Below are 59,383 nucleotides of genomic sequence, written 5' to 3'. Positions count from 1 at the left end.
ATAAACCTACAGGAACAAACACTCTCCAAACTTGCGCGCTTACATCGATCTACACTGACGTTCTTTCACATGCGCTATTTTGAATGTCGGGCAGGGCTGAAATACAGAGGTCGGAATGTTGATGAAAAACACCATTCCCATCCCTAACATACGAGTACGTTTAATTTTACATGAAAAAATTATCTTCAGATACATAATCTTGTTTGCAACCAACAGGAGTGCTGAATCCCGGGACGCGAATTTCCGAACTCCATCCTTATTCAGCGCACCGCTTTGCCGTGTAGAGCCATTCAAGCACCAAAAAATCCATGAAACTACTTTTGGGTGATACACGCCAAAGGTTTCAAAGATTTTAAGCACAAATTTTGCATTTGTGGACTCTAAAGATGCCAGATTTGCAATAAAAATTGGATAACTGTGCTCTTCACCAGAAATGTTCACTAGTATCATTCATTTTAAGAAGGTAGCGGTAAAAAGCATAGGGAAGCTTTGTGATTGGTTAAAACACGAGTCAGTATTACAATGAAACATAAAACGATTGTTGAATTTTGCAAGTTGGTAGTTTATGTTGCCAACTAAATTGCCGAAGTGTCATTAGTTGTTATTGTGAAAGATTTATTTCTGTTCGCAGTGCTGAATATTTCTAATTTAATTTGGTGCCGTTTTATATTTTTCCTGTGTGTCTTCAAACACAGCGCCATCTTATAATGAATGCAGTATAGTATGACATTTGAGCGTCCACAAAAAATTGCTTCTCGAAAATGAACAAATGAATAAGTAATGCTTCAGAAATCAAGGACACAGCTTAATTGAAGGTCCTCTGCGATGGGCTCGCATAGCCGCTATACCGCCGCAAGATGTTAATTTTTCTTAATAATTTTGGGCGATTTGGTACAGTATGGCATTTAGATTTTCCGAAAGTTCATGCTTCATTTTGATCCACAACAAAATGTCGCTTATTCTCTGCTACTGAAGTGGAATAATTTCATTCCAACTCTTGTGATGGAATGAGCACATGTAGCGACATCTATTACAGGACCTTCTAAATGACAAACTGTCAACATTTTAATAATTACGCTTGAGCCGGCACACAGTTTTAAATTTTAAGTACCTGTAGCGTACATTTACCGAATGTGTACTTTAACCAGTAATAAGTAGATGTATATTTTCGATTACTAAATAGAAATGCAACCTTCTTGAAATTCATCAAGCAACTTTGATATTTCTTTCGCATGTGCAGTGGTCATTTAGACAAACGCACAGAATACGGCCTTCTCAGAATAGAAACAGCAATGTTACAAATTTGTATGGTATTTTGGCGGACCCTGGTGGGTGTACTGTGAACTAAAGCATTAAAATCAGAGTAGCGCCATCTGGTGACCAGCTTCTAAATCCATGAAGTAATTTCCCCAATTCGATCTAAATCACAAATATAGATAAAGAATACACAGTTGTTAAATTGCAAGTGTATTTAGATACAATCACATTACATTATTTAACACAGACATCTTAAATTACATGTTTACAAATTACCTATAAAACTCAGAAGTAAGTGCAACTTACGCTTTGTAGAAGTTAACACTTTGCAAAAAGATCCTTACGTAACGAGTTGTCCTACGAAATATTTGGTTTTAATTGCTGTTTGGATTACATATTTTTGTTAAAAAATATCTATAGAACTAATTTTTTTGTTCCAAGAGGTGATAAAACCGTTTCAGCAAATTGTCACACAAGTTTTTGACAACAAATGTTAACTTGATCCTGGTGCTTACTGGTTACTTGAGAAGCGAGGGTGGAAGTTGTTGAATTATCTAAAACGAATTACAATATAAGTATCTACATCTATATAAATATAAAACTCAAGTCTACACCCTTTTGCGCCTATAGGTACAGTTGGTAATAATTCTGCATCAATTTGTACCTGTTACTTACCTTGCATAAATAGGAAAGAAATAACAGCACATTTCAACCCTCTTCGCGTTTCAAGCACAAAACAATCTGTTTCAAAATGTGGGAAAAGATGTCTTTTTGATATTTTATTGTTACAATCCGCCACACAACACTTTTTACGGTCACATAACTTGTTCATATTTTAAATCTTTCAAAAGTCAAAATTGACATGTGTAAAACCTGTGTACGTATAAAATCGACGGTAAAAATATTTCCTGTAACGAGAAAAATTACAGGTTTTGCAAAAAAATATTTGAGTCTGCGATAAATAGTTCTCCGTACAACCACGGGAAACGCTGTAATCAGTGACAATTTAGCGCCATTTATGTTTCTGTTCTGTGAAGGTCTTATTCTGTGGACAAACGTCACTCAAATAAGACACAGGGATCTGTTATACCAACCCATCACAAACAGACAGACATGTCGATTGTCTAAAACGGCTTTGCTTAAAACTACAAAGATTGGCGAATTCAAGTAGTGAAATCATATTGTCGGATTTGTCACAAGAAGATAGCATGATGTCCTCCCAGGAGGACTTCAGCGATTCGGATTTTGATTAGAAGGAAGTACAGTTTTTTTTCCCGTTATTTACTTTTATTTTTATTTAATTTAAAATGGCGTCAAATATGGGTTTAACAATAATTCAGTGGAATGCGCAGTCGGCGGTAGCCAAACGACAAAATCTTGAAAACATGCTATCAGTACACAAAGTAAATATAGCCGTCTTGTCCGAAACTTGGTACAAACCCCACTATACGGATTACGCAGACTTTACATCGCAAATAACTCCCCCTTACATTATAGGCGGAGATTTCAACGCACATAATCAAGCTTAACAGGGCCTTAAAAACTACAAAAAATACAGCTCCTGGGCACGATAATGTTACCTACGACATGACAGCGTATTTGCCAGAGGTGTGTAAGAAATTACTGTTATCGGCGTATAACAATATGTGGTGTGACGGTCCAGAAGTAGCATCCTCCAAAGTAGTTGTGGTGACACCTATTTTAAAGGCCAACAAGAACCCTAACGAATTCAAATCATATCGCCCTATTTCCCTGCTATCGTGTTTGTATAAAACGTTCGAACCACCCAGGCAATACGGATTTCGGAGAAATAAAGGTACCATGGAAGCGTTATCTGACCTAATCACGGAAATTCAGACTAATCTATCACACCAGCATTACACGGGCGGCCTCTTTCTAGACATTAAAGATGCATACAATCACGTTGACCTAGACATACTGGAGGAAAAAATGTGTAAAATCGAGATTCCTAAGAAAGCAGCTGGGATTATCAAACCTGTTCAGAAACAGAACCATATATCTGAAAACACCCAACAATACCCTCTTAGGGCCCAGAACAATAGCGTTAGGACTGCCACAAGGTTCAACGTTAAGTCCTATCGTTTAATGTATATACGCACGACTTCCACGAACAATTTAGAAACAAAGTAACGGTCATACAGTATGCAGATGACATATGCCTATTAGCTGCCGACAAAGAGTTAAATGGCGTTGTTGCCAAGATGTCTATTGCGGTGAGTGAATCAAATAACTGGTTCTTACATACGGCTTTGAAGTGAGCAAAGAAAAGTCTTCTGTAGTGCTGTTTGCTAGACAGAGGAACATTCCTACCGGTTTCATCAGATTGGATAAGGTCGAATATAATCTACGGACGTCTATCAGATATCTGAGATTGATTATCAACAACAAGTTAAAATGGAACGAACACATTAATTACCTCACAATAAAATGCGAAAAGTCATTGAACATACTCAAAGTGTTAACAAAGGTGGGATGGGGTCGTGATATTCATACAGCGCTTTTAATCTATAAAAGTTACATCAGAGCACGTCTTGATTATGGTTGCCTTTTATATGGGAACGCTCCCAAATCTCAACGCCACAAGGGCCAACACTAAGCTGTTTGCTGTTTTGCCATAAATGAAATAGCTCTAGACGTTGATGAGGAAATAGATAAATGTCTATACGTCGATGACCTGATGATTTGCTATTCAGTCGGTGTCATAACCCGCAAACTACAAGGCGCAATAAACAAAATCTGGGAAAACGCCAACAATGTTGGGTTTGTGTTGTCAGAAGAGAAGACAAAGGCCTTATACACTTGTCGACTTCGCAAACCACACTATGACCCAGTCTTATTCATGAATGGCCGTGTAATAAGTGTGCCCCAAGAGGTCAAGTTTCTGGGGTTAACATTTAACAGAGAATTAAGATGGTCTAAAAATATACAGAACATTGTAACTGCAAGCAGAAAATCCCTGAATGTAATCACTTTTAGCCCATCAAAAATGGGGAGCACACGCCAAGATACTACTTGACATCTACAAGACACTGATCTTATCTAAATTTGATTATGGGTGTTCTGTCTATTTTACATGTAACAATAAATGTTTAATTGGGAAGCTTGAAAAAATTCAGAATCTTGCTATAAGGTACTCCCTTGAGGCATACCCTATAAGTATTAAATTATTAAATTACATGTATTAAATTTATATTAAAGCGATCTTTTGGTTTTCTAATACTGCATGAAGGCCCATCACCTGAATCTCTGTTTGCATTTATAATGTTATTTTTGCTGCAAAACTATTTTCTGCAAGAAATATGAAACGGATATTAATAAAATGGGCAAGTAGATCATTTTTCAGATATAAAATTTTTTTTAATATTGTCATTTCTTCTATTGTACATAATATTGTTTGAAAACCAGAAACAGTAGGTTTTTTCACCATTACATTTTCGGCACTCTCAGCTTCCAGACAGAATAAACACGCCTTCCGTTCCATTCTCAAATGCTAGCTATAGTGATTCCAAAATACTTTTGAACAGTATCTACAATAATATGTGTGGTAGATATAATAAGGTAGGTACAAATGTTTTAATTTTGTAACCCCATCGATTAATTTTATTTTAAAAATAAACATGGAGCGACATCAATCACTAATCCCAAAAAAATGCTTCCAATGAAATCCCTATATCTTAACATCTAGGCATATCGGATTCCTATGCCCGCGGAAGTACAGGAAAGAATACGTCACTTGATATTTTCGATTCAACATCAAAGATGTGAATAAAAACGAGACGAACACGCTAACCATGAAATTGTCTTATTCAGCATTTTAACAACTAAATTAATACCATCTACCACAAAATATTGAAATTATTTTATTAAGTAAAGCCACCACAAACGTTGCAGCAATAAACTAAAACCAATACAAAGCGCGTACGTATTAGATATATGCAATTCGCGCAGCCAGCATTTGAGAGCCGCTACCGGCTTTACTTTTACAAATAGACCACATATTAATCGAGACAAAATGAAGTCCATTAAATTGGGCAGTTTTTGAAAAAAAAACCATTTAAAAAGCTGTTTTCATAAAAAAGTTACGATGCGGTGAGTTTAAAGAAATATTGGAAATTTGTTGTCGCGTCTTAAATATTACTGTTTTGTTTAATACCAAGATATACCAATAGAAAGCAAATTGAAATCTGAATAAAACTAGAAAAAAAATGTCGTTCTACCTTCTTTAGAAAAAAAGTTACGAGTGTTCAAAGTTAAAAATACTGATTTCCATTTTTCCCCGTTTTTTGCCTATATCTTTGGTCTCGACCAATGGCGAGAGTCGTCAATTCCCATTTTCTATGTAAAAAAACATCCCTTTTTAAATGGTAAAGATTCCATTTGGTTATACCTCAGTTTTTTTAGTTCCGAAACGAGAAGACTTTTCGCTCTCAATCCGACGGACTATTACATGCGTTCATTCCAAATGTTGCAAATCAAACGGCCCCTCTGAGATCGCTTTTAAAGAAAAAGGCCGAGTTTATGTGGATAGATAACATTCACACACAATGTTTGAATAAAATTAAAAGCATAATATGCAACGCACCAGTGTTACAAAATGTTGACAATGAAAAGGAAATTATCATACAAACCGATCGCAGTAAGGATGGAATTGAGTGCGTACTGATGCAAGACAAAAAACCTGCGGTATGCGCAAATTGATAAAGAGTTTTTGGCGATTTTAATTGCATGCAAGCGATTTCATCACTACATTACGGTAGCAAAGTAGTAGTCCAGACCGATCATAAACCGTTAGTTGCCCTTATGCAAAAAAAATTAACAAAATTAATTCCAATAGATTACAACGAATAAGTATGAAACTATCAGTTTATGATCTCGACGTAAAGTCCTGGAAGTAAAATGTATATAGCAGATGCGATAAGCCGAGCTTAAATGATAATTAATATTAATATTAAATGATGTTGTGCATGTAGTAAATGTAAGTGATGATTTGAAAACAAAGTTACAGGTGGAGACTGGTAAAGATAGTGCTTTACAAAGTGTAATTAAATTTTGCGAAAATGCGTGGCCAAAATCAATCACGAAATTAGCACAAAATGTCAAAATTTGTTATAACAAGCGCAATAGATAGTTATAGATAAAGCAATTATAGTTCCGAATACAATGCAAGAACCCAAATCCCAAACCCAAAATCAAACGGGTTAAGTGAAAGATATGTTGGTATTTGTAAAAAATTTATTAAAAAATCAGTAGACGCAAATGTAGATCTACAAGAAATTTTACTGGAATACAGGAATACGCCTGTGATGGGGTCAGCCTATTCTCCCGCACAATTATTGTTTAGCCGGAAAACCCGAACACTTTTGCCTATCTCAAATCACTCGTTGAAACCAAAGTTAGTTGCAGATTTTTCTAAATTTCTTATGAAAAAGAAATGCGAAATAAAATCGTATTATGATAGAAATTCTAAAATTCGAAATTATATTTCGGTGTCCAGTCCGAAGATATAATTATTATTTACTATGTAGTACGCTCTCTAGATGCCAATGTCACAAGGTTTAAAGAAGAAATTCCCACTCTCCCCAGTTCCTGCTGTGCGCATACCTCTCCTATCATTATTCGTTTTCTTGTGCTAAGCAAACAAGGTTGGGTTCGCTTACTTCCTGTAAGCGACGTAAGTATTGATATCTAATTCAATTTTTTGTAGTATGGGGAAACATAAACAAAAAAGGGATCGCTCCAGCGATTCGGAGGACGACCTTTCCAAAAGGCAACTTCTAAAGCGCCTTAAGAGATTGGAATGAACGTTAGAAAGGAGGAAGCGAGATCGCCGTGGTCGATCGCGCTCTCCAGGTCCACGTTCAAGCGAAGCGGGCAGTTCTGCCGATGGTCGTCATCGACAACTATCTGTCCGCCGAGGCTCGTGTAGCTCGGGTTCAGATTTAGCTGTCCCGGAACGTGGTGTACGCCGTGATCTGCGGGATACGGGTACTCTTTGTGTAAGCGAAAGCCGGCGTCCATGGGGCCCGGTAGACGCTATTTGCGACGAAGGTCGCGACAGTTTCGGCTCCCCTACGCCCTTGCCGTCAACGGCTCCATTGTCGCCGGAAATTTCGCCGAATGTGCGAGGAGGGGCGGGGGACAATGGTGACGTGCTAGTCATAAGTGAAGACGTTAAATTATCGGACGAGGTCCTAATTTGTTTAGGAGATGATCCGGAGCGAGGCGAACTAAACACGTTTAACTTCCACCCCGCTCTTTCATCACGATGGAATCATATTCTAAGGCACGGCCTTTCAGAACAGGAGAAATCCAAGCTCTTGGATAATTATTTGTTTAAGACAAATTGTGAAGGTCTTACTCCTCCTTCGGTTAACCCCGAAATTTTGGCAGTCATGTCGCAAGGTTAGGGTTACATAAATAGAGACAAGTCTCGCTTGGAGCATCAAACGCATTTAAGCAGAGGGTTATCGGCCTTAGGAAAAGGACTGACGTCACTTTTAAATGAGCCGGATTCTGTTTCGCTTGAATTGAAAAGCAAGCTGTTGTCAGCGTTTTCGGATGCGGGTCGTATTCTTGCGGATCTTTTTTATAGAGAATCGCTTCGTCGTAGATTCTTAATTAATCCGATACTTAATAAACCCATTAAGGAGTTAGTTGAGCATTCAGATTTTGACACCTTCCTCTTTGGGGAGGATTTGCCAGATAAGATAAAAGCGGCAAAAGTCATTAAGAACACGGCTAGCGAATTAAAGGTTAGACCGATACAACGGTCTGTCCCCAAACAAAGGGGTGGTAAATGGATTAGAAGACCCACGAACGAAACGCATCAGCCAGCGGAAAACAGACAACGCCCTGTCCGTCGCTCGGGGGAGACGGATGCTTACAAGGGGCTCCCCAAGAGACATTTCCCGGTCAGGCGCGACCGTTATGTGAGGAAATCGACGTAGTCGAGGTGAGTCCTCCTTTTGCCGGTCGGATTGCTTTTCATTATTTACCCTGGTCACAATTAACCTCCAACCCAGTGATTTTGAGTTGGGTCAAGGGTCTTAAGTTACCTTTATTAAGGAAGCCGGTACAGCCGCATCTTCCCGAAAGACACCTTCCGCAGGTCTCTCTTAGAGAGGATAGCGATCTTCGGGAGGCTGTTAATGAGTTAATAAGACTGGGGGCCGTACAGAAATGTTACAATTCACAGGATGAATTTATTTCAAGGGTGTTCTTGGTTGCCAAACCGAACGGAAAGAAACGGTTAATTTTAAATCTGAAAGGGTTTAATTCTTTCATTGACAAACCTCCAGACATGCGTCAACCTCAGCGGCTTTTCGCCGGGGCCTTTCCTTAGAGACCATCAGAAGAACGGCAGGATGGACGGAGAAGTCTTCGGCGTTCGCCAGGTTCTACAATAGGCAGATTGATCAGCCAGACGCTTTCGCGAGGACAGTTTTAATGAATCAAAAGTGATTGCTTTTTGGTATTTGATATTTTTGTTTATTTCCCATTATGTGGAATAGAATTTCAGTTGTATTTTTCTTGGAAATTACATTGTTTTGCTTTTGCGGGTTTTGGATTGATAACACGGTGGTTTTATGGACATTCAGCTTGACCACCCGCATTAGTGTATTTACCTTAGAGCTCTAAACATCTACATAGTAAATAATAATTATATCTTCGGACTGGACACCTCATATAATTACGATCAAACTTCACAGGTAAGTTCGATTGATCGTTGAATTATAAGGTAAAACCAAACCAACCGGTTACTTATAGATACGGCAACGAGTGGCGTTCAGGGTCTGTCATAGGCAAAGGCATAGTGATAACAACCGCATTAAACGGCGGAATATGGAAGATGTAAATATAATGTATCCTTATCATAATCGAATTGTTGTACCGTCAAATGAAAATGAATTAGATTTAAGCTTAGATGTGTCAAATAAATCTCACGATTATGTAACAAAATATGGAAGAACTGTAAAACCTGTGGAGCGTTTAAAGGTATAGAATAAGGCAGTATTTTCAGGTGAAGGTGGAAGTGTACTTAAGTTTAAGTACTCTAGTAGAATTGCATTTAGTTAGTGAGAAAGATTTTAGTTTTATATTTTTAGGGGAAGATGTAATAAATAAATGTGTCTTGCGCTGTACGAATACCTGGCTTGCACGGATAATAGAAAAGCAGGTTGAGTACGGACGTGATAGTTGAAACATGTTTGATGGCGTTTTATTAAAGTATAATAAAATACACTACAATTAATGCATTGTCCCGGGTCACATTTTGTAAGTGGTTTATCCGTAATGATATCGAAACGATCTGTAGCGAACGATGGATTGCCAGACAACCTATTGCGTATACCATCGCCAAAGCATAGAGCACTGCAGAAAATGGACCGCTCTTTGTTGTATGTACAATACATTGGCAATACGCATCTGGGACACTGTATAATCATTAGCAGCACGATGAAAGCAAAACAACGCAAAATGGAAGGTAGTTAGATGTATGAATCTGACAAATATTCTTCTACTGCATGTATACTAACAGTGGTAGATTTATTACCCTCAACTTCAATTGTTTACGTCGGGTTTTTAATTTAAAACATTCTGGGCGTTTAGTAACAACTTGTACTATTTTTTAACATACCTACTTCTATTCTGTATATTGTCATTAACAAACGATATCGTAATGGTAACGATTTGATCTTGAACGACAGATATATGCCGTATCACTGTCATATGTTATATGTCATACGGAATAGAGAAAGTCGTTGCCGAACGATATTCGCTATGTAACAACATTGTTACGCGTTAGAGAATAGTCTATGTGCCGGAATACACGCCTGGTACTATGACTGATTTTTTTAAAATAATAATGCGGCACAAGATGTGCAATAATAGTAGGCAGTAATTGTCATGGTTAAAAACAATACAATAGAACTAGAAGATTATAATAATTATTAACCGAAAACTGTTTTGGATTTTCTTTTACATTATGTTCTCCTCACATCCACTATAGATCTACTTGCTTCAAAATTAGGAAAATCCTATGCGTTATTATGACCATGCCGAGATCGTCCGCGTATTCCTGTGTATACGCTCGTTCAGACTGCAGAGGACCATAATCCATGAGCTCATCTCAGTCTTCCCGATTGAGCAGATATTCCTCTCTCCAACCTGCACACGAGGCTGTTAAGAACGGTCTCTGTGGACATACCAGGCTTGTAAGCATGTTGGAATGGAACCAAAAACTTCGCCCAACGTTTCCTATGTTTATGTTTCGCGTGAAAAATGCCCGTGTGCCAATTGTTATCATCATCATGGGCGCAACTTTATTGAAAACAAAGGGCATGTGTATCTTGCATTCGGTCACATTTCTCGGAGTAATTGTAATTAACCGGTACTATTTGTTTCGTGACTAATTTAACTACACTGTTGGGTGAAAAGATAACCTTACACTATAGGATTTGTGTGCTGGACAAAAGGAAAAAGCTTGGTAACTGTTTCGTAACTACACTAGCACGTAATTACTTTTCTTATACTGTAAGTAAGCTCTTTATTCTCGACACCATAATATGGAACAAGTTTGGTAAAAGCTTGATACCGCCTAACAACAGCACAATTTTGTGCTGTAGCCATGAGTGAACAAATTTATTTACAAACAAACGCTTCAAAACCCTTCACACAGATTCGACTTATGATTTAGCTTTCTTAGCGATGGCGTCGAACATTTTCGTGAGCTTCTCGAGGCCGTTTATTTCTTCGAACGCCGGTACGGACGTCTGAAGCATCTTGTACCATCTCGAGACGTTCTTGTAAGCGGAACGATCGAGTTTGGCGACGTCAAAAGTTGACAAGGTCGTGGCTATGGCGAAGTCGGCGAGCGTTAAGGAATCACCGGCGACGTACTCGTCGGCGCCCAAAAATGTGTCCAAAAATTGCAGAGCCTCTTCGACTTTCTTGTACTTTTGAGGATCGGGTGTTGCGTTACCCCAGATTATGGGATACTGAAAGGTTGCCGTTAGGAAAACTGGCTGTAGGAGAGAAGGTACTTACGTAATAATCGGCGAGGCGTTGGTAGAGGACGCCGTTGTTGAAATACAGACGTTGATCGACTGCTGCTTTCTTTTTGGGGTCCTTTGGATACAAAGAGTCGGTCTTTCCGTAAGCTTCTACAAGATAGGTGGCAATTACTGGACTTTCCCAGAGGGCAAATCCGTTATCAACAATTGTTGGAATGCAGTGTTGGGGATTGATCTGAAAATAATTTTGGAATTTCAACTAAAGTTGTGAACGTTTTTTTTAAATGCCGGCGATGAATTAACTATTGACGAGTAAAGTGAACTTTGACCTACATACCTTAATAAATTCGGGAGTTAAGTGTTCTTTTTTTACCATCAGGTCGAGCTCTTTGTAATTCAAATTGACACCCAACGTTTTCGCGGTCAACTCGATAAAGCGACACGGTCCGCTTCCCGGGGCATAGTAAAAATCTATCGGCATTTTAGTTGGTGATCCTCGGAAAGCGCCAGACGAACGACCCGCACCTTTCAGAATCAAACTACTATTGAATGGAGAATAGGGAACTAAGGCGATCTACAATAAACACAAACAGGTGCTATTTATAGAATAATTGATCTTGACTGTTGCCCGTCACAGTAACTGAAGTTGGGCAATTATAAAATTTGCTGAATCATCTTAATCATGATAATAGTGACATCATCACACTGCCAAACGTGATAGGAAAGTTTTCCCTATCTACAAAAAATCACTGGAAACAATGATAAACAAATTATACAATAATAAGCCTCGCTTTTATTAGATAAATTAATTAAAGGCAACAAGCTTTACTTCAGGAAAACTTGCTACCGTGGGACATTCTTGATTGAACAATGGATAATTCGGTGAAGGAGAAAATTTCGAAACTGGTTGTATTAATTTAAAAACGGAAAATAAGTTAGACCAGTCATTTATATGATTCGCACAAATCAAGTGTCAAAATATCGTTCATGTTTTAGCAAGTAAACCACCTGGGTAAGATGCGGCAAACCTACGAGACTTTCCACCTTTGGATTCTGGATTACGATAGAGGGAGGCTGCACGCCTCAAATTCGGACCCTTTGTACCACCTCCCCGACTAGAGTCATTCGACCCCCCAACGTCACTAAAGCCATCCGACACGTGAGATGAACCTAAGAAGCGAGAGGAAGGCTCTAATCGTAACAATGTCCGGCCAGGATACGCCTAATGGGGCCCCTTCACGTGCATTCCCGGAACGACGCGCCATCGGTTTTGGAACGAAGCGTGGAGCGCCAACTTCTGGCGCGTTGTGCAGTGAATAAACTACACGTTCGCGCCATTTCATTCATTCCAGAGTGGTACTGTCGATAACAAGATGAGTTTGGTAAAAAAAAAGATAAATTGCAGCTGTAATTCTTCACAAATATATGATGGATAACGTAAATGAAGAGCCCAAGAAGCGGAGGAACAGGTCCAAGCCATGGTATTTGAAGAGACAGAAATTTGGCGATTTGATTTTATTACAAGAAATTAATAATACCAATCCAGAGGATTACCACAATTAATGTCACACCGCACAGCACACAAACAAACCTACAGGACTTTTGCTAATGTAGTCTCTCCTTTTTCCTCTCCAATGTTTAACAGCGCATCCTCTTCTAACGGCGCGAAGGGAAGGCGCGAAACGAAACTACACGCTCGCATTTGGCGCGCGGCGCGCGGAGGGTCTCGCTCCACGCCAGGAATTCAAACATGTTTGATTCCATCGCTCCACGCCAGGCGCGTATCATTCATGGCGCGAGGATGAACTACACGCACAGTTTTGGATTGACATCACTCCAAAACTTACGGAGCGTCGTTCCGGGAATGCACGTGAAGGGGCCCTATAACATGGATCGTGTCAGTTGGACTAGAGCGCGACAGAAAGTATGTAGTGTGCCGTCTGATTGTCCTCTACAAGATGTTTGTGTAATTTGCAAAAACGCACCAGGTTACGAAATGGTCCCTTGAAGGCTTCTCTCACCCTGTACTGATTTTGGGTGTTTTGAGTTGCTTATAGCTGCAGCTGTAAGTGGAAGAGCCGGCTGTGGACCATTAAAAACGCTCGTTTTGAGAGAGCCCTAACTCCTCCAGTTGGTGATAGTTCAGAGTACTTCGTACAGATAACGAAACAGCAACATGTATTCCGCCGCTGAAAAGGTGTTCATGTACAATTTGTAAAAGAGTGGGCACAGTAGCAGAGGACTATGCCATCTGACTATTCAGTGCAGAGTATCCAGGCAAAAGGTCTACTATACTACTCCAGTATTTATCTTACGCGGAGTGGGCGGAAAAATTCTCCAAACTGATGTAAAGAAATTCCCGTCTCTGTCACAAAATTTTTACTTCAGCGCAGGTTCGAACATCCGACCTTCGGCTATGTAGCCCAACGCTCCACCAGTGAGCTACGTAGATGGAAGGAAACGCATTTTAAACCTGGTCAAGTACTTCAGATACAATTCTCAGAAAAGATGTTCAACCAGATATTCGATCCAGAACGGTAGTCGCTATAATTAATATTATTGTAATGGGGTGTATTTTTATATAACAACAAGGGAAATCACTAATTAAATGGAGCTAATTGTTGATCAGAACTCATTATTAAGATGCGACAAATCTACTGTAAACTCACCTTTCATTAGAAACGTTCCTCTGTAATCTACGCATAAGGAGTTGGCATGCTAGCATTCAGTCTGACTTGTCGTCTCCCGCGCTCAAGGGTCATGGTCAATTAATGAGGTAACTCATCGGGGGGGCGTGGGCCCCCAGCTGGCGCTAGACTCTCCTGAATCCCCGAACACTCTGGTTGGCGATTGGGGTTGAATGAGTCGTTGGAGAAGGGTTAGATGGAGCTCATACCTATTTGGGAAAGGGTTACGCCGCGCGCACTTGTATTATTTAGGATACACATCCCGTCTTGGGCCTCTGACTAGGACCCTCGGCCAATAGATCAGTAACGTCGGTCTATGTCGCTCATTGCCCTACCTGGGAACAACCTCCAGGTCGAGCTCACCCCCGAACTGTGTGTGTTAACAAAGAGGCCATTATGTTTCGTATTGATTGGGTCGACACCATGATCTACTCGAACTATAGACCGAGAGCTGGCAGTAAAAAATACCACCTCATCGGTTACCAAAGGTTTGCCTCTTTAGGGTGGTTGAACTATTCACAGACTATGTAAAACCGCCCGTCTGCCTCTCGGATGTGGTCATGTTACGTAGTGATTTTAATTTAATTTTTTTAATTTTCACTAATTTTTGCCTCATTTTTATCACTTATAATTGCACAAGAGGTTTGTATTTTACCGAGTAAATTTGGGTTGTTTAGGTAATGAAAATCTGTTGCCTAGCAATTAGACGAGAAAAACTGCCAACTAATAAAAATGCGACACCGCAGGTGGAGCATTTTTAGGTTGACAGTTTTTCGAGTTCAATTGCTAAAAGGAAACAAATTTGAATTGCAACAACCCAAATTTACTCGGTTTAAATACAAACCTCGAGTGTAATTCGGCAGGACAATTTAACGAACAAGAAATTCACCAAACTAATCAATTATTGACAGACGTCAAACTAATCATATGGGTAAGGATAATGCGATTATTGGTTCGAAAATGAATAAGTGAAAAAACCACTAGTGCATTTGTCGCTGGAAAAGTTGCAGGTAACTTTTGCCGCTGTCAAAGTGACAATTTCACTGCGGCTTATGCGATTTTTTATACACGAGTTGAATTGTCAATTTAAAATGCGTGCGAAAATGAGTGAAAATATAAGCTGAATATATATTCAACGCGTCTGCCGCGTCTTGTGGTCACCTCTTTGAAGCAGACGGCCGTGAACATGTCAAAAAAACACCCATCAACTCCCCATTAGTTACCAGTGTCATTTTTTTGCTGAAATGTAGTTCTTGATGCACTTATTTAATCTGTAAGAACCATTTATTGGCAGACGGTCGCATTCGACCAGCAGACGAGCTCAGATTTTAAATTATTTGCGCGTATTAATACTAAACGGTCCTGCGTTCCGCGAATACCAACAGTGTTTCCAATTAAATTATTGAAAATATAACTGGCATACTGTTTCTCTTTGTTTTAATCCAACAGGGGATGTTATTGTCTCATTGGCACAAATAAAACACGTCCTATACCCACCTACCTCTACTTCGTTGATACATAATTACTTCTTTCGTGGGGAAGAAATATAATTTTGACGAAATAAAGTCGTTATAATACCTACACACATATATTTGCTAAGAAATACAAATAAACTTCCGATTGATTTGGTATATAAAAAACATGATGAAACGTTAACAATGTACTGTACAATATAAGAACAATCCTTCAAATCGAATAAATAACAGAACAAACATTCGTAATATTTAATAACATACATACACTGTGAAAAAAATAATTTTGCTTTCATTTTACTATTGTAGTAGTTATGTATACAGGGTGGTGACTTGCGTAACGCATCATAGGGATTTTAATGTATAATTCATAACATGCGATTATTGGCTCCCCAAATTATTTTAGAGCAAAAATGTATTAGTTTTTTGTAGAAAAAATTTTTTTACGCCAAACCGCCGTATTAGTTTTCAATTTTTTTCATATAAAGACGGAAAATTGGGAAAATAAAACCCGCATCTTTTTCAATAATCTGCGATGCCATGGAATTTTCTAAAACAAAAAGATATCCAGTTATATTACAGTAGCAGTTCGAAATGGATTTTTTCTACAACTGTCAAAAAAACCTGTCATTTTCTGACGGATTTCGAAACGCGAAGTACTAGATTTTTAAACGGTTAATTAATAAGTAAGGTTGCTCTTGACAACGTGCGCGAAATCGTCAACAGTGAAAAAAAGTATTTCGCGCACGGGACAAAGTTGAGCTTAAACAGCAATTTAATTAACAATCGGTTCAGTTGTAGAAAAAATATTGTATATAACGCTAGCGCGAAGTTATTTCGCGCATTTGACTGATATCTTGACTCGGCTTCGCCTCGTCAAAATACCTTCAGTCTCAATGCGCGAAATTGAACTTCGCGCTCTTGTTATATAAATAACTATTTATTATACCTGAATCACAATCTCCGTTTTAAACACTCAAATGCGTGCGAAAAAGGGCCTTTAAAACACACGTGCTTTAAAGTTGCTAAGTAACGAAACTTCAAGTATGACTTTTGAAACTGTCATCTGGATGAAATAAAAAATCCTCTTAGGTCGCTTTCTGTAAATGCAGAACATTTCTTTGGCTTTTGTACCCATCCTTTGGTTGAAGCTTTCACAAACGCGCGTAATTTAGGGTATGCTTCCAAATCTGTTCCACTTTTTAATCGCAGCATTGTTTTAAAGTTTGAATGAATGCACCAAAATATAGAAGATACCTTTGACATTTCCTTGATATATGCCAGCATTATCGATGCATTTAAGACTTTATAACTTCCTATTCAGTTCTGTGTGTCCGGGGTTCCACTGCTCCTACCCGGTGCAGTTGCCTCCGAGGTTCGAATAATACACTGCGGTGGTTCAACAGGAAATGTTATCGCACAAATTAACAGAATTGACAACGACGTATATTTTTATGTAATTCAAATTCAAAATTATTTATCACGTTACTAACTCTACCGTAACTTAGTAACTGCTACAAAATACAACATTCTCCCACCTTGAGGTAGGAATATAACCTGACTCAATACAATAATTATTTCACTGCACTATTATAAATAACGTTTCGGACGCTTAATTGTACGCCCAACTCGTGAAACGCGAACTCGACTATCACTATTATCAGGTAACGACGTATTCACCTCTGGAGACCTCGATCCATGATTTGTTGGCTCCCGTACAACATCTTCAGATGTTTCTTCTGAACACTCCAACCGATAAATTCTTTGAATTGGACGCATCAAAATACCCCTGCTAGTCTTCACCCGTACAACCCGTATTTGTCCATCTGACGCAGGAAATACTTCTTTGATTATTCCCATTGGCCAGTTGAGACGCTTTGTATCGTTGTCTCCCACTAAAACAACTTCTCCAACGCAAATTGACTTACTAGTTCGTCTGCTCTGAAGAATTGCAAGCTGACCAAGATATTCGCTCCGAAAACGCTCTCTCAAAGAATCTCTCAGGACCTGGAGACGTTGTAATTTCTTTGTTAATGACTGCCTGTCGACGACATCGCAATCTACAACACTTGTGGATGGCAGTTCTCGTAGATACATCACTGGACAAAGTGCCATCAACTCTTGAGAACTGGATGAGAGAAAACTGATAGGCCGAGAGTTAATGACTGCTTCACAGTCGCAAAGAATTGTCATCAAATCTTCATAATTCAAAGAAGCTCGACCCAATACTCTTCGTAGTAGTTGTTTTATCATTCCCACCATCCGCTCACAGAATCCTCCCCACCAAGGTGCTGCTGGTGGGTTGAAACGCCATTCTAACCGTTCGCACGATGTCTCTCTTACTATTGCGTTCCAGTCAACTGTATTTAAAATATTTGCAGCACCAACAAAATTCGTCCCATTGTCTGTGTAAATCGTCTTTGGTCTCCCACGTCGAGATATAAATCTACGTAGAGCCTTGAAAAAGTTAGGTGTGGACAGAGATGTGCAGAGCTCTAAATGTACAGCCCGGTAAATTGCACAAGTGAAAACACATATCCACACCATTTCTTCATTTTTTAACACCAAAGGCCCCGCAAAATCAATTCCAACAATCTCAAAAGCTGCTGCGTCCCGAACACGATTGTTGGGTAGCGCGGGATCTTCAGTGACCATGGGCTTACTCAAATGTCTTCTGCAGATACTACACTTCCTGATTATGACAGAAATTGATCGGCGACCACCTAAAATCCAGAAGCGTTCTCGTAGAATGGCCAACAAGCCTTGCGTTCTGATGTGGCATGCTTTAACGTGAGCATCATACACTACTGCTGATACTACTGGATGTCTGGCGGGCAAGAGTATGGGACGTCGAAACTCATTCGAATCCTCTCTTTTCAAAATCTTAGTTTCCACTCGTATTAAACCATCCTCGTCAACGAAAGACGATAGCGTGGCTAAACGCTTCCGTTCGTCTCCTGTGAAAGCATCCAATTGTACAAACTTGAAAATCAAGTTCTCCGCCTTCTTCAGTTCCACCGAAGTCAGTTCTCCATCGTACTTCTGTCTAGCTCTGCAGTTGTGCAGGAATCTTAAAATCCACCCCATCATGCGCAACATCTTGCTAAACTTCGAGAAATGGTCTAAATGCCAAGTCTCGATTGAATCTGAATGTATATTCAAACAAGTTGCACATCTCGCTATCCGTTCTCCGTTTATCTCATTCTCATCACACTGCTCCGAAGAAATCGGCCATTTTTCTGGAGACTCGTACAACCAATTTGGTCCCTCCCACCAGCGAGATTCAAGCAACTTGGAGGGTAGCACGCCTCGAGATGGTAAATCAGCTGGATTTTTCGAACCTGTCACATGACTCCATTCCGTAGGCGATGATAGAGAACAAATCTCGTTAACTCTATTTGCTACGAAGATACTCCATTGTTCTCGTCGTTTAATCCACGACAGAACCGTAGTGGAATCACTCCAGAAATGAGTTTTAATTTCCTCTGCCAAACCACTAAGAACTGACTTGGACAACCGAGCTCCTATTAGGGCTGCCAGGAGTTCTAGTCTGGGTATCGTTGCTTTCTTCAAAGGAGCAATTCGACTTTTTGCAGCTAATAATCGAATGAAAACTTTTCCTTGGAAGATGCCTCTTAAAAACACCACAGCTGCGTAGGCGTTCTGGCTTGCATCACAGAATACATGCATAGTCAACTCGTTGGAATCACGGATAGAAAAATGTATCCAACGAGGGATCTTAATTTGCGCCAGAAGATGAACTTCTTCCAACCACCGTTGAAAATCCGAAGAAATCTCTTCTGTTACTTTCTCATCCCAAGACACTTTTTGTTCCCACGTCTTCCTTAGTAATAGCTTAGGCAATAAAGTAGCCGGGCATGTAAAACCCACGGGATCGAATATCTTCTGCGCAATGGATAGCATGGTTCTTTTTGACACTGGACGTGAATGAACCAGCTCACAATCCTTGATGACATCACTCGCTACACTCAGAGTGTCAGCAAACTTATCCCAAACGAGGCCTAAAATTGGAGTCAACTGGCTTCCTTCTTGCCCAGTATACTCCCACCCTCTCAATTCAAATTTTCCGAGGTTCATCACTGCCGTTGACTCGGATATAAAAGATTTAAGTTCATTCTCCTCTGATAGGCTCGTAACGCAGTTATCTACGTAGAAACTCGTTGCAAGCTTGGCCAAATTTTCGGAGGAGATCAAATGATTATGTCCCTTCGCTTTCTGAAGATGTAATTCGATCGTCGCTCCTAAGAGGAAAGGACTACAACTCAGACCAAAGACGACTCGTCGATGCCGATAGATGATTTCTCTTCCTTCAGAGTCCACCCATAAAAAACGTAGAACATCACGATCGCGGTCATCTATACTTATCTGAACAAACGCCTTCTTAATATCATTAGTAACTCCAAAACGTTGTTTCCTAAATCCCAATAAAATATTCGGTATTAACTCGATTAAATTGGCTCCTTTCTGTACACAGTCATTGAGCGATGGACTCAACTTTTCACGCGCTGACGCATCAAACACCGGCCGAATTTTCGTTGTAACTGACGCGCTCTTGATCACTGGTCGATGGGGTATATAATGTACAAAATCAGATTTCTCCTGTTTGTGTACTTGCTCGATGATTCCCTCATCCAACCACTCTTGAAAAACTTTGTTATAATCTACTCGTAGATTCTGACGATCCAATTTTTGTAGAGTACTCTCGAGTCTCTTCTTCGCTACACCAAAATTACTTGGAAGCGGAGAATGTTCCGATAACCAAGGCAACCGCACAACATATCGATTTTCTTCATCCACCTTTGTTGTGCTCAAAAAAAGTTCTCGTGCTTCGCTAACCATCACGTCTTGAGCTTTCTTTTCAATAGGATCTGTGATTCCCAGAGTCTCTAACTGCCAAAGTTGCTGTAGGTTAGAGTCATTAACTAACATTGACACTGCTGACAGTACTGTAGAGTTCTCAGGTTCACATGGAATCTTCCCCATAAGAGTCCACCCAAAAAAGGTCTCGCTCGCAACTAAACCAGAAGACAACACCTTTCTTCTGCCAGTGAAAAGTTTGCCGACAAGATCAATACCTATTAACAGTTCTACAGGTGCAGGATCTCCCAAATCGGATCTTTCAATGTTTAGTGTACGTAGCTCCTCCGTCCAGGGACCATCAAACACTGGAGGAATGCTGTTACAAATCGTTTCTTGCGACAAGGCTTCGAAAGAACATACATAATCACGATGACGAGCTTCAACCATGTAGCAATGATGTTCGTTCAATACCTTACTCCCACCGAACAAACTATGAATAATTTTCTCCGAACGTTTCGATGTATAACCTAGGTTCTTCGCTGTCGACTGAAGAATGTATGTGTAGTGTGACCCAGAATCCAATAGAACACGTACTGATTTGCTGCCTGCTGGTCCGTTCAAAGAAACTTTTAGGGTCTGGAGAAATACATGAGCCCTAGTGCTGTTGATCTGGGTATTTGCCTCGGTATGGATTTCTCTCAGAGTTTCCTTTGATTTTTCCTCAATCTTATTTTGATGAATTGGCAACATCGAACACATGAGAACGACATGTGGCTTACCACAGACCATGCACTTAACAGGAATCTTGCATTTGCTTGCTGCATGTCCTACTCTCAGGCACTTGAAGCAAGCTTTTTTGTTGCTCACGATCTTGTTTTTCTTCTCCAACGACCACTGTTGAGCTTTAAAACAATTTGAACTCTCGTGCGACTTCTCACAGAAAATGCAACTGCTCACATCACAATTAACTAGCCCTACCGCCGTTGGTATTTTCTCTGCAGTCCCTTTATCAGACACATGCTTCTTTTTCTCCTTTGCTTCTTGCAAACCTAAACGTTCAACTGCCAACGATATATGCTGCTCATGCTCGACTTCCGATCGTAGGAATTTCATCAAACCTGAGAGACGCTTACTGAACGTTTCATCAGCACCCTGCATCCCTTCGAGATCACTCTCAGCAATGTCGCTGCCGTAAGCACATGAAGACCGATGCCACACCCTTAGAAGTTCTTCGGGAATGCAAGACTCTATCATCGGAAACAGCATAGCCCCCCATTTCTCAGAGGTTATGCCTAATGAGTCTAAAGCTCTAATAGGTGTTTCAAGCTGATCATAAAGACTAGCGATATCTGGTTTTGAACTTGAAGATGACGCATTATTTATGATAATTCTGAGGAGTTCTCTGATCTGAACTTCAATCTGTAGATCTTCCCTACCATAACGCGCCTTCAATGCCTTTACTATCTTCGTATAATTTTGCGAAGTTGCCGGATAGCTTTCAACAAGCATCCGTACTCGGCTATTCGAATTGGTGGCAAGCCGTAAATATTCGAACTTATCAACATCATCCAAACTTGGATCATCATGCACCTTCGTAAACTGTGACCAGAAAGGCAACCAATCCTTCACAGTGCCATCAAATTTCCTAAATTCGATTCTAGGAAGCTTAAATCTACGTCGATTTTGATGAGAACTTCTGTTGCTACTATGTTCTTCGATAGCATCTACATGTTGACGGAGTTCTATGTATTTCTTCTTGTAGACTTTCGCTCCTTCCAACTCCTGAATGATTTCCGCCTCTGACATCGAAGCGTCATCTATCATAAACTCGTACACTTGTTGTTCCACTAGCTTTAAATCCTCATAAGGTTCTTGCAGAAGACTCCAACTGACTTTTATTTCATTTACTGGTTTCTTCTCAAGAATTAGACGATACAGCTCATTGGTGCAATTCGTAAACAGTACCCGCATTAGTTTACGTTGTTTCAATTTCTGTTCCATTCCTTTTTAGATGTTATCTACAACAATCTCTCAAAGAAAATGAACAACAAACGTATCTGCAAACGGCCTCTGAAGTGCGAAGACTCCGAATTCACCAGCGCAGTGTCCTGTCACGGTCGCCAAATGTTGTGTCCGGGGTTCCACTGCTCCTACCCGGTGCAGTTGCCTCCGAGGTTCGAATAATACACTGCGGTGGTTCAACAGGAAATGTTATCGCACAAATTAACAGAATTGACAACGACGTATATTTTTATGTAATTCAAATTCAAAATTATTTATCACGTTACTAACTCTACCGTAACTTAGTAACTGCTACAAAATACAACAGCAAGTGACATTTCAGTTTGATGTTTTCAAATTTTTTCCGCTTTTATAATTTGTGGTTTGAAAACTGCTTACATTGCCCAAATTTTGTAGGAGTTGGCTTAACTTATTTTCTGTTTGGTGAACGAACTTTAGTAACAAGCTTTTAATGCATGTAAAGGGTTTTTCAGGGACGGGTCGATGTTGGCAACATGTGGCGGCCATGTTGTTTTAACGGCGTCTTTCTAACCTATGTTTTTTTATTCAGTTGGTAATGCCAAATCACCATGGCAAGTTACACGGTTGAGCAGCACGTCCAAATGTTAAAACTGTATTACCAAAATGAGTGTTCGTTTGTGCAAACGTTACGTGCATTGCGCCCATTTTATGGCAGACGGGGTGGTCCTTCAAAGTCGACTCTCCAACGTTTGGTGGCCAAATTCGAGGCGACCGGTTCAGTCAACAATCTACCAACACCCGTACGTGCAAAGACCGCTAGATCCGTCGAAAATATCGCTGCTGTACGTGATAGTGTGCAGGAGAACCCGAGGCAGTCGATTCCTCGTCGTTCACAACAACTCGGCCTTTCACTGACTTCAACGTGGCGCATTTTGCGTCAGGACTTAGGCCTGCACCCGTACAAGATCCAACTCACCCAGGAGCTCAAAGTTACTGACCACAGGCAACGCCGTTTGTTTGCCGAATGGGCTTCGCAGCGAGTGGCAGAGGACCCCAACTTTGGCAGAAAAATCATTTTTTCCGATGAGGCGCATTTCTGGATGAATGGCTATGTGAACAAGCAGAATTGCCGTATATGGGACGACACCAACCCACACGAAGTTCACCAAGTAGCCATGCATCCACAAAAACTTACCGTGTGGTGCGGATTTTGGGCCGGCGGCGTCATTGGTCCGTACTTTTTTGAAAACGATGTTGGTGAAGCCATCACCGTCACAGGCGAACGGTACAGAAGGATGATCGCCGATTTTTTTTGGCCTCAATTGAACGATCTACACTTAGACGACATGTGGTTCCAGTAGGATGGCGCTACAAGCCACACAGCGGACGCCACGATGGATCTTCTGCATGAACGCTTTGAGGGTATGGTTATCTCTCGAAGAGGTGACGTGAATTGGCCACCCAGATCCTGCGACTTAACACCGTTAGACTTTTTTTTGTGGGGTTTTCTTAAGTCGCAGGTCTATGCCAATAAGCCACAATCTACCGATGCCCTTAAAGTCAAATTCAGCCGGATCTATGCGGTAGAGTCATTGAAAATTGGACCACTCGAATTCGTGCCACTGTCAGAAGCCGCGGCGGACATTTGAACGATATGATATTCCACACATAATGGCATATATAGCTCTTTCAAAATTAAAAAAAAATTCGTTAATATCTCACATACAGCCTTTTTTATTTCATGTCAAAATCGACCCGTCCTTATTGAAAAACCCTTTAGTTTATGAATACACAGAATCTGGTTGTTGAACAAAAACATTAACAAAAATATGGGGTCGAAAGAAAAATGGCTATCCTTCTAACTTGTAAAGAAAGCGTTCGGGTGGGTAGTCAAGCATACCCGTTTATAGGGGAAAGATGTAGAAATGTGCAACTTAAAGGAGCAGTTTACTTTGTAAAAATCTGCAATGTAGTTGGTACACCGTTACTACAGTACACAATCGAATTGAATCGTAGAAGTGAAATGTAATCATGCATTGTTAATTATATTTAGTTCGAATCCATCATAGAAATACTGGGAAGGTAATATCTTTTCATTTATAATGAATAATTTAATTGAATACGTGCCTAATTTAATATTGCTTGTTTTTAAGTCACAAAACTTAGTTATCTAATTGCCTCGAAATGGGTGCGCAAATGCCACCGTTGTGGGCGTGGTCCGAAGACAGACTTAATGACATTTAACGTTGTCGAAATTATGCATTGTACTTCATTATGATTAATTCAAATTTAGCCCTTGTGACTTTACACAGACCACAGGACATTTCGATCATAGTATCAGCCCGGGATTCCGTCCCCAATCGGTGCCGAGTACTGCCTTTCATGCGCCCGCTCGTAAGTAGATCGAAAACTAATGATCTCCAGTCAACGAAAAAGAATTGGATATACACCTTGTCGCATCCGACCTCACACGCAGCAATTCCTGCGTATAGGTTTGGTGACAATGGAAAATAAAATGGCATACAAGGTCAATAAAATCTGCCTCAAAAGATGGAGGATCAATAAGTACAGAATATAGGCATGTTAATAAAAGTGGCCCTAAAATTTAAATCATTCATTTCTGGCATCAGAATTTCAAGACTTTCGGCGGTCACTCAAAAAATTCCTTAGACTTTACCGATTCGATTATAAACAAGAGCAGGCACTTATCTTGAACGGTTTAAGAGATATGATATGATATGAGATATTGTCCCTTGCATCTTCAAATTTATAGGTGAGTCGATGGTGTCCGTCTGTCCATGAACACGATAACTGCCAAACTCTTGGGTCAGTTCGGTTCAAACTTTGCACAGTTGACATAAATATACCACATGTAACAATTATTGAAAATGGGTCAAATCCAATGGCCCCGCATGGTCATACCGACACTCGGTCACTTTATTAGAGGTGCTTTAGGGGTTTATTTTGATTTTTGAAAGCCTGACATAATTTACTATTCAATAGAAGAAATAAGAAAGGTTAATATATCAAAAGATGTAAACAACTGAATTATATTTCTATTGACGCAATTGGAAAGAGTGCAGTACCTCTAAATGAATTAGCAGCGCTACTTTTAAAAACATTGGAAAAGTCACGTACGTACAAAAAGACTGAAGTTAAACAATTTAATTTGTAGGCACTTACTTGCATTTGATTAACTCTTGAAGTTGAGTTCGATAATATGCACTTTGTATAAGATACCTCGCGTATATGGTCAAGTTTCTTTGCATACTTTTACATGTAACCATTTTAATAATTTGACTGTGAATACAGAAGCTAACGATGATCGAAAGTATATTGAAGTCGAAATTTCGGGAACCACATTTCTGGGTCTTTTGGATTCCGGAGCTTCAGGATCGGTTATTGGCCCCGATAGGTTAGCCCACTTACAGCGTCTAAACCTTAAATTTGTCCATAGCTCTTCGTACTGCACTGTAGCAGATGAAACCACTTCGCCATCTATTGGTTATGTGATCACACCGATTACCCTCAAAACTCGGACCATTATTCTAAATTTGTTGGTAATGCCTATATTATGTCCATATTTAATTCTTGGGATCCTCTTTTGGAATCGCATGGGTATTATTCCTAATATACCCGAAACTGTTCGTCAGAATCTCCTACGGTACATTTATCCGGAATTGTCTAACGATCCTTCTTAACAACCCAACAATGCAAGATTTTGGATAACTTACTGGAGGAAAAGTTTTTCGCTATGAGAACCATCTTGGCATTAACTACAGTAGAAACCCATGACGTCACTCTTACACCTGGTGCCACACTTCTTAAACAGAGGTATTATAAATTATACCGTTAATCCAGCCAAACAAAAAATTTTAACCAAGGAGGTTGTCAAACGTTAGACCAGGGTATTATATTGAACTATTGAAGAATGGATGGTCTTCACCTGTTTGCTTAATACCGAAACGAGATGGCACTTACCGGTTTTCTGTCGATTGCCGTAAGTTAAATTCCGTTAACCTCAAAGATGCGTAGATACTTACCCGTTGCCATAGGTTTCCACCATCTTTCTGCCGTTCCAAATTTAAATATTTGGGGTACGCAGTGGACTCTTTCGGGTTACATCACGATCCTACCAAAGTCAAGCTCACTCTCAATATTACCACACCTACTAATATTTCTTAGGTGAGACGTTTCCTTGGGACGGGCAGTTGGTATGAAAGATTTATCCCAAAGTTTTTAACTGTTGTTGCTCATTTAAACCACTTGCTTAAGGAGTAAATTGTGAATGGCCACTCGAATGCGAAAATCCCTTTGTGCATTCGAAGGAACTTTTAGCTACTGCACCCGTCTTTCCGGATGGGGAACGTGTGATATGTTATCTGTCTTGAGCCTTATCTCGCGCCGACCACAATTATAGCACCACTGGGAGTGAATGTCTCGCTGTCATTTGAAGGCGGACTACCTTTCACGGTCGCCACCAACCACCACTCGTTGTTGTGGCTACATTCGCTCAAGGATCTCCAAGGACGCTTAGCTCGCTGAGCGTTACGTTTGCAACCCTACACCTTTACACTTGCCCACCGAAAGGGGAAAGACCATGTGATCCCAGATCTTCTTTCACGCTCTGTGCTGATCCAAGTCGAAGCCATACACAACGAGGAAAGAGTCGCTTGCGGTTGTAGGAACACTACCGATCCCTGGTATAAAGACATGTTTCGACGTTTAGACCAAACTCCATATAAACTTGCGGGTTGGTGTGAGGAAAATCAATTGCTTTATAAATCTGCTAGGTCTGCACTGGGGACCCGGACCCAAATGAAATATCGTTTCCCGTTCTGTTTATATTTAAGCGAAAATATTTATAACGGTTCCGGTCCGGTTTCGGTTCTAAAAAGAAATAACGGTTCGGTTCTGCGCATTCGGTCCATAACGGTTATTTTCGGTTCTAGTTTTTCAGAAAGTATGGCATTAAAAAATTCATTATAACAACGTGATTAGTTAATTAATAGGTGTGAAAATAAGACATGAATACCAAAACGTGACGTATCGTCAGTGTAGCTAATTTATAACGACAATGGGAATAAAGGAGGAAGAGAGAAATATGTATTTACACTTAATTTATTACCAAATAACAGAAAATTTTATTTTCTAAAACCCAAAATTTATAATCCACCGATGGCAATCATAGAGTAATATTTTATCAATTTTCAGGACGTGGTTGCTGGCGTGTCGGTCACTTCCAATAACCTGTTAAGAACCGTAAAAAACCGAAAAAAACCGAAAAAAGCAATATGGGTTCCGGTTCTCAATACGTTTCCATTTCTGAAGGAATAACGGTTTCGGTTCGGTTTTGGTCCAGAAAAAAATACCGGTTTCAGTCCGGTTTTCGGTTCTTTTTCGGTCCGGTCCGGGTCCCTGCACTTTATTCCATAGAACACAAGAATTGGAAGCTAGTTGTGTCTAAAAATTTCCGTAAATCAGTTTTGACTGAATGTCATAATAATCTTATTTCCGGTCATTTTGGGATGTATAAAACTTTTTGGAGAGTACATCAACGTTATTATTGGCCGAAACTTTTATACAATGTAACGTTTAACAGTTGACATCAAACCAAACAAACTGGTCAAGAACCCACGCTCGTGCTGAAAAAACCACAACTAAGAACAATTATTGAACGCCAGTTTTAACTCCATGACCTGCAGTAGTCAAAAAATAACGACTATAGCGTGAGAATAACAATGCATAATTTTTAATGTTTCAGTTCAACTTATCTAACAGCTAATTTCCATTAAAATACGTGTATTCACATTGTTATCTATTTAAGCTTAACCGACAAGACAATCCAGCCCTTAAACACATATGTTACCTGAAGTGCGCCAGAATTAGTATTACCTACAACTGCAGCATTCGTTCCGAAACTAATTAAACAAGCATGATTGCCCATAAATTCAATTCGAATTCAATTGAAGTTGTATCTACTATTCCACTTTGAAGTGCTGCGATATAAACTACCTAATCGAATTTGTACTTTTATTTTTGCGAGCAAAAATTAAAACCATTAAATATTCAAAATACGCCTTTCATAAAAGCACAACGAGTGTTACAAATATTGTAGGCAAAAGGAAACGTTATCTAATTATCGTCGTAAAAAATCTCCAACTGAATATTTCCTCTATTCGACATTAAAGCCTCGATTAAAGCAATATGCTTGAATTTCCAAGTAGTGGCAACAATAAGAACTGTGTACTCGTGTATTGATGATTTGAATTAATAGGCAAAATTACATGATTACATTACACTGACATTAAAAATGAATAAAAAATATACGAAAAATGTGTTTCTCAAATCAATCAAATATCCAGGTGCACTGCCGTCGTTAAAAGGGGATGAAAAATCACCGCTTTGCAATATCACGAAAATCACACATACTCTCACGATCAAATTTTCATGGTAGGTTCAAGACAAATCGAGAATAAAAAATCCGATACAAATGAATACCGAACAATTCTCGAGATCTATAGGTGGTAATGGATCTACACGCATCCATTATTAACGAGCCCCTAGCGAGTTTATAATTTTGCGGTGTCTGTCCGTCCGTCCGTCCGTTAGCAAGATAACTCATAAACGATTACAATGAAATTATGTAGGTGGATTCTTTATCAAATTTGTAGATCGGAGTTCGTGAATTGGCAATGTAGACCAAAAAATAAAGTAGGCCCTTTTGACATATCCGTTATAGTTATGAACCGAATTGCATGAAATTCAATATGGGCATACCTTTAGCCATATAAAACACAATTCCAAAGGTTGAGCCTAATCGATCAGAATTCACAGTGGCCTTTGCGCATCTCGACCATTTACAGACCGAATTGCAAACTTATTTATTTAAGAAGGTATTTAAATGAAATTTGATACATAGCCACCTGGAATAAAAGCAAATTTAACGCCAGTTTCAAAATTAAGTTTTGCGCATGCGCAGTGCCAACTGTTTTTATTTACGGAGGGATTTAAGTGAAATTTGATACATAAGCACTTCGAATAAAGGAAAATCTAACGCCAGTTTCAAAATGTGGTTTTGCGCATGCGCAGTGCCAACTTTCTTATTTATGAAAGCAATTAAATGAAATTTCATACATATACACTTGAAATAAAAACAAAACTATCGTCAGGTTTAAAATTTGGTTTTGCACATGCTAATGGTTCATCGCTAATAAATTGAGTTTAAATTTCCTTAAAACTAAAACCCTAATTTTTTCTTTAAGATGTGTAAATAACCTGACTCTTAATCACGAGACGACGTTTTTAGGCTTAAGGATTGATAATAAGTTGACTTGGAATAATCACACCGCATTTGTAAGGAACAAAGTGTCAAAGGTCACTTATCTCATCCGAACCTTGACTAAGACAGTATCCCAAAAGGTATTAATGTGTGCCTACTATGGAAAAATTCATAGCATCATCTCCTACAACATTTTATGTTGGGGTATTCAGCAAGTTCCGCTTCCGTTTTCCGAATACAAAGACGAGCAGTGCGAATTATTGCTGGATTGGGGTATCGCGAAGACTGCAAGAAATCGTTTGTCAAGCTTAAAATACTAACGTTACCATCAATCTACATTCATGAATGCATTATGTCTGCGCGCAACAACCTCCACCTTTATCAAACGAATAGCATGCAACATTCTTATGCTACTAGACAACAAAATAATATTATACTTCCAGTCACCAGATTAAAGAAAACGAGGACCGGTACATCGTATTATGGGATTAAGCTGTATAACGCCTTACCTTTGGATATCCGTAGCTCAGATTCCAAAACTCTGAGTAAATGGCTAAAAACCTTTTTACTGTCACAAGCTTTTTTTACCATCGACGAATTCTTTTGCCACAAATTCGACAATTGTATAGTCTAATACTGTGCTCTTTATTGTTTTTGTTATGTTTCTTTAAATTGCATTCTGTTATAGTAATTCTACAATCTCCATTTTTATGACTTATGCAAAACTTTGTTAATGCACTAATAAATTATTATTATTATTATTATTATTATTATAGCCATACCCAGGAACTCGTTTGCTATGTTTGTTTAATTTATTTCTTCTTATATCGGTTCATCCTCTCACCAGATCAGCGTAGCTTTTAAATTAGGTAAGTATTTAGACGCAGGAAAGGAACTTAGGTAAATAAACCGATACATCGTAATATCGAAAGATCCTCAGTATTACAATCACTTTTAACGACAATTTCTTCCAATCTTCAAAATACTTTTTATAGTTAACAAAAATGCATCAAATTCGTGTCTTGGGCATTGAGATAATGCTCCTAGTCTTTTTCCCAACGATCTGGGTGCATGAATAACGATTTTGACATGTTTTGATCAAAATCCATGTGGCTTCAGAACACATGTTCTACCCTTCATGCTATTCTAATGAAAGGTATCATCGAAATAAATTGGTTTGTACAAATTATAAATTTCCCGTGCGACTCTTTTTGGAGATCAGTGAGCGACGAGTGGGGGGGGTGGGGGGGGGGGTTAAAATTAATTTGTCTTATTGTATTCACATTAACGTCTCAACGAAGGACCGTTTTCACCAAACTTGCTCTTCTTTCTGTCTTCTTACAAAGTATGGGGGAGGAAGGGGGGGGCTGAACTAGTTTTATCCTTCATGGTACTCTAATGAAAGGTCTCAACGAAAGGAATCAATTTCTACCAACCATAGCCCTCCTCCTCGACCTCTTATCGTGATCGGGTATATTCCTTTATACCTCAAGAACGGATTATCGGAAGAGGGTACTCACAAAGGGCGATTGACGTCTGCAAGAAATATATCCATTGGTGATGTCAAAACAAAAGCTCTTTCGGTTAAAACAAAATGCACTTTATCTGCACAAGAGTTGTGCACAATTTATACTTGTTATTGTCCACATACACATATTCAATGTTGTAGACTACAGATGTTTTAATTACAATTGCATTTTCAGTAAATTTGTCATCTCAAGATCAAAAATGAACCTGGAATACATAACATCCTTCCAAACAAACAATTTAAAAATCACAGTGGTCACACTAAATATCATCTATATCACCAACAAAATATCAATATTCACTTGTATGTTTTAGCTTCAAATTTAATTTTCAAACCACGATATTAATTAGTAAACCCAACCTTTCAAGTAACTTCGCAATATGGGAATATTATACCTACCTGTTTCCGAAGGTGACGTTTAGAATCCCAATTTGAGACAAAGTTTGACGTGTTATGTAACAAACAACTTTTCCCTAATCGCGACCCGTGATTAAAAAGTTTAAAACTACACGTTATATCGGTACTATGTCGAAATCCTTTAGTGTAGATGTTGGTAAGTTAAAGTGAATGTAATAAGCATGTACTCGCACCATGAGATAAAAGAGAATAACTAAAATTACGAGCCAACAATTCGTGATGTCTTTATTTTTGTAAACGTCTGAAGTAAGTGAATTCTGGATTTCCCGTATACGTGTCAATATGGAACCAGTATTCCCTAAACTTCAAAGCCCAAAGACAGTTGAAAATGTGCCACCGCATATTAATTCATCATATGAGGCCTGATAAAAAATTGCGTAGACTGTTTGAATTGCGCGGGCCCAATTGGTTCCAGGGAGCTCCGCTTGGCGTCACCATCTTCGTAGAGATGTACTTATGATGGCCGTTTGCACCGGTAAATTTAAGTGAAGCTTATCTTAAGTGTGGCTTAAAATCCATGGCAACCATTGTCTCAATAATCGTTGTCATGGATTTCAAATTTGTTGGTGTTGGTACAAACGCCCCATGAATATTGACACAATAAATCCGATCGCGTGGCATTTGACGTCACTTTCATTCGTCCAATAGTGATGCCTTTCACAAATTTGAATTTCGTTCGCTTATTTTGCACTTTTGAATTAACGTTTTTTGCAATTAAAAACAAACTAAATAAGAAAGCAATGGTTTAAGTATTGTCAGGACAATAAATATTCGCGGGAGAAAGAATCAAGTAAATTTAAACCCATGCATATTCCCTATTTGTTTGATCTTATGGTTTTATCACATTATAACAAATGTATTCAGTTTGAAATAATATCTTGGAATTTGTTATCACATTGTTGGTTAACTCTTATTTAAGGGGAGTAACAAAGATTTTATTTCAGAAACACACTAACATTGAAGTTGAGTAACCTCTCCAGATACACTCAAGCATTCAAATTTCTGCATATTTCACAAATGAACCTGAGTTAATATATTTTAAAATTATTGGATATGCATTTTTAATAATGAATATAATACCTTCAGTGAAGGACAAATTAATTACATTCTTTCCTATTGTTATTTTTTCTAGCCTGTAAAAGGTAAAGTACGGTAGGTCTAAACGTACTAACAACGAAGGAAGAGTAGAAGAAATTTATCAAGAACAACAAAGTCGAAATTATTTATCAACAATTGTAACCCACGTTACAGCAGGGATTACATTTCAGGGTGGGGAAATCCCTGACCGTTTTATTAAACTTTGACTGTTTAGGGTAATCTTAGATTTTTTGCTCCAAAATGTATCTACGGCTAGCTCAACTAAAATTACCTTGATCTAATTTCCTTGGTAAAATGAACTTATTTGTTTCTTAACCTGAAAATTCAAAAATCTCTTCTGCCTTCGACCACCTTGATAGCAAATGAATGCACAAAAATCAAAATATTGACATACAATTGAAATTCAAATCAATGAAGTTCGACCTTTCCCAACAGCCCTTTAAAAATCAATTTCATGTTCATTACCCAAAATTTTTACTAGGATATAGTTCTATTCCACGTTCTATTCTACTACCCCCTTAAATGAACAATGGAAAAATATATGAAATAGGTATTTGGTTTTCTGCACACAAATTGAAAACCTTAAATCTATAGAAAATCTCAGACGATTTTCGTAACTTGATATTGACTTTAGGATAGAAAACTTTTTACCTTCCAACTCAGTTCATGCACGAATATATGTCACAATAGAAAATGTATTTTACAACAAATCAGACGGGTACAAAAATAATTAGACAGTCTTTAAAGGGTATTTTTAATTAATGTCTCTCAACGTCGAAATTCCAAGTGATGAAAATCCTTAAAATGAAACGGTCCATCCTGAATACAGGTACAAAAATTTACAACTTACCTTATTTATACGGCATCTAAATCTACCCTTTGAATCGTTCAACCTTGGACAACTGGATCACCCTCTTACGATTTGTGGAATGGAACCCTGGCTCGCAGGGGAGCATGCGCAGGTGGTATCGGTGCTAGTCACTGCAAATTTTTCTACTATAGAAATTTGAATTGGGCTTTAAATTCGCGTGGTTAATTTTCTGCAATAGTTCGAATTGCGTAATATGGTTTTAAACACGCACGGAGTAACCTCCCTCTTTTACAATATAATTTATTAATAGCGCACTGCAAAGCGAAAACGAAACCGATATAAATTGAAGCTGCCGCTTTCGGAGTAGAACTTATTCCTCAATAATTGTAACTGCCACTCTAAACGTAATTTTTCTGCCGAAAGTATTATTTCCGCTGAATTTTCACGATGTGCGCGAAATGATTAATCTCGTGATTAATTGCGCTACTTTTGATTTTCCGAAATCGATTATTTATAACTCTTCTAATATGGACTAGCGAACAGTTCGGCGCTAATTTTAACTACGCGTGACTTGAACTCACAAAAGCTCGAACAAAAGCTCCAACGCAAGTCTTGAACTTTGTGTTCTTGTTTTCCCGTACGTAGCACTATGACGGCTCAACACAAATTAATTTTCTTGTTCTCTCAAAAACAAACACTGCGACAGCTCAAGGCGGGTTAACCATTTTCCGATTTTTTACTTGCAAGTCCCACCTACACATTAGTAAAAAGTTCAAGCTGAGTAGCTCTCGTATCAACAACCGGATATGATTCAGCTGCACTGTAACAAGGAGGTGAGAGGTGAAAATTAGAAGCGGACCAGAAATATACAGTACCAATGCACAGCATGGTCCTAGCCAGAATCAAGTTGGAAACGAAAATTCACGCAAAACAACAACAAACTCCGGGTAGCGTAACACGCGAAAACCTAATGTACTACATCCAAGGCAGTTTTGTAGTTAAATTAATGCATTACATATTAGAATGACGTACTTTTGTATAGCGCTTGGTCTGTACGTCGGTATAAATAGAAAAACATTCTTTCGTTTTCGTGTGTCAAGTATTGCGGTTAACATTTCTTATGAATTTGAAAAGTATCCCTTATCTCACGAGTTAATATACATACAAACTACAGCTATTGGTAGTGGTACTATCTTTAGCAGATATAAACCTTTAAATTTTAATTACTCAAGACCCTAAGCCATAATAAAGGCAATTAGCAAATAACTTTATATGTCTTTATGAAGTAATTTTAATGACTTTTTAACATTATTACTTACACCCACAATGTGCGGTTTGCGGAATTCACTGTTCCCTTACACTTACGACTTTACAGCCCCCCGCTAAACAGGAGCAAATGAATTTTGCGCTAAATGTCTTGCAATGCACGGCTTAATGGTGGCGTCGGAGGCGCTGGTGTAATATTGAGAGACATTAAGTATGTCTGCATGGCGCAAAATATGAAAATAGAAAGCAATTCGAAAATGGATAAATTAAAAATTCTTGCCATTCCTCGCTTTAATAAGACAGTCGTATGCAAATAGCAATAAATTTAAATTGTGTGCAACTGAAGGTATAAAATACAATACCTATTTGGAAACAGTTTCCCATAATGAATATTGAATTAGGAGCTCTACAAGTGGAAATGAATTTAGACGGCGGGCGGCGGCGGCGTTGGCATTTTGATATTTCAATTCCATTACGAGCTCATTGTTTTCTTCGGCTTCGACGATCTTTATTAGAAAGTGCCAATTAACGCACACGCGGTACCTACTCCCGTTTTAGCTTTATAGAATTAAGGCATAACCTACGACTGTATTCAAAATTGTTCCATGTTATTGGGTTTTTAATCGCAGATTTATAGATGCTTTCGAAACAATCTACATATTAATTAGAATTCCTATATTTTGCCTGCGGTTGTGTTACTTTTGGGCGTCAATTTGTTTTCATTTCAGAGTGATTTCGCTCGCATTCATCCCGTGGAAATCAAATCGTTTATTTAAGTAGAAAAAGTTATATTTTTAGCGCATTTTTGCAAATTTATTTGTAAAAAAGGTAGCTTTTAATCTCACTTTGACTGGCTGGCTGGCAGTAAATGCGAGCCTGTAGAAGACCGCTTGTAAAAAGACGAGGAGTGTACATGTACCTATCGGGGCGGTGTAATTAACAACTTTAGGGACGGGGCTACAAGATGTGAGATCGGCGACATCTGGGCGCCACCCCCGAGCGTGTTATACTAACCTGAAGATTTTTATTCTTATACACTTTTTGTCCGATTGTTTTGAAATAGGTGTCGTTGGAAAGATCTTGCGTGTCGGAATTTTGTTTTTTTTTTCCTAGGGGCGACATAAACCACCTTTTGCATGGCGCGCTTCGAGGGGCAGTCGACTTTGGGCGCCCAAAAGTTTCTTAGACCTCGAATCGCGGTCTCTCTTTGTCGTGTCGCCAATAGAAGAAAAGTACCCAAAAATTGAGTACTATTTTGTGCCAGGTTTTTAGCGAAATCCACCAAAATGCGAATTGCGAGTGAACGGCACGTCAGAACTGTGTACCGACAAAGAAAAATTGGTACCCCCCGATAAGATCTCACGGATGGTGGAGTCAAAACTTCAAACTCTAATTGCGGGTGAACAGGACGTCCGAGGTGGGTACCGACAAGGAAATATGGCAACCCCCGACGAAATCTTACTGAGGTGGAGTTAAAACGGGTCCGTGAAGTTGGAGTGTCGACTTCAAAGGAATTAAGTTCCAAGTATCTCCCAATTTTGTGCTCATTTTGTGCTAATTTGTGCTGCTAATAAAAAATTTTGTGCTCATCAGATTAATGAGTAATTCAACTTTTTCTGATGACACTCCAACTTCACGCTTGAGTGTCAACATCGATATTTTCAAAATTTTCTTTTACTATAATTTTGTGCTCATTTTGTGCTAATTTGTGCTGCTAATTAAAAATTTTGTGCTCATCAGATTAATGAGTAATTCAACTTTTTCTGATGACACTCCAACTTCACACTGGAGTGTCAACATCGATATTTTCAAAATTTCCTTTTACTATAATTTTGTGCTCATTTTGTGCTAATTTGTGTTGCTAATTTAAAATTTTGTGCTCCATCACTTTAATGAGTAATTCAACTTTTTTTTATGACACTCCAACTTCACGCAGGAGTGTCAACATCGATATTTTTAAAATTTTCTTTTACTATAATTGTGTGCTCATTTTGTGCTAATTTGTGCTGCTAATTTAAAATTTTGTGCTCATCACTTTAATCAGTAATTCATTTTTTTCTGGTAACACTCACTTAACAACGTCGCGCTGTAATGTCAACACGCAACATTGGTATTTTTAAAGTTGTTTATTTAATTAATTTAGTCTCAATTTGTGCTAATTTGTTCTGCTAATTTACAATTTTGTGCGAGTCACGGAGCGAGTATTTCAAATTTTTTGGGATGTGCCGCCAGCTTCTCACTGTAGTATCAACATTGATATTTTAAACGTTTCATTTAAATCACGTTTTGTGCTGATTTGTCCTGCTAATTTAAAGTCATCCCGTCCTCTTCCCGTCAATGGGCAATTCAAATTTTTCGCATGACACGCTTGAGCTAGGTGGTTATAATTGCGATCGCCGATTTTTTGGACAAAATTTCATCAAATGTCGACATTTTAGATCATTTTAAGCAACTTTTAAAGAATAACATTTTTCCATCTGTTTTAAGTATGTACCTACTTATAACCTATGTACATTGTGCGTTGGCCATTTTCCTAGGTAACGGCTCGACGGATTTTATTAAAATTCTGTTATTTTGTTATGCGTTGCTGTGTGCGGTCACTACACCGCTCACAAAACACCCGTCCAGATAGGTCAAAACAAATTGAATATAAAACAGAATTTTATCATCTCTCCTCGTACGCATCCGGCATCTGCCAGAAGAAAAATATTAATTTTGACTTAAAATTTCTCAATTTGAGATACTTGGTGGCCACGATCAATTTCCGAAAATTCCAAAGAGTCGACCGCACAAATTTGCATTAACACCTGACATAATTCTTGGGCACGAAAAGAAATTGACATGAAAAACTCTATCCGGGTGGCACAATGGATTCGAATAAACACAATTAATTGATTGGCAAACATTTATTCCAAAACACAACGAAACAACAAGAAAAGCTTATAAAGCTTGTTTGGACGCAGGCGGGCGACGAATAAAATAAGAAACCTTAAAATTACTTACAGTGTTTTTCTTAACAATCCAAATAATCCGACCGAGATTAGCCACAAAAGACGCACGTAACTCACTCACTGTTTGATAACATTGGTCTCAATTACAATAGAATTTTGTGATCAAATAGTTACCCAATTTCCCTGTATAATTAGTCGTAATGACAATTATCAGGCTGAAGAAGGTAATGAGGTCTGTGTATTCTTAAATATTTTCTTTTTAATGGTCCAACCTAGTATTTAACGCATTTTCTAACTGTTGTTGGAAGACGCAATTATGGCCACTTTCTCCGTCCGTCCATGCAAGGGCGCCACTACTACAGTTTTCAATATACGAGTACTTAATTCGTTCTTCTTGAATTCAGTAGCTCATATCTCTGGCACCTGAGGCAAGAAAAATCTTGACGATAAATGTGCGCATATGCAGGTTGTGCAATATGAATTTTCTTATTTATTAATGTATTTTGCTGACATTTTCACAACAGATGCTTATAGTAAAGGCAAACATATCGCATGTAGTAAAAATCAAGTGTGCGCATACGCATCAGACTACACAATGCCAGCATCCTTTTTATAGATATTTTTTGGAAATTGTAACCACAGATGTAAAGGCAAACGTCGCATATTATAAAAAATTAGATAAACGCAAGCGCAAACTGCGCAAAACTAACATGCTTATTTTTAGAGACATTACTTTACCATTTTAACTATAGATCCTTCGAGTAAAGAAAAACATAGCTCACATAGCTATGGACTATGGAAGTACTGATCAACAAATGAAATATGCGCTAAAGATACTCGCCTTACGCCCAAACCCCTTTATTTTTAGCGCATTTTCTAACTCATGTTGGAAGGCGGTATTATGGCCACTTTCTCCGTCCGTCCGTCCGAGGCTTTAACTAGTCCTACAGTTTTCAAGACCAAGAAAAATCTTGACGATAATGTGCGCATGTGCAAACTGCGCAATGTCAACTTTCTTATTCATGGAAATATTTCCTCGAAATTTTAACCACAAAGGCTTCCAGTAAGGACAAGAATATTGCATATTGTAAAAATCAGATGTGCGCATGCGCAAACTACGCAATGCCAACTTGTTTATTTATCCTAAATCAGTCTCAAGCGCACAAGTCACTTGCAAATGGATAATAAAGAAACCAGGGGTAAAACAAGGAAATGAGTATGTAACGTTCTTTCTTTACCTATTGATATTCCAAATTTATATTCCACTTAAGTAACTTCGAATTTTAGTTATTGATCGTTGAGTGAGAAATATAGTAAAGAAGCGTAACTGTAATGTATAATTGCGACACATATTCCCCATCTCACTCACCGAAGCTTCCCGCACCCCACAATACACAGTGGGAGGGGTTAGACGTGCCACTCTGATACCTAACCGTTGCTTAACAACAACTCTGCTACAACTGCGAAAATCGACTACTCTACGAAATCGTCGATGTACTGAAGCCTCTCGGTATAATCCTCATCTAAATTAATCGAGTTCCGCCTCTTTATATTTCTTACTCAACGCTCTAATATAAATTTGGTATTCTCGCTCTATCTAGGTATTTCCTGTAAACCCGTTTAGTTTAGATGCCAGTTATTTCTATAGCAGATTTGTTATTTTCTTAGTTCTTTGGTTCGCCACTAGAGGCCGTGATCTTACTTTCTTTTCTACATACACATTCCCTGTACTTCTTTCCTTCAGAGACGATCTGGCCGTCACATTTGTTGCGTTCAAATTTTTCTCGATATGCCGTTACCTTTTACTTAGTATCTACCTGTTTTGGCTGTCAGCATATTTCTTTGGGGTGTTTTCTCTCTATTTATGATGTGCTGTGGCTGTGGTCCATTGAATACGCTTTGCATATTTGTATTTGCAAGTAATTAGTGTGAGGTCTGTACTTCTTAAAACGTATTTTTGAAGGTTTATCTTCCCTCAAAGTTCCCTTGAACTTCTCTCTTAAGTCTTAACTTCTTATAGTTTTTTCTTTTAGATTACTTTACCGTTATTCTCTTCCTAGATATTACCTACGCAGAACGTGGATGACATCGCAATTTCACCTGGACCCGCAATCTTATCGAGATTGACATTGTCGACGTCACGTGAGACATTACATTACCTACTTCGAAAATTTACCCCTGGCTGGAGATGTATCTAATAGTTCCTGTCTAACTGCAAGTATTTACGAAACCTTTTGGAGAATATTAGCTTTGTGAATCGCTTCGATGGTTCTGATCCTACTTAATTTTCTTTTCTCGTTACCGATTACGATTCTTAATTATGTTATTTGTATCACTCCGAAGAATTTGTTCATACTATCTTATTTACATTATGAATTAAGTAAATTACATTGCTGTTGTATATAAATTTAGTTATTTGTGCATCGTAAAGTAGTTTTTCTTGAGTTAACGTTTTATTCTTATTGAGCATTAATTACGGTTAGGATTTAGGATTTAACTGATTAGTGTCGGACGTTAAACATTCCCTCTTGTTTGTTATGCGCCATGACTTTATAGTCGGAGAGCTGGTGAACATTTTTGGGAAGGTATTTGAGACACGCTGAAAACTTGTCCAATACTTCTCCAATAATACCCAAACACAGAATTGCAGACCTGGCTGAAGAGAAGCGGTGCTAACACTTCGCAAGCCGCCTTCAAAGTTTGAAAAAAATAATGTACGCTTCAAATCAGGAGTCTGTGGTCCTGTGTCATTGATTTGTGAATCAATTTCAGACATATGCAGGCATACGCTATAACACTGTAACAACTATCAAGTGTGCGAAACCGATAAAAAAAACTCTGAAATTAATTCGCACATCAATGACGCAGGGCCACAGACTCCTGATTTAAACTGTATACTGGCCGCCATAAATACATGCGAACACTCAGTGTACTTTGATCACTTTTGACGAAAGTTTCAGGACAATTGTCTTTATTTCGTAATAAGAAACGATGAAAATTTCAACATGATACAATTACAACTAATTCAGACGACACTAGCAATGTATAGATCATCCATTACTTCTTACGCATTCTCGATTGGGCATACATTATTTTTTTCAAACATTGAAGGCGCCTGGAAAAGTGTTAGCCCTGCTTCTCTTCAGCCAGGTCTGCAATTAATTCTGTTTGGGTATTATTGAAGAAGTATTGGACAAGTTATCAGCATGCCTCAAATACCTACCCAAAAATGTCTACCAGCTCTCGTACTATTAGGAGACAGTTTGAAGACATTATTATTATATTACGGCTTATGGATAATCCGCGCGGCCCAATTATTTATTTTTTTTACTCCGGATCCGTTTAATATAGAGCCACGAAATTTCATTGAGAGCTTGTCAATAGTGCATGTAATTAAATTATGTTGTTTGTAATTTTTTAATAACACTGGAAATAATTAATTTTAAGGTTTAAAGTCTTTCAAGATAAAACCACAATAGTACATCCGTGTTCTTTTTCTAGGAGCGATATCACAATTATTTCGGCGTCTTAAACTAGAATGATATGCTCATAGTCAACGTAACAAGTAACAACAACATACGACGAGTCGCATTCACGACTTCTAATCCGGCTCATATTCAATAGGATTGATACTTGAACTTGTAGACATCAATTGACGAAGGTTTGACATCGCCGTCTCCTTTTGTTCTCGAGTTAAACGGTAACAGACGGACAAACGGACGGACAAAACCATCACATAAGGGGATTTGTTTCATTCGAAAACGAACAAACGTACTGCTATTATAACAGAACGATTTAAAGTAATATAAAACAACTTCCAAAATACTAAAGCTTGAAGTGTCATCAGAAAAAGTTGAATTACTCATTAACCTGATGAGCACAACATTTTAAATTAGCAGCACAAATTAGCACAAAATGGGCACAAAATTATAGTAAAAGAAAATTTGGAAAATATCGATGTTCACACTCCAGCGTGAAGTTGGAGTGTCATCAGGAAAAGTTGAATTACTCATTATCCTGATGAGCACAAAATTTTAAATTAGCAGCACAAATTAGCACAAAATGAGCACAAAATTATAGTAAAAGAAAAATTTGAAAATATCGATGTTGACACTCCAGCGTGAAGTTGGAGTGTCATCAGAAAAAGTTGAATTACTCATTAATCTGATGAGCACAAAATTTTTAATTAGTAGCACAAATTAGCACAAAATGAGCACAAAATGATAGTAAAAGAAAATTTTGAAAATGTGGATGTTGACACTCAAGCGTGAAGTTGGAGTGTCATCAGAAAAAGTTTGAATTACTCATTAACCTGATGAGCACAAAATTTTTAATTAGCAGCACAAATTAGCACAAAATGAGCACAAAATTATGAGATACTTAGAACTTAATTCCTTTCAAGTCGACACTCCAACTTCACGGGCCCAGTTAAAACTTCAAACGCGAATTGCGGGTGCACTGGAAGTAGGAAGCGGGTACCGACAAAGTGGATGTGGTAGCCTTCGACAAGATCTTATTGATGGTGGAGTCCAAACTGGCTAATAGAATACTGATCTGTCACACAAAAATGCGCTGAAATACCTTTGATCTCACACGAGGTATTTTTTTATTATAAGCGATGCGGGATTTTATTAAATTACATAGTTTATACTCTTTAAGGCGGAAAATTTTCTGCTAGGTATTTTTCTACAAAAATAACCAGACATCGTTTATGATGCATTCGCGGATGCATTACTTCTTAGACCACTTTTGGTATTTTGTACATTTTTGTCTTTTTTTTTAAATGAAGGTAAACCGTATTACCAGGATGCGTTCAAAACAAATTAAGTTAGGTATTAATGTTCTCTGGCATTAACGCTATTCCAAAGACATTTAAAAATCAAATATGGTATTTCTCATTTCGAAATCAGTAGGAGTCTTGAGAATTAAGTATTATATTGAGTATACGAGTATATTTTCTTAACGCAAAATAGAGTACAGAACACGGAATTGGTAATAGTTATTTACATAATAAGTCATGAAAGTGGTCGTTTACAGACACGGAGGCTTATTGAAAAGTGCGAGGACGCGAGAACGCATCTCTTTAATGCCTCCAAGTCAGGTGGACCACTTTCATGACATATTATGTATAAAATTTTACCTGAAACCGCAACATGTAGATAACTTTTCCAAATTGAATTATTTATATGTGTGAAATTTTGATACCTAATCACGCATGCTAAAATCACTTTATTTAATTGTTCCCATACAGATTTCAAAATAATTAAAACAATCAGTGTCATTTTTAATGCAGTTTGCAATTCATGCTTTGTACTTTTCAACTGTACAGTCTTTATAACTAGGTACAAAAGCAGGTATCAGTGAAGAAGAGTACCTACGCGAGACGTTGTTATAATGTAGCCGAAATTGCGGCCGCCGTAGTGCAATATTCGCTCCCCACAAAGTCAAGAAAGAGGTACGAAAAGGCGTACAAACCTTTTAATGACTGGCGCAAAAGTAAAGGAATAAATACTTCCACACATATTCCATTAATTGTTGTAATTAAAAAACCATTATCCTTTGTGTAGGTATATATTTATATTTAAAAATATCCACATAGTCTGCATTATAATTATCCAATCGTGTGCATTAGGCGATTTATGGTTCTTTACCTGAGTTTATCCAAAGAGTACCCGTTTATCTGTAAATACTTCTTGTCTTTGAAATGCAGTAAATTTGACGTTGAACTTTTACATATTTTTCTTTATCAATGTTATCCATTCTCATTTAGTATATCACTTATAATCATCAGGGAAAAACTTCACTGGACCTAAGTATGTGAATTGAATGCTTTGTACCATTTCATCAGTAAACGAATGTTCATATTTTTACCTGTTTACCTGAAACCGTCAAGAAAACTTAAATTTCAGGATTATTTTGTTGATCTTTACCTGACTAGTACTGTAATATTGAAGCAAAAATATTACAGTACTAGTCAGGTAAAGATCAACAAAATAATCCTGAAATTTAAGTTTTCTTGACGGTTTCAGGTAAACAGGTAAAAATATGAACATTCGTTTACTGATGAAATGGTACAAAGCATTCAATTCACATACTTAGGTCCAGTGAAGTTTTTCCCTGATGATTATAAGTGATATACTAAATGCGAATGAATAACATTGATAAAGAAAAATATGTAAAAGTTCAACGTCAAATTTACTGCATTTCAAAGACAAGAAGTGTTTTACAGATAAACGGGTACTCTTTGGATAAACTCAGGTAAAGAACCATAAATCGCCTAATGCATACTGGTATGACCGTCTTACCACTTGCGTACTTATAAACGCATAGAGTCAAATTGCAACCACCGAAATGTGCTTGAATCACCAAGGACATGCTATTAGTGCAGCGGAGAGCCGGTGCTAACTCGCTTATTTGAGGTAGTTTTTTTTTCGGAGTAGAAAGAATTGGGACCCACACCATTTGGTTCAGAAATGTTTGAACCTTCAGAATCTCGCTTTACGACATTTTCGCGTGGTCCTGACAAAAGTTATAGGCCGCTAAAGTTGAAATTTACTCATTTTCGCGCGCGCGACTAGACCACCGAAAGTATTTATTTTCTCAGCAACTAAGCGATATACATCAATAATTCCTTTTGTAAAATGAAAGTACATTTATAGCAGAATCTAAAGCATTCATATTTACCTACCTTGTTATGCACAGATTTTAGAAAAATGACCGTCAACATCCAAAATTTGTGTAGCAGATGAAAAGTGCGCACTTTGAACTATCATAACTTTTTATTTTACGATATCGATTTCCAATATTCATAGCTCATTCGATGCTCCAAAGCATTGTGATTATTTTATTTTCTATAACATCACCGTGAATTTTTCATAATAAAAAAGTTACGGTCAGTTAAGTAAAAACCTACCGACCTCGCCTAGTCGGGAGTCGCGAGTGAGACGGAGAGGGAAGGATAGTCAGCAGCGTTCGCGCAACAAGGAGCGATGCCTAAGAGATTCTACTTTACTAAAAAATTTCTCTCCAATAAAACGCCTCATTTATACACTCATTGCATAAATAACTATTAAATGCTTCTGTAAATAAGAAAGTTGGCATTGCGCATGCGCAAAACAACATTTTCCAAACGTCGATAATGTTACTTATATTCATGGCGTTTACATATTTAGTTTAAATATCTTCATAAAAAAGTTAGCATTGCACATGCGGTAAATTTTTGATACTGCGAATGCCGAATACCAAAAAATACCAAGCCCGTTCAAATGAGCCCCATATTGATAAAAAACTTTTCTTTCTTTTCTTTTCTTGTTCACAGCAGAAAACCGACTAAGTATTTACATTGAAAGCAATATACTGCTAGATATATTATGTGCCACTGCACTCAATGGAACTTATTTAAATTCTTTACCATTTTCGTTATTGACGAAATGTTTTACTGAAAATTGAATATTGAAATTTTATCAACCCAGCCACTGAAAAACACTACAACTCAATATACATCAGCCCATTATAAAGTGTCTTACTTACACCTACGTATACAAGTGAAATGGCAATTTGAACTAACTGTTCTAGTCAATATATATACTCGTTTACCTTCAGAAATATGAAAATATCTTTTGAAATTAAAGTAAATATAAAGATATCGAATGAAAATACCGAAAAGCTAACTAAACTCGAGTGGGAATAGGTGAGCAAATCGATTCTATGCGGCACCGTGAAGGGGTTGTATATTTACCGAAACCATTTGAGAATAAAGTAAAAACGTACAGGAAAAACAAAATAAATAGAAATGTTTTATCTATGGTAAACTAAATTGTTTTTTATCATACAGAAAATGATGTTAACGATTCAGATTATGTAGGACAATCAGTGTTCAAACCGATTTTAGTAAAAGACTTATGTAATGCTCAAATGAAGCTATTCATTCTATAATAAATGGATACCAATTAGAAACGAGCAATTTCTAACACAATAGAGAATAAGAAAGTATTATCAACATAATACATCAACTTATACGTAAGTAACTCAATATCTACCTATTCTGTTCAAAATAAGATGGATAGCTTGCTATTTTAATGCGGATCGAAAGACAAACCACTAACACGTACCTACTATCCCTAAAATAAGGTTTCAAATATATGGACATGGACATCACTGAATTGGTGGTGGAAAAAACATTAATTAATGTGCTAGTGTAAGATACTCTTACCGCCGGCGCCGGTATTACAAAGCATACTTGTTGTCAGGCTAACAATGTTGTTAAGACGGATAGGGACAGCCGTTCAAAATTTGAGCTGCGCCTACGTAAATAATTATATAGGCAACCAATCGGGCAATTCGTGTTTCACCAAGCATAAGCTACCAGTTGCATTTTTACAAATGACGTCATCTTCTTACAATAAAACCAGATTCCAGACGGCCATTAGCGGTTATTAAACAACAAAGACAATTTAATCTCATTCATACGTAAAAAAGTAACTCATTTATGGCATTTCAACTTGCTCCTAACGTTTTGTGATGTTTTACTAATACTGGAAACCTTTGAATAAGTACTACATACACCTATAAAAAGATTACTTAAAGGATTACTTTCTAAGATAACATTCCTACTTACTTCCTATATAGGGATTTAAAATAATGACTTTTTGAGATTTGAACTTGGGTATTGAAGGGAACAATTTCCGAAACAAGAAAAATAGTCCAGGCAACGAAGGAAAAATAGCGGAAAAAAATCGTGTAGAAGCCAATTTTGGCACAGATGTAGGGGAAGGTATCTTTGAACAACATACTAAAAGTACTGTGGGGTGGGGTGTGAGCTAAGGGTGGGGGAGGGGTTAAAGATCCCTTTTTTAGTTTTTCGTGAATAATTTGAAAACGGTTGCTCCTAATTAATAATTTTGCTCTAGAGAATTAAACACCATAAAATTACCTACAAAAGGATATAGCACAGTATATAAGTCATGATGATCCTTAATGAAATACAGAGGGAAGAAAAATCAAAAATTTTAAAATAGTCGTAATACACGGCAAGTCTGATTCCGATTATGTTACGTAGGCGAGATTCTGTGGGCAGGAGTCAAAATCGTCATCGTCGTCGTCATCGATGGCATCGTTCGGGGCTCCATCCGTGCACATGCCAAGGCAACTGCCGCAAGCGACGGAGCAAGCAATTCCTGCTTTGCACCTCCCTCTGCACCCAGTTGTACATCGGCAAAATATTCTGTTAACTATTGCCTCGAGTGCCATTAGATCATTTGTGGTTACTGGGAATAGTACCCCGTATTCTCCTTTGGCCCAACCCCATTGGGTGGGCGGTAAGGGGTTATTTAGCCACCGTTGTATCTGTAAAAAAACACAGGTCGCTCTCTTTCCTCCTAAAGCTGTCTACTTGCCCACCTTTTCTCACAATGCTAGATCTTACTAATCCATTTATTCCTTTTTTCCCCACTTGACATAAATCACTGTCAACATCATCCTCGCAAATTAAACACTTATCAGCCATAGTTAATCATGTGGCATCAAATAAAGTAAAACACAAGTCAATTAAACACACTAGCTTAAATATGCGCAACTTATCGTAAAGACTCACTAAAGACAGTGGAACAGAATGAGTTCGTTCGCGTCGCTGTCATGGGACAACATGTTGCATTTGAATGGATGAAACAATTTAAAATCCCTAGATTGGTAGAGTACCGCAATTGATTTGTCCACTCCTTTGGAGTTAAAATGGCCGCCGATAACATCTGACGGCATCGTGTTGATATCATAACCACAGATCATAACCTGCTTTCGTTGATATCACTGTTGATATTCGTCAATTCGTCATCGTGTTTTCGTGTTTGCCAGAGAGAACGTGTTTCGTGTTATTTGGTTTAAAAAACTGAAACAATGCCGGGTTGTTGTGTTCCTGGGTGTAACAATCGAAGCGAACGTGGTTACAGGTTATTTAGGTTACCTTGTGATAAGAATGTCCGTAAAGTAGGTATGTACCTACGAGCAATTATTTTATTTCTAAACAGCTACTTTTCTATGTTTCAATACTAAAACCAGTTATTTGTTCCCAAACAAGCTTTATATCCACAAAACTCCATACAACAAAGCTTGGTAAAAGCTTTAATTTTTATTTGCAATTGTCACTTCAGTCCCGGAAGTACGAAAATAAATGTTTGTAGATTTATCTAGATTAAATGTGACGTCTTTTCAAAGTTCCCACCAAAGTGTTGGAGTCAAAATGGCGTCAATTGCGGTACTCTACCAATCTAGGGACTTTAAAACAATTGAACAATAGGAGCCTCATAGCGTGATTAGAGTGAACTAATGACGTTCTTGCTGTCCACCAGCATGTACTGATCTCCCCGCGGACCTCCACCCTCCCGCCTACGTATCATAATCGCATTCGGGCTCCCCGTGTGCGTACCGGTTAAAATTTAACAAATTTTGATTTTTCTTCCCTCTGGATCTCATTAAGTATTATTATTATTATATACTGTGCTATATCATTTTGTAGATAATTTTATGCTGTTTAATTCTCTAGCGCAAAATTTTTAACTAGGAGCAACCGTTTTCAAATTATTCAGGACAAACTAAAAAAGGACCTTTAACCCCTCCCCCCTCCTTTAGCTCACACCCCACCCCTCAGTACTTTTAGTATGTTGTTCAGGATACATTCCCCTACATCTGTGCCAAAATTGGCTTCTACACGATTTTTTTTCCTCTATTCAGCCTTTTCTGGGCTTCGTTGCCTGGACTAAAACCGGTCTTCAATTTTTGTGGTTCATAGCACAAAATTATTTAAACAATTATGACATCCAATCAAACTACGGCTCCATAGATTTCTAAATTTATATGATTTATATACGATTTTCACAGGTGCGCGGATGTAAGAATGGTACTTTTCTTCAATTAGATGGACAGTTTTCGATATTTCGCATGGCTTCCGCAATGTAGCCCGGTAAGTATTTGCTGCGTTTTCAACCTTCCCTCATTTATCAAATTATATATCTGAATTCTGATCTAATTTACAACAAAATAAATGACTCATTATTCATTACAAAAAATGTTTTAATAGATTTTCGGAAGTTTCAATTTCAACACGACATTCGCCTGCTTTACGAAAATAGTTTATTTGTCTAGCCGTCAAACCTACAGTGGAATTATCTTAAGCATAGGTAGATTGAACAAGTTAAAAAGTAATCGTAAACGATTCGATTTACAGAAAGCGCATTTCCACTTGCATTCATTTCCCATTTGTGAGATGCAACTTCTGTTAAAATCGTAAAAATCCGGCCACAAATATGAAAGATAGCGTTGCACATTTCAGTTTATAAGAAGAATTTCATTTCAATGCTTTTCTAAATAAGAAAGTTGGAACTGCGCATGCGCAAATTTAAATGTTGAAACTAACGTTAGATTTTCCTTTCTTCCAAGCGCCTATGTATCAAATTTCATTTAAATGCTTCCATAAATAAAAACGTTAGCACTGCGCATGCGCAAAACCAAATTTTGAAACTGGCATTCGATTTTCATTTATTCCAAGTGCCTATGTATCAAACAATCAATCAAATACTTTTATAAATAAAAGTTTGCAATTCGGTTTATAAATGGTCGAGATGTGAAAAAGGCACTGTGAATTTTGAATAGATTCGACTCAACTTTTGGCATTGCGTATTATATCATAAAGCTATGCCCATATTGAATTTCATGCAATTCAGTTCATAACTAACGGAGATGTCAAAGCGATCGGACATTTCTAAACAAAGTTATCGTTCACACGGACAGATAGAGGGACAGACAAACAAAGGAACAGACGGACAGACCAACAGACAGACGACAGACAGCAATACAAAATTATAAACGATCTCTAGGAATAAACGGCAAAAGTGTAAAATTATGGAACATGTAAAAACGGTTTTTTGTTTTTTTTACAATAAGTTTTTTACGCAGTTTTTAAACGCAGAAAAAATTCCTTCCTTGGTGCAAGCCTCGACACCATAACTAACCCAATAGCGAAAAAAGTAGAGCAATAGCTCTTAAGATAAAGAACTAGTAGCGTCTCAACGAACGGGCGGAGGGACGAACAAAGTGGCCACAATAGCACGTTTTTTTTATTTTTGTGGAAATGCGCTAAAAATTATTAAAGTCCTCGTGTGGGATGGAAGGAAGCGCATTTTTGTGTGGCAGATCAATATTGTATTAGCCACCATCAACAAGCCGCTTCCGACGTCCCGATCTTTCCAACAACACCAATTTCAAAACAATCTGAAAACTGAAAAGTGGGTAATAGAATACTGATCTGTCACACAAAAATGCGCTGAAGTCCCTTCGATCTTACACGAGGACTTTGAAAATTTTTTACTAACGACATGCTGGAATATTATTGTCGTATACTTTTTTGAACTAGATAAAATTTATAACAATTTAAGCCCTTAACGATCTCCGCAGGTCTAATAGTTTCCGAGATATGGCGCTTCAACTATTGGTAAATTAATAAATTTATTAGTTTTAAAAGTTTTATCAAAATTTGCGTTTTTTTTTCGCAGAAACTAAACTTACCAAATTTGCACGATGAATTGTCGTAAGTCGTGAGTCGTAATAAACTTGTTGTTGAAGAAGTGCTAAAAATTGCGGATAATTAAAGCAAATTAAATATTGATTTTTGTCTTTTAGTGAAAAAATATCCATGTTTATATATATGATGCGTTATTCATTCAAACCATAGTGTTGCAAGTAAGCTTTGTGCTACACAGATCTTCTAGTATCCTTTTTGAATGGTCGAGTAAGGTCAGGCAAAAGGAAAGAATTCACAGATTTCGCAATCCATCCAACAGGTAGTGGATCTTGCTGAAGAAGAAGAAGACAACTTTCTTATCATGCTGGGGATCCAGAGGATATCAATTATAAAAATGTTCATGAGGTTTTTATGCGAACGAAAGGCAAATTTGATTAAACCTGAAGAATTTACGAATTTTTGAAACGCTGTATCTCCAAAACTACTAGACTTACAGAGCCGGTTAGGGGCTTGAATGGTCACAAATTTTGTCTAGTTTAATATCAGTAATTGGTTTAAAATCTGTCCTTCAGAACTAAAACTAACCAAAACCTAAAAATAAGAGAAAAAATGGCTTATTTTCGAGTGCTGCGTTGCTCGCACAGGTCTTTGGATGTCGAAAACTTGGGATTTTTGACATCCATACTCAGCCTAACAATTTAAAAAAAAAAATAGAAATGACACATCTGATGCAAGGTATTATGATAATTTGACTGGACTAATTCTGGAACGCCCGCACCCTTCCTGCAAAGGGAGAAGACTCTTCCATGGCGCATTTAATGTTAAATGTTTATCGTGGATTGTAAATGAAAAAACGGAGTCATTTCCATAATGTTAACTAAGGAATAAGCCCAATTATCACAATGATGTCTTTAAGTAGCTTTATCTCTATCCTAATTCAAATAAAAGACCTGGAAAACGATCACGAAAATTTTAACTTAAAAAATTCTACAAGAGACTAGGAGTCACTTTCGTCTAGTACCTAAGTTAGAGCGTAAGGGAAGGTGAGTTGCACATGAATTAGTGAATCACCCTTTTTAAGGGGTCGCCACACTGAATGCGGTCTGCCCGCCGCGGGCAATCGCTTGCGATCAGCCGCGCGGTCTGGTATGTCACACAGAATGCGGTCCATGCCGCGATTCGCAACAAAATTTGATTAGTCTCGTTCGTTGCTTAGCAAGCATGAATGAATATCAAAGTTCTTCCTCTGACAAGGAATTATTGTTGTTGGCAGCTACCCTTGATAGTGAACCGCGAATGCGCTGCTGGGTGCACAAGATTAATAAACAACGAAGACAGCTCGGCGACTGCAGCTTGCAGACAGACTAAACACTTTCACTGCCTGAGTGTACCCCTCTATCTCGTTTCTGATTGGAGACCGCGCGCGACGGACCGCCAGAAACTGTTGGCGAGGCGATCCAAATCTGCCCGCGCGACGGATCGCGAGTGGACAAGCGGTCTACCGCGTCCTATGTGACATGCTTCATAAGAAAAGCATTAAACAATTCAACGCGGCCAGCGGTTGCCCGCGCGGCAGACCGCGTTCAATGTGGTGAGCCCTCACTCAACACAATACTTAGAATGTTTTATTAAGATCTTGCATACCGATTTTGAGATTCCACCCTACTGTACTTAATTTTCCTATAGTAGACGGCCCTAGCGATCAATGTACGTTCAAATGAAGTACAGACAATCACTACTAAGAGGGATGAACCAAATTTCAGCAATAAACTACAAAAAACCTCACCAAAAACAAATCTGTTATACGGCATGTGACGATGATGTCTATGCAATTCGTTTTCAATTAGTTGCGGTGTTCTGCTTTGATTTGGATCACGAAACCACTTTACACTTCGAAAATTGGGTAATTCTGTTTCCGTAGGTATCACATTCAAAACTTTTCATTACAACCGCTCATCATAATCATAACATACTTGAAATTTAAACCGTTTCAATTTTGAAGAAAATTAAATGCATGGAACTTGGAAGTGTTTATTCCTACTTTATATATCTTTATTAGCCTCTTCCACCTCGAATCTACACCTACACAGAAATTGCGCAACATACGAGTATACATCAGCATTGTTAAAGTATTTAAACAATGACATCAGTAAAGCACTTTCATCGAACTTTCATTCAATTTTACAACCCCTATTCCAGCACGTTTCATCGTTAAATTAACACAAATATTGGATTGGTCGATTTCTGGTCTGTTGAGTCCTGTGTCCTCGTCAAATCAATCAATAATGGAGTCGTGGAATTTTAGGTCACATTTTAATAAGTCACTTCATCTAATCGATGTAGATATATCTAGGTAGGTACCTATACTCTAAATGCTATTAACTGATTAACGACAACGATGTGATTAAAGAAGTGCGAAGGATTTAGGCTAAAAGTTTTGCATAAATATGAGCGTGAATACAAGGTAAAAATAAGAAAGCGGCAGTAGATGGAAAATTATGTAAAAGACATAAAATGGTAAACGATTTGGGAATTGCCGATTTCAAGACGCAATGCGGCTATTATTAAAACAGGGCGTTTAGCCAATGGCGTATAATAACGAATATTGCTTCTCATCTTAACTGTGGAAGATTTTAAATTTACATAATTTATACCTTTCCAATAGTAGGAGGTGCACAATATTTTTAGGTTTTCTTATCTCTAACTATTCGTGCTAAAAATATATACAGTCTTAAGGAGAAACCCTAATAGTTCCGTTAAATGGATCATATACGTAAAGACCAAATAAACGTGACCGATATGGAAATATGCAATGAGAATAGAAAATATCATGAGAAGTCAGTTGAACAGAAAATTACATAATTGGGTTTTTGTGTTGTTTCAAGACAACATCGTCTAAACTCTCGAGTCTAGAAATTCCAATCTATCAGTGGTATATGCCCGTATAGATTAGCTACACAAGGTAAAGCTTGTATACAGTATACCTACTGTGCTGCTCAGATTAGAAAAGTATCTAAAATGTCTCATTTCGTTTACTAATCTATGAGGTGTTAACTGGAATTAGTATTATTATTTTTTGTTTTATTTGGGCATCGACTACTGAGGCCATTAGCCACTAACCACTTTAAGTAATTACTATCATACTTTCAAAAGCAGATTTACGTCCTTCATAAAACCCAGTATTTTCCTCATATTGTCGGTTTCGTTGTTAAAAGATATTGTTCTATATTATTTGCTAATTTGTATTTCCGTCTTACGTCAGAGAATTGTATGCATTCGATAATAACATGGCCCATGGGGTACTGTTAATGGAACTCTACATAAGTCACACATGGGTTGCGGTGCTCTTAACAGTTTGTAGCTACCTGTTAGATTGGGATGACCTGTGCATAATCTGGTCAAGACCACTTGCTCTTTCCTTGTCAAGAAGGCAGGGAAGATCTACGGTTTTACTTCCAACTTTATCTGTTGAAGTTGCGCTGTATTGTTCAATGCCCACCTATTTTTAATTATGTTTTCCTTAGTTGCACTTTTTAAGTCCTCCCGCTCTAATTCGTCATACATCTTTCATCTGTTCTGTACTTGCATTTCTGGCTGCTTCATCGGCTTTGTCATTTCCTGCAATGCCTACATGTTCGGGGCAGATTTCCTTTTCGTCCTCTGTGGCCTTATGCAAGACTGCGAGCACCATTTGCACTAGCGAGTCTTTGGAAAAGTGCTCTTCCATCGCACAGAACGATGAGAGCGAGTCGGAGCATATGAAATATCGCTTATGGTGAGACATTATACAATAGTGTATCGCATGAACAATTCTGTGTGTAGCTTTTCTATGTAGCTGAACCGGAAATTAACTAATAAAAAAAAAAAAAGATTACAGAAGGACGTTTCTAATGAAAGGTGAGTTTACAGTAGATTTGTCGCATCTTAATAATGAGTTCTGACCAACCATTAGCTCCAATTTAATTAGCGATTTCCTTAGTTGTTATATAAAATACCCCCCTATTACACTATATTGTAATATAACTTGATTTTTAATCAAATTGCGCTAACAATGATATTCTGATTATCACTTATTTGCTTGGATGACAAACTTATTTGCATGGATGTGCCATGCAATGACCGAGCAGCGCTTCAAGGCAAACAATGAAGAATTCGTTTGATGAGGCATCCACTATTCACAAATTACATGAGATGGGAAAAATGTATAGTACGCAATGGGCATTACTTTAAATAAAAAAACGTGTACCGTCTCCGCACAATAAACATATCTATAATTTTGAAAAAAAAATCGGTTACATAGTTGTAGACGGTAAATAGGTACTGCTTTTGCAAAAGAAATTGCATTGCGGCTTTTTAAAATACTTTCACTATTACACAATCCTCACCCTGCACGAACATCTGAAATGAAGTTTAATTTACATGAAGAAAACACCATTTTTATTGGTTCACAGAGTATTTAAGTATTGTTTCTCCACAATTTGATTTCCAATACCATTATTTGTACAACTAGTTTTGATACTGTCGATATGGTACTTACTTAACAGCGCGCAAGGGTTTTGTTAATTCGAATCTAAATTTATGGCACATCGCCCGTGATGGTATTACACGCATGTTACGACGCTTATTAACGAGCTCCTAGCGAGTTTATAATTTTGTTGTGTCTGTCCGTCCGTCCGTCCGTTAGCACGATAACGAATGGACCGATTACGATGAAATTTTGCAGGTGGATTCTTTATCAAATTTGTAGATCGGAGTTCGTGAATTGGCAATGTAGCCCAAAAAATAAAGTAGGCCCTTTTGACATCTCCGTTAGTTATGAACCGAATTGCATGAAATTCAATATGCGCATAGCTTTAGCCATATAAAACACAATTCCAAAAGTTGAACCTAATCGATCAGCATTCACAGTGCCATTTGCGCATCTCGACCATTTACAGACCGAATTGCAAACTTTCTTATTTATGGAAGCATTTAAAAGAAATTTGAGACATAGCCACTTGGAATAAAAGCAAAATTTAACGCCAGTTTCAAAATTTGGTTTTGCGCATGCGCAGTGCCAACTTCCTTATTTATGGAGGCAATTAAATAAAATTTGATACATAGGCACTTGGAATAAAACCAAATTTTACGCCAGTTTCAAAATTTCGTTTTGCGCATGCGCAGTGCCAACTTTCTGATTTATAGGGGGATTTAAATGAAATTTGGTACATAACCACTTGGAATAAAAGAAAAATTAACATCAGTTTCAAAATTTGGTTTTGCGCATGCTATAGCCATACCCAGGAGCTCGTTTGCTATATTTGTTTAATTTATTATTTAGAAAGTTACGTTTGTGACACGAACGAGCTTGCGAGCGAGTGATACCGTATGAATAAGGGTTATTTGTGTTTTATATATGGCGTTGTACCTGTTCGGTTATTATTTCCAATGCCTCCGATGGTTGCAAGGATTGCGAAATCTGTAAATTTTTTGTATAGTGATCCTTAATAACACATAATTGAGTAATATCATTGACACTCGCGATTTACTGTCACTCAAAAATTGATGCTACTGTTCATAGATAGGACTAAACACCATGGAAACGCGTAGTATAAATCGTGAAAAAAGTAACACTTTCCATACGACTTTGCGTTAAAAAAAATCCGGTAATTTGGAACCATTTTTTTCTGTGTCGCTTACGAAAAAATATATGGTAAAAAGGTACATACCATAATTTAAAACTTTTGCCATTGGATTGCTGTCTGTCTCCCTGCCCGTCTGTCTATCCGTCCATCTGTCTATCCGTGTGCAGTTGTGCACTATAACTGTTGTATTTGCGTAATCCAATTTTTTATTTGCCTTGGCCTTAAACGAAATTTTGTATGTAGACACCTCGAATGAAGGTAACACTAATGCCAAATCAAATAAATGTGTTTTACGCATGCGCAATCTGACCCACATTCGTTATTTGTAAACCAATTCTTCTAAAATGTTCGGGTAGGATTATTCATATATTATACACTGAAATTGAAGTAGCACGTCAAAAATGGATTGCACATGTGCAATCGAGTGTGCAACGCTATTTTTCTTATTTGTGGCCGGATTTTTACGAAATTTTAACAGAAGTTGCATCTTACAAATGGGAAATGAATGCAAGTGGAAATGCGCTTTTTGTAAATCGTTAACAAGTACTTCTTTTAATTAATTTATTTTTATGTTATTGCCTTTATTTTATAGTGGGCGGACCTCGGGGCGAACGTAAACTCATCTGAGCTACGCAGGTCGGCAAACTTGTTATTTTAGCATTGGAAATGCCGAGGGAAATGCTTATGTTTTGTATGGGTATGAATTTACCAGGTTTCGCGAGTAGAAAAGAAGACAAGTGGTGTCGCGTCTAGTGTTGATTGTACCGTACTCGACTGCAATCGATAGATTCAGGAAAAGTCGCGGATACTGTCTATACGGTACTTACTTAACAGTCCGCAGGGGTTTTGTTAATTCGAATTTAAATTTCTCGCACATCGCCCGTGATAGTACTACAAGGATGTAATAATAATAATAATATTCCTTTATTTAATAACTGCAGTAGCCATATAACAAATGAGACAGTTACGATTAAAAAAGCAATTAAAGAGAATTGTAAAAATTTGATTAAAAAACAAATTATTAAAGAAAGAAGAAAAAATTAGTGTAAAGAGAAAAACAAATAAAATAAATTAAATGCTAAATATGAACTACTACAGTTTTAAACCGTAAGGTGGGATTCAGATCAACGTCTGCTTTTCAATCCGACCTCAATATATATCAACAAACAAAATCAAAGTCGCAAGTAAATGTTCTTCTGGAAAACGCATTGTAAAAATTAATATCTATCTGAATATGTTATTCCATCTAGTAGTGACAAGCTAGTTTACCTTCCAAATGTAGATTGTTCATTAAACAAAAAATCTTTATATTTACAATTCAAAAACTTCACAGGTTGGGTAAGCTATTGTAAATCCATTAAAAGAAAACGATCTCTCAAAAAAGGTTGTGCTGTGTGAGGGAGGGGTCCGTGGAGGGGTCATTTTACCTTGAAATCTTAAGTTTAAATTATGCACATTGCAGCGGTAGGTGATTTTATTAGATAGATAAGGAGGTACTTTGGTTAAAATTAACTTATGGTAAAAAGTAGTAGCATGAAGCTTACGCCTTTTAACCAGAGACAATCAGTGAGCTTGTGGGATATGTCTTTCGCAACCAGTAAATAAATCTAAGACATGAATTCTGTACCCTCTGTATTTTATTTTTTCGTTTTAGACTTATCGCCAAGGTCTTCTATGGAGATAGAGAAGCTTAAGACCCATGTAAGATTTTTGCACGCATTTTGATATATACTCCTTATATCTCATGTTATTATCCATTATTAGTCCTAAGTTTTTAGCTCTGTCTAACACTGGAATGCAAATGTCATTCAACGTCAGATTTATTATTGGTTTACATATTTCACATTTTGATTTATTACCAAATATCATTACACCGGATTTAGTAGGATTCAGTATTAATCCAGACTAGATCTTGTGAAACCTTGCTAAGACTCTCTTGAAAAGCGTCGGGACTGAATGAGTAATAAAGCTGAATGTCATCAACATACATTTGAATTTTGCAGTGGTGGATGCTGTTAGGGAACATAGAGGTGTAAATCTGAAATAATAGTGGGCCCAGAATTGATCCTTGCGGAACTCCCTTTGACAAAATGTGGGCCTCAGAACGTTTTTGATTGATGACAACACTTTGAGTTCTATGATCTAAGTAGGACGATCTCGAGGACGATATTAAGTCAACTTAGTTAGTTGTAAATCCACAGCATTTTATATAGCAAAAAGTAATTCGTGGCTAATAGAATCAAATGCCTTACTGAAATCTAGCAGAACAAGTAAAGTTAGTTTACCTTTATCAGTTGACGATATGATATCATATGTTATGTTGAGTAATATGGTAGTACCTCGAGTAGTACAGCTATGATTGAGCCTAAACTCCGACTGACAATGTGGTAATAAATTATACTGTTCTACAAGCTCACAAATTTGCTGGTAACTAATTTTTTCCAGTATTTTGAAACATGCAGGCAGTAAACTGATAGGTCGCATATCGTTAAACGATTGTACTTCCTTAAACTTTGGAATAGGCAAAACATTTGCTTGCTTCCATGCTTCTGGATATATGCCCCCTAAAATGCAACTATTGAATATGTTTGTCAAGAATGGTATTATATATGGACAGCACAATCGAATCATTTCTATATTGATACCATCAGACCCTAAAGCGTTACTTTTAATGCTTCGAATAACATCAGAAACCATATTTTCGCTAACTGTCCTAAATTGAAGTGGCGGAGTACCTTTAGGTAAATTCTCATAACATTGAAATTGTTTTAATGGGATATTGATACATGGTACTTTATTGACAAAGAATGTATTAATGTCCTCAGGATTATTGAGATGCTCTGGTATCACTGACTGTGGATGCGAATGGAGGCTTAACAGTTTCAATTTATTCCAGAGTTTCCTTTTATTCGCATCTTTAAGGATGTGATTGAAATACGCCTTTTTTTCGCAATTACATATATAAGTGGTACTCGAAGTGGTACAATTGCGTAAATGCTTGTAATTGTCCCAGTCTGCTGAGAATTTGGATTGAAGAAACCTCCTTTTAAACTTGTCTCTTTCACGCATTAGAATTTTTACATTGTCGGTTATCCAAGGTTTAGGTACGCCGCTTATTATTCAGAAAGTTTACGTTTGCGACACGAGCGAGTTTGCAAGCGAGTGGAGCAAGATTATTCCGTGTGAATAAGGATTATTTATGGCTGTATAGGTTATAGGGTTATCATTTCCAATGTCTCCGATGGTTGCAAGGATGGCGAATCTCTGAATTTTTTCTAGTACCCTCGCTAGTACCTACCTATTTCTTCAAAACTTGCGGATGGTAACTTGTAACTCCGTCCGTTGATGTGGTTTCTGAATCATTATCAGGTGGACATTTTCTGGATGTACTTGGTTTATACTCTTATTTTCATAAATTAAAATAGCATAAATGTTTGGGAAGTTTTATAAGATAATGAGAAATTTTGACCTAAATTCAGTACACTCTTAGTAATCTATGTAAATGGTGTACAACAATCTCCGAAGTGGTCAACCCCTTGTCATAAAGCTAACACCCGGAATCGCCAGCTGAACAACATCTACACAATTTAAATTTTCCACCCTTGCCTTTATTAGTATGCTGACCAATAGCGATTAGCATATTT

The 59,383-nt window shown here is 37.8% G+C and overlaps 2 protein-coding genes across 2 annotated transcripts; both read right to left on the bottom strand.

Annotated features, from left to right (window-relative positions):
- Positions 1 to 10,900: 10,900 nt before the first annotated feature.
- Positions 10,901 to 11,893, bottom strand: LOC116177271 (glutathione S-transferase D1-like). The gene is made up of 3 exons (XM_031496202.1): positions 11,626 to 11,893; positions 11,323 to 11,523; positions 10,901 to 11,273 (listed from the first exon to the last, which is right to left on the bottom strand). The coding sequence occupies exons 1-3, from the start codon at positions 11,767 to 11,769 to the stop codon at positions 10,962 to 10,964; spliced, it is 657 nt and encodes a 218-aa protein (XP_031352062.1). The 5' UTR covers positions 11,770 to 11,893; the 3' UTR covers positions 10,901 to 10,961.
- Positions 11,894 to 17,037: 5,144 nt separating this feature from the next.
- On the bottom strand, positions 17,038 to 22,269 carry LOC116176124. The gene has a single exon (XM_031494598.1). It carries the CDS (start codon positions 22,267 to 22,269, stop codon positions 17,038 to 17,040), a length of 5,232 nt encoding a protein of 1,743 aa, XP_031350458.1.
- Between the last annotated feature and the right edge of the window lie 37,114 nt (positions 22,270 to 59,383).

This window comes from Photinus pyralis, unplaced genomic scaffold (genome assembly GCF_008802855.1).
Source record: "Photinus pyralis isolate 1611_PpyrPB1 unplaced genomic scaffold, Ppyr1.3 Ppyr1.4_LG7, whole genome shotgun sequence".
Taxonomy (NCBI): domain Eukaryota; kingdom Metazoa; phylum Arthropoda; class Insecta; order Coleoptera; family Lampyridae; genus Photinus; species Photinus pyralis.
This window is presented reverse-complemented; position numbering and strand designations above follow the sequence as displayed.

Bases quoted from the DNA above. Each gene is read 5' to 3' on its own strand.
- LOC116177271 (XM_031496202.1), bottom strand. From the start codon at position 11,769: ATGCCGATAGATTTTTACTATGCCCCGGGAAGCGGACCGTGTCGCTTT. The intron at 11,524-11,625 runs GTATGTAGGTCA...AATTATTTTCAG, and splicing joins TAACTCCCGAATTTATTAAG to ATCAATCCCCAACACTGCAT. The intron at 11,274-11,322 runs GTAAGTACCTTC...GCAACCTTTCAG, and splicing joins AACGCCTCGCCGATTATTAC to TATCCCATAATCTGGGGTAA.
- LOC116176124 (XM_031494598.1), bottom strand. From the start codon at position 22,269: ATGGAACAGAAATTGAAACAACGTAAACTAATGCGGGTACTGTTTACG.